At 41.8% G+C, this 70,031-nt stretch overlaps 2 protein-coding genes and 1 long non-coding RNA gene across 6 annotated transcripts; 1 reads left to right on the forward strand and 2 right to left on the reverse strand.

Annotated features, from left to right (window-relative positions):
* Positions 1-8,682: 8,682 nt before the first annotated feature.
* Positions 8,683-19,521, reverse strand: ap3m2 (adaptor related protein complex 3 subunit mu 2). Its single transcript, XM_067602911.1, has 9 exons — positions 19,395-19,521; positions 17,209-17,486; positions 16,828-16,999; positions 15,412-15,549; positions 15,173-15,258; positions 14,856-14,989; positions 14,399-14,606; positions 13,990-14,134; positions 8,683-10,542 (listed from the first exon to the last, which is right to left on the reverse strand). The coding sequence occupies exons 2-9, from the start codon at positions 17,479-17,481 to the stop codon at positions 10,442-10,444; spliced, it is 1,257 nt and encodes a 418-aa protein (XP_067459012.1). The 5' UTR covers positions 17,482-17,486; positions 19,395-19,521; the 3' UTR covers positions 8,683-10,441.
* Positions 19,522-22,619: 3,098 nt separating this feature from the next.
* Positions 22,620-57,880, reverse strand: kat6a (K(lysine) acetyltransferase 6A). Of its 4 annotated transcripts, none has more exons than XM_067602945.1 (17): positions 57,722-57,880; positions 54,822-56,291; positions 42,467-42,575; positions 39,029-39,144; positions 38,334-38,415; positions 37,884-37,998; positions 37,266-37,582; positions 36,112-36,224; positions 34,986-35,101; positions 34,017-34,158; positions 32,984-33,145; positions 32,401-32,494; positions 31,965-32,196; positions 29,699-29,897; positions 28,884-29,588; positions 28,466-28,724; positions 22,620-28,345 (listed from the first exon to the last, which is right to left on the reverse strand). In XM_067602945.1, exons 2-17 carry the CDS (start codon positions 55,500-55,502, stop codon positions 24,972-24,974), a joined length of 6,816 nt encoding a protein of 2,271 aa, XP_067459046.1. In that variant the 5' UTR covers positions 55,503-56,291; positions 57,722-57,880; the 3' UTR covers positions 22,620-24,971. The 4 variants fall into 4 exon arrangements, with proteins under 4 accessions (XP_067459046.1, XP_067459024.1, XP_067459037.1 ...); XM_067602923.1 differs by having other exon boundaries at positions 28,466-28,727; XM_067602936.1 differs by lacking the exon at positions 57,722-57,880 and adding an exon at positions 57,429-57,448 and having other exon boundaries at positions 28,466-28,727.
* A 5,174-nt stretch (positions 57,881-63,054) lies between these two features.
* Positions 63,055-65,679, forward strand: LOC137172036 (uncharacterized). The gene is made up of 3 exons (XR_010924867.1): positions 63,055-63,360; positions 64,268-64,357; positions 64,917-65,679. It is a non-coding gene; the product is annotated as an uncharacterized lncRNA (long non-coding RNA).
* Positions 65,680-70,031: the final 4,352 nt, after the last annotated feature.

The following is a 70,031-nucleotide window of genomic DNA, read 5'->3' on the forward strand; positions in this document are numbered from 1 at the left end:
AATACCAGTATAACCATATAAATATATAACATATTGAATTGTGCTGTTGTAAACTATGCATGTGGGGAGATAACAGTAATGACAATGAAACCTAAAAGTAGTCACATGAAACAACAAGTGAACTATTCCTCACTCTGCAGGAGACCCCCATGTGTTGTTGCTCCATCTTGTAAACTTCTAAGCAGACAGGACACAACAGGCCTGGACAGTGCTGGTGGAAATCCTGGTTTCCTGTTTGTGGCTAAACAACCCTTGTGCCTGTTCCTCTAGACTTCAGCTTTGTGTTCTTCAACACTAACATGTCCTTATCTGTCTGGATATTTTGGTGCATTAGGCTAGGCCTCTGCTGGTGCCCCAGAGGGGCTTGATCTTTTTAAATAAAGTATTTTATGAAAATGCTAAATGCTTAATTAATTTCACTCAAATTCTGATCTGTGTCATGCCATGAATATAATCTGTCAGTTAGTAACTTTTGATGTACACTAGTCCCTGTTATGTTTGGGATATGATATGGAAAATAACCTGGTTATTAATATCTCCAGGCTCTGTCTATTACACTCACAGCTGTCCAGACTGTGTTTTAGGATCAAATATTTATTTAAATTCTATTATTTCTTTTTTGACATTTCTCCTTTAGAACTTACAGTGCACACTGTAGGCCTGCATTAAAATTAGTGAGACAATTTAGATGTGTTTTACAGCTGAATGGCTTTACATTAAGAAAGTATAACCAGCTATTTTGTATAGTGTTCTATAGTATTTTTGGTAATATCCATACAGAGAGGATGCTAGTGTTGATCTGTTGCAGGATTTAGCTAGAAAATCTTCAATTATTATCTTCACCTAATTTTTATATGCAGTGGGGTTTTTGACAGCTGCCATTCTGGGAACAAACATCTGGATTTATAGCAGCTACCTAATACTTTTTTAAAAAAATGCCTGAATTTGTTGGTCCCAATCTTGATCCTGTAGAATGGCTCAGGAAATTCTTACTAACATTCAGAATGTAATCATTTATCATAAAAATGGCCCAGCTTGTCTGCAAATTCATCTAAACCTCTGGACATTCTTAGTGGTGGGGAGGTGTTTACAGGTGTAAACATTTATTAGTTTAATGATGTTGGATGCAAATAGTATCTTCATACATAGTAGGTCTATTATTTAACAAAACATTAAAAATAATTCCACAGCAAATTATGCTTTTTCAAATTGAACATGACGGCTAGTCAGGCAGTTACTGGACTTTTATTAGAAACTTGGATATATGTTATACTCCAAACACTAATGGACAGGATGCAGTTTAATGGCTATATTCTGATCATTTTCTCAATCAATACTACATTGAGATAAGAAGCCCTTAATCTGAATTCATTGTAAAAAAAAAAACTGAATGGATTCCACAAAAGTATGCCGTATGTTTGATTATCAGCATTTTTATTGTTATCTTTGTACTAGTATAGCATTTTTGTGTCTCTTTTAGTGTATTTAGTGAATATTTTAGCATGAAAATAAATAGGATTTGGAAATTGTTTCAAATGATATGTATGTTTCATTGCCATCACTTTTCTTACCTTTGTACCAACATAACATTTTAAGTGTCTCATAGTGGTTCATAAACTGTTTCCGAGGCTTTAAATCTGTCCGAACAAATTCTTTGAAAGACACTATATAATTATAAAATCTTCACGCTTAACCTAAACATTAAACCCTAGTGTGAGAAAGTTGGTTAGTGTGGAAACAAAAACAGTGGCGACGTGCTTGTTTTGCTATCTATTAGCCTTTGGAGGGGCAGTAGGATCCATTCTTCTTAGTCATGCTTTACTAGCTTAGTCTGGTTTTTCCTGCTTCTCCTCCTCCAATACTGCTGACCATTTACTGCATCTTCCCGTCCTCCTCCTTGACTTTACAACCCATCCCCCCTACTGAAGACCCTGATGCACGTACAAACACACACACACACACACACACATACACTTCCATTAACACACACAAGTGCACACTTTAAAAACATGCAGTGACTCTTTCTCTTTCTTCGCACACCCACACACACGCACACAAACACAAAATGGCCTAAGGTTAACCCCCACCCTCACTCAAAGCCTCAAAGGTCAAAGGACAAAGCACAGGCAACTGCAGGAATTCTCCACTGCTGCTGTTTGGTAGCCCTGAGAGTCCCTCAACCATGCAAACACACACACTATCCACTTACAGTCTGTTGAAACAGGCAGACCACAGTTTTTTTCCTATTATCACAGGATATATCAGTAGATTTCAGCACTTGTGTGAAACATTTTCTGAACCACATCCATAACCATGATGACTACATCTGTATCTGTAGCTTATTAATGGTAGTTATAATTGGGTGTGCTCCTCTGTTTCTGACTGTAAAGACACTCAACTTTAAATAGATCAGTGTGTGCGGGAGGGGGGCAGCCACACTAGCTGCTTCCTGATACAGCTGCCACTCAGTTGGAGACATCATAGGCTGGAGCATGTGCACTCACAGAAGGCTAAGATAAGTCTAGATATAGTTCAAGGAGTTATTAGTGATGCATCTTATGAAAGCAATACCACATAGTTTACTGTAATAGTTCACAAGTGATTCCATTTGGAATCAGGCAATCCTATAAAAACATATCAACATATTCACAAAGCTTCAAATCGTATTCACCACAAAACACTAGAAGCATGTTGCCTTGTCAAAACTCAACCTGTGATCGTCGTGTAGCTTTCTCCAGTAGTACTACATTACTCTGTAAACTGTACATGTATACATTTGAGTTTTTTTTCAATTCCCAGTAGAAGTGTCACATCTGTTCGCATTATAGTGTGTGTCACTTGCTACTTAGAGTAAGATCTTTAACATATACACACATATATAGCACATGCAACAGAGTATCCCTCTAAATCCTGCCTAAGGAGAAGCAGGTCCAGACTTGACAGTTGAAGAATGCCAGCAGTGGGACCAGTGGCTGCAAAGCTCAATACAACATGTCTGGATGGACCTCTCCACCAAGATGTTGGTGAGGTCTGTAATGTAAGTACTTTAATAAGTGGATGGATAAATGGATACACTCCTGGCTCTATTACAGTCTTCTGCTCAAGTACCTTGAGTGAGACTCTACAACACGACCAGAACTTACTGTGGCTGAAAGCAGGGTGACATAATAATGTGTTTTAGGTAGGATAAAAACAAAGCTGAAGCTATATCTCACTGTGACAGAAAACCACTAAAGATGTTCAGAGAATCTCAGTAACTTCAGTAAACCTCCAAATATTAGCTGTCAACTCCAGCATTTGGGATCTCTCTCTATATTTAACAGTTACTGATAATTAGAGATACAACAACAAACTTTGTTGCTTTGCATAAGTAAGTCACTTGTCCAGGGTGTTTCTCTGAATTATGGCCACTGAATGCTCCCAATGTCACAGTGATATTGTACAAAGGCACAGAGAGTGGATGAACAGATGGAAGAATGAATAAACAAAAAGAGTAAGCTGACCAAGTCTCGACTGATATGTGCGACAGCTCAAATATTAATGAAGTCTTCCAATAGAGAATGAATGGAATATTGATTATCATATCTGTACCTCGCTCACCTCCCAGTTGCTCTGTCTTCTCTTCAGCTCGTCACATTTGCGCAGCTTGCAGATCTGTTTGCCCGTCTTGCGGTTCAGACAGTTTGCACAGGTACCACAGTTCTCCTTGCGGAGGCAGGGGGTGCAGGCACCACATTTCTTCCTCCTTTTCTTCTGGAGGTCAACACTGGTGTCCATGGAGGCATCACAGGGAGACAGAGAGAAGAGTCCTGCTTGATGGTGTTCAGTCTCAATATACTTGCTCAGAGGAGACGTCTTCTCTAAAGATTTCCTATGCATGGGAAGAGACTGAGCCTCCACTGCATCCATAGAGAAATCATAAATGTCCTGTGGAGGTGGACTACGCCCTGCCCTCGGCCTGGGCATTGTGACTTATGCCTTTTCTGTCTATGAATTGGGGAGATTTAAAAACAATGATAAACGCAGTATTGTTGAGAGATTAAAATCAACACCAGCCAAACGTTGGTAAATATTTGGCTGCACTTGCAAATTCTGCCAGATCTTCATACAGACAGATATCTTGAATCAGTTTGTGGGTGATTTTGTAGATATTACACCGGCTGGAGAAACCCCCAATCCACTAAAGTCTGTGGGCTGTTGCCAAAAGAGTTAGCTTAATGTGCATCATTTTGTAGTCCGAGCCCCCCAGGAACGACAAAGGGTTTTAAGATATAAGAGGGTCTTCTGAGATTGACAACTTAATTATTATATTGTCTTTTTGGTCACCCAGGTGGCCCTGGAAAATCCGTGTAGTAACTTCCAGTATGGAGTCCATCTTTCCCAGCTACCCTGAGGGATGGTTGGCGGTCCACCACAGTTTTGGCAGGGAAGGTGGAGCCTGGGGAGTCATAGCAAAGTCTGCCCAGCCTGGTCACAGTCTGGAAGTGTGCAGAGACAGCAAACAGGGTGAGACAAAACACTTTCAATTAACACTCGAATGCTAAAAAAACAAACATTTTTACACTTTTGTAGGTCTACAGTGAGGGATTTGAACGTTTAGGTATGATTGCCAATGTCTTTATGTCTACACTTTCTTGAGCAAATACACACTTACATACCATTATTCTACAATTTTACAGTACAAGCTGGAAGTAGCTGGACTGTTGGTATTCCCAGTTCTCTAAATATGTCACCTACACATGCACACCCTTCATGAGGCTACCCATCTCCTTAGCTACACTGCCAGTTGAGTTCAACCAAGAACAGGCCAAAAGACATTGTGCTTAAATGATATTGTAGGAGGTGCTAGTTAAACATAGTGAGCCCAATGAGGTATATATATTATGAAGCCAAGATGTTTAAAGTTTCACACCATATCATTAAGGCAACAGTTTTATGAACTAACAATTAATAGTTTATCAGATTGCGGCTTGCTGCACAATTTTGAAAACAACAGTTTAATGACTGTCTAATGTGAATAATACTAGATGCTTCACCCTACATTAGAGTTTATTCAGACTGCTGTCTGGTAACTGTCTGGTTTCCCAAACACAGCTGTCAGTGCTGTGCATCTAGTTGGCTCATATCCCTACAGGCCTACGTGAGCAGTTTGAGAAGATACTGTGTTTTAATAGCAGACCCCACATGGACGGGGGCTTAAGTCTTCCTGAATGAAAGGAGGGGGGTGATAAGTTGATGCCAGGGACAGTCCTCTTTGTCTTGTGGTCACACGCTCCAGTCAACCGTCAATAAGAAGTGAATTGTTCTGAGAAAACTCAGTGTTTCTTTGCTGCTGCCTGGTTTCACAGCCTGCACTGACCGAACATATTTTTTTGAGATATTATGAGCAATACAAATGGAAGGTAAAAGTCAAATAAATTCAATTTGCAATCAAATATGTGTTTTCATTTATTTTAGTATAGTTTTAACTAAACTTACATAACCCAGTGAGATTGTCTTTAAAATGGATATGGATACAAAGAGAAACATGGCTGCGCCTTCTGAGGCGGGAAAATCACAAATTGTGTTCTATTGCAATAGAATAATTTGTTGCTAATGTTTGTTACATTCAGTTTAACACTCAACTGCAACTTTGTAAAGTAATTAAAAGACACTAGTTTAAAAGGAAAAAAACACTGGGATGTAACAAAGTAGTTACGCCAACTAAATTTTTTACCCAAACTTCTGAAATTTATCGGAGCCTTCAATTAAACGTAATAGTTTAGCTTGTTTGCAGCTCGGCTAGCTAGCGAACACATAGCCTGTGTTTTACCGTTTATCCAGCCTTAGCTGAACAGCACTGTTGTCTCACCTCTAGGGTTAACTACATTTGGACAGGTTAAGTATAATTTAGGGTACCAAACATGCCAAACGGGGGTCCATGGTGGTTGGTAGCCTATGATTTGGACTATTTTGTGAAAAGACTGAACCTGTCTACTTGACCACCGCGGACCCTCGCGGCCACGCGGACAAAAAGCATGAATTAATGGCCTTTACAGTGTAACTTCACGCTAGATTTAAAGCAAGGTGCAGGTGACATTAATGACAAATTACCCTGAATGGAAATATTAGGATTAGTATAATTAGGTAACACCTTAAAATGACAGAAAAGAGCAGTATGATGCTCAGTGGGTTTTACTGGAGTCCTCCGCTTAGCTAAATGAAATACTATGATGGCAGTTATTTGACAACAGATAATGATAATAGTGCAGGGAAATTTAGTTTAAGTTGCACCAGCCTGTGGGAAGATAAATGCTTGTTGATAAACCCAGACTCAGCAGCCGAGGTGCTTAGGCAATGCTATCTGCAACAGCATTACTGTCTCGGGGTAATTTCATTGTTTGTATGCGCCCAGTCAGGAAGGTCAGTCCTGTCAAAAGCTACTGTTGTGTTACTGTACGTCCACGTGCTCACTGACAGGGAACTCCGCGACTGTCCTCTATCCCTGCGGGGAGCCCGACAAGCCCACACACATCAAAGGGATCAGATAAAAACTAACAGGCATCCTTAGATTTACATTGAGATAAATCCTGTTATCTCCCTACACTGTACTCAATACACATCCATTAGGGCTATGAGTGAGCTAATTGCTTTGGGTGACAAATACATCACTTTCACAGGGTGTGAATACACACACTGATTTAAAATGCTACTACATCCACGTGTCAGTCTCGAACAGTGTGGCGGAGATAAATACCTTATGATGGCATCCTTAAACACCATATCTCCACGCAACATTCAGCTGTCTGATAACTTTCTTATAACTATGTACTGTTCAGAAAGTTTTATATCAGTACATTAATGCAAACATACATAAAAGCCATTAAAGGCAACTATGCACAACATCCATGTCTGCACACAGTAGAAACAACAGTAACATTCACAATGAAGAAACAACCTACCACCTGCGATGAATCGATCTTTCAATGCGTCGATATTCTTCTTCACTCTGGGCGTTAAATTTGTCTTTTAAAAAGTTTAAAAACTAAAAAAAACTCTAGCAAAAGTCGTCAACAGCATAGAAAAGTTGTAATATACAAAAAACCAAGAAAACCTTTGCATACCTAGAAAATACTCTTGCACAAAAGTGGAGAGGGAGGGAAAACTTATAATGACATAACTTTGACTTAAAGCTGGTTGATGTCTGGTCGATGGTGAGAGAGGAGGGTGGGGGTGGGGGAGGGCGGGGTTGTGTCTTTTGGAGGGGTTAAAGTTATCAGTAAATTATGGAGTGGACTCCCGCCAGTTGGAGCAAGGGGGGAGGGGAGGGTGAAAAATCACACAACTGGGATGTGAGGGTTAAAAGTGGTGCTGCTGGGTTTTAAGTAATGCCTCTGAAGTCATAAGATGATTTAATATGACCCTAATAATGCTGTAGTCATATCTTAATTGATACCAAAGAGTGGGTTTTCAACAGACTCCTGTGATGTTAAACCAGATGTTGTGACATCAGCAGGGGAATGAGTATAAGGACCTAAAGGTCTGATGCCCTGTCACCCGGCTGGACAGCGGCCCCAGCTGACAGAGTTCAGGTATCTCAGCTGCCTTTTATCACAAGAAAGGGTTAAAAGGCAGTATTGTGATCCACACTGGTAGACACAAGTGTCTGTGGACATTAGAACAGCCCATAGTGTCCATGTGATGTCCACACTCACACATAAACCTCCTTATGATTTACACATTATAAGGTCCAAAATAATCCTTGTGACTTCTGTTTTGGAGATCAAAACCTGACGGCAAAATAGCAAATGTTTTAGTAATTTACCAACTTCAAGTCTAAGTCTAAGTCTAATCATAATCTAATCTAATCTAAAAGGCAATCTCACCATCACTAACAATAATAAATGTTTTTGGGGTAATTTCTGGCCATATCCAACAGTGAGTTGAGTACTGCCTAAATGTTTTTCTTTTTAAATTAGGTTATATTGGAGGGCAAGGATCTAGGAGAAATAATACCCAAGATTGTATCAGAGTATTTACGAGTTGTCCACTTCCCTCTAAGATAGTTTTATGTCATGTGCATTAAATTTGAATTACATTTACCTGACAATATCTTGTCATTCATCAGCCATTGGTGTGTATTAGCATGTTTTCCAGGATTTCCAGGAATCCCTGCATGTCATAATAATTTGCTGGTTTAGAATACAAAAATTGATAATTCTGTATAAAATCTAAATTCTCAGATCTTGGATTTATAGCCCACAATGCTTGTATTTGTGGTTCTTTGTCATGAAACAGTTGGTGTACTTCATCCATTGTAAAGCATCTCACCATCATTACATTCAGTTCCACATACATTTACATTAATTCTTGATAACATATTAGACATTATTAGGCTCACAATATGAATACACTGGACTATAGATGATGTCTGAAACATTTCATAAATACACACTGACTGCAAAATAAGAATTTCATCATGTAGTGTAGCCTGTTGCTCCGTGTGTATGATGATAAAGTCTTTGCATCTTGAATTTTATGAATATTCATCGCCAGTGTAGCTTCAAAATCAGTTTAAATAGTCTTTGGCCTCGACTCAGACTTTGAAACTGACAGATATAATCATTTCCAAAGAGCCTTATGATTGGTAACATAATATTTCAATTCACAGTGGAATACCTGTTCAGTAATTAGTGTTATCACTCGGTTATAACACATCAAATCTTTATTTTTTACACCATTAGAACACTCCATTGGAGGCTGTTTAACAAACACAAACAAAATGCTGTAAACACAAAATGCAAACCTTCTGTTTTGTCCTCTGAGGTACCTTCTTCTGGCCATTACACCACATTACAGTTTCACATCTTTCTTTTCTTCCCCACATTCTATTCATAACAACCACGAGCCTCTATGGCAACTGTAGGCCTCAGTATGATGGTGGGCTGATTTCAGCAGAGACCCAGAGACATGTATGTATCACATTGGCTTTCCAGCTCAGTTGCCATGGTGACATTCATAATGTTATGTTTACATGATGTATGCAAATAGATATTAAGATGTATGTTACGCAGTTTCTCTGCCTGTTGTGAAGTGTTGTGATGAACCGAGCAAATCATTTGGATCAGTGTTAAGTAACACACTGACGCAGGAGCAAAATATATTTATGGCCACATGTTTCTGTATGATGAAAACAAAACCTGCTAAGGATTGCCCATATAATATGGTTAAATGACAACCTTACGTAGAGTTAAAGCTTTCAAAAATGTAATGAGAGTACACAGGAATGGGAAACAGTGTAGATAAGACATTACACTTCAGCAATATCAAATAATCTATTTTGTTTAATAAATAATAATTTAAGTTGACTAAAAAGGCAAATGTGTACTTGAAACTCTTCCCAGAAACCTTCATGGTAATAAATAGCCTGCACAGCTTCTGTAACTCTACACCTGTCTCACTTGCATGTAGATGTTAGTACCAGCAGATGTGAAAGTGCATGATTGAGGACGGCTTCAGTGTCACATTCTCAAATGTCAGTGTGCTGACTCCAGTGCTGCAGACAAAAACTGATTGCAATGAGAAAAGAGGAGCACAAGAATAGAACGGACTGGAATGCAAACAGAAAACACATAAATGCTGGAGAAGAGAATCTAAACAGGAGAGGAAAAAGGAGGATAAAAAAAAAATGCAGTGAGTTATTCTATGTTCCTTTTCTGGACTTTAGTTTCAGTTTGGTGCATCAATTACATCTTGCAGAGCTCCTTTGATGTGTGAAAACACTGAATTTCTTTCATACTATACAGCTCATGCTATCACAATTTATTATAGGGGGAACTCTACTTTGATAGAATATTGGTCCGATATCTCTTGTTTGGAGTGTAAATAACAGTCACCAGCACATATCTATCAAGACAAACATACCACAGATGATAAAATACTGCTTGGAAAGGTGGTGGACAAATCAGTTTCAAAGCTTACACCTAAAGATGAAACAGTACAGCATCAGACTGTGGCCTGTTGGTTTGTATGCCTGAACGTGATGGAGCCTCAAAGATTTCAAATTGGCATGAATTTCTCTGGTAGCTTCTGGGCTTAAATTATCAGTAAAGATGCTGTTAATGCTGTATATCATTGGAAATACTGCATGTACATATATGAGCAATATTGGGCTCGGGTGGGTTTGTTCCAGGTTTAGCTTGGACAGATATGGACATGTTCTTGGTTCAAACTCTGCACTTAGTCAAAGCTGTAACCTGTTTACTGGATATTTGATGCTGTTACTTCAACTGAGGTTTCTATGTGCAATGGTCCGTTCTTAACTGCTACAAGGAGCCTTGCAATTTGTGTAGGTCAATCCTTAAATGCATATACACAGGGAATGTACCAACTCCCCTTCACCCCGTCTCATCACCCCTCAGTCTCATGGTGGCTTGGTCCGGTTGTCACAGAGCAGTAGTCTTTATGTCCGGACCTGGAACTTGCCAGCCTTGGTCATGTACTTGATGCCTTTGAAAGGTTTATACTTCTCACCGTACATGTCCAGCCGGTTCACCTTCAGCCCTGTTGAAGGACACAATTACCGATAATTTATCAATACACACAATCTGATTTGAACAAGCACGAGAATCAAAAATCTGACTTGAATGTTTGAGGATTGTTGGTGAATCACAGTGGGGGTTGTTGATGGGTTTAAGGACCTTCCAGAAATATTTGGTTAGTTACGTAAGGTTTCTACACCACCTCACTCAATATCACCTGTCAGTGCTAATCACAGCCCAGTCTGTGCCTCTCATGTACGACTATTTCATTCAAGCCACAGTGTTAAGCATCTGATTTTCCTAAAAGTGTTGACCTGTCGACCTTTCAAAGGTATTTCCAGAATCCTCAAAGATTCTAATAATCCGGATGCATGATCTTTTTGTGTGTGTGTGTTTCCTAAGTTGTGCCTCTACCAAACAAAGATGGTAGCCAGAAATGACACATAGTATCTCCTTAATAAATCTGTACAATGTGAACCAAAGAAATATAATAATATCAGTTATATTAGTATAACTATTGATATTTCTTTCCTTTATTTTATATTTTCATAGAAAACTTTTACAAAAACAGAACATTCAGGCTGCTTGGACAGGAAATACAGAGAAAGGGATTTAAGAGCTTTTTTTATCTTGCAGACAAAATTTTTGTGCTTTAACTAACTCAAATGTAATGAGACGCACAAACTGGGCCTGATCGATTCGTCGTCCAAAGTTGTGTTTTAAAAAAAACAACAAAAAACAAAAAACGGAAATCCACATGCTTCTCCTGTTTTCGTCTTTAAATCAGCAGTTGGAATAGAAATTAAACCAAAACTTTTATTGTTATATCTACATTATCTGCCTCTACTGCATCTCTACAAAAACATTGTCATTGGCTGTGCTTGCTATTGGATGGATGGATTTGTGAAAAAAATCAGAGGGGGGATGTTTTTGAAACTTTTTTATTCATGAAAATAAATCACAACCACAGTGGGCCCATATAGACTACGGAGCCTAGTGGGCTATTTCTTGCAGCTGTTACAGTAACATTTATAACATAATTACAAACTTTAATAAACGTGGGTCGCGCCACTTGGCCAGATGTATCAATACACTTAGGGCCCTAATTTAACTGCACAAGTGCAACAACAAGCACTTGTGGGTGTCTCCATGCGCACCTGCTATTTTAGTTCATGTATGTGCAACAACGCAAAGTGCAAAAAGGCTGGATGAAGGAGAATATAGATCGGGTGTGGTTATAAAATACTCTCTCAGCCATTCACATCTCTGCTCTCATAGCTCTGAAACAGCTGATCCAATCACAGTGAAACGTGATAACGACATCTCAACAAACAGAAAGCTTTTCTTCAGGAAATGTGTGGATGGTTCAGAGCGTCAATGAACACGAACAAACACACATCACCACGAATCTGAAGCTAAAGATAGATGTATAGGTTTTTTCACAAGTTAATTAGCCTAATATATATATATATATATATATTTATATATTATGATAGAAATAAAAAAGAAAAAAAAAAGAAATTAATTTGGTGAAACCATTTATGTGATTACATCAGACAGACGCTATTTCAGCCATATTTCTGATGCGTCTTACTTCGTAAATGGTCTCATAGTTCAGTAATTAATGTTATACAACAGTGTTTACACTGCAATGTGTTTCAAGAATAAAATGAGACACTACTTTTGCTAAAAAGAAAGTTGGAAAAGAGGCTGCATATCAAGTTCTAACTGACCAGTCTGATGTGTGTAGAGGTGTGTGTGGTTATTCTGTAGCAGCCTGATACACTCTGGCGCAGCACTTCTCTAATCAGAGTCAACTATCAACATATCAGTCCTGCTGCCTTCAGATGCTGCAGGGATTTAATGAACTGATGGAGAAGCAGTATACAGTATAAACAGCTGTGGTCAGCAGATACAATAAGAATCACACACATTCATTTATAAATCAATGCAGACTGATTTACTGACTTTCCACATTTAACATTTTTTTTCTGTGCTGATTTTGGTTGGAAAGTGTTTCATTGAAATAAATTATTTATGATTTAGCATTACTCCATTATTGTAGCATGTTTGCGGCAAGTATTTAGTTTGATCCTGTTCATAAAATCACCGAAGCAGCAGCCAATTGACGTTGCGCCAGAAACAGATGTGAACCTCTGTTTTCAGGGCAACATCTAGGACCAAATTTCAACCAAAATACGACAACTGTCTTTGCACTGCTTCATTTGAATGAACCTCCCACCTGTACACCATGCTCTCTGCGCTGGTCACCAAAATACCACACAGATGCACACAGCAAGTTTCAATGTCAGGAAAATACCAAACAGTCAGAGGGCTGCTTGCACTGGTCGTTGCACCTCCACGAAAATATGACCCCTCTTTTACCCACATCTCTGCAAATCTCTGAGCAGGGCAGGAGGCAACCCCTGCTCCATTTACGGCATCATCACATAGCCTAGGCACCATGTCTTCTCTATTATCACACGAGCACTGACAGCGAATTTCTGATTTTATTGTTGTATGTGATATAGACTATTCTGACATTGCAGCAGTTTACTTAGATTTTTTTTAAATAGCCTATTTTAACTGAAGCAGCATAAATCACTGTGAGGAGGATAACAATAACTCAGCAGAAGCAGGGATATACAGAAAGGTGAGTCAGTCTGTCAGTGTCTCTAAGGGTCCTAGTTTCTATCTATCTATCTAGGCTATAGCACGCACAGCCAATGACAATGTGTTTGTAGAGATGTGGTAGGGGCAGATCATATAGATATAACAATAAAAGCCAAAAAACAAGTGGTTTTGTAAGTGTCTGATGGATTGTATATTTGTTTATCCTGTTATCAAACAAGTTGAACACAGCTTTGGACAGTGGGTACACAGACCCATTAGATCCAGAAGATCCTGTATAACTGCATGCTACACAATGTTACTGCTAACTAAGCCACATTTTTCTAAAGTTGAAGATCATCATCAACAGCAAATGGTATAATAATATATGTAAAATGCAATCTACAAGTCAACAATCTAAAAAGTACAATTATGTTTATCAAAATGTAGCAATTCTACCACAGAATATCCTGAAATTATCTCTCTGATGTCATGTGAGGATGTGAATTTATGGCATTTGGCGCCATCTAATGGCTGATGTGTTGCTGTGCTGACACAATGAGACTGTCAGGTGGTTATCAGCTGAGCAGGCTACGTGATGAAAGCTGCTGTTATGTGTGGAGGTTGAGGTCGAATTAAAAAGAGGAAATGGCATATATTAGTTAATGATAAAATATGACCCGAGGTCTAAGCAGGAACGCACACCAGCTGCAGTTTGACAGAATTTAAACAACTAAAACTGTTCTTTAAGAAAGAACCTTGTGAGGTTAAGTGGTGATGATGTGGTGTGTGTGTGTGTGTGTGTGTGTGTGTGTGTGTGTGTTTGTGTGTGTTTGTGTGTGTTTGTGTGTGTGTGTACCTGAGATGGCCATCTGTTGGATCTTGAACTGGATGTTGATGGTGGGGTTCTCGTCAGGTTTGGAGGCCCCGGCTTGCAGACTCATGGTGCCTTTCAGACTGGGAAGCTTCTGGGGGTTGATCTTCCCAACATCCCATGACAACAACTGGCCAAAACACACATCACATCAAAATTCAAATGTGAGATCATTACCAGTTGGGAAAAATGTCACACCTTATATTACACTATGGCATCCTGAATAAAAGCAAGCAGTGGCATATTTGATCCTACGGGAGATTGGTGTCAGTTTGGAGTCCTGCAGCTTCTGTGTAACAAAGCTTACCTCTAACCATCACTTTTTATTCTTATATTTATGTATTCCTCCCTTCTTTTGGGCGCACAGACACACACGGACACATTTTTTAAGTACCTTTGTGACTGGGTCAAAGGTGTATGTTCCCTGGGAGGGGTTGAGGTTGGCGTTGAGCACTCCCCGGGGCAGCTGGCTGCTGACCAGGACTGACTCCACAGCCTTGCCCATGGTCTGTTTAGGGCCCAGGGTCAAGTCAAAACGTCCCTGGGAGCTTCCCTCACGGAAGGTGATGTTGTGCTTGACGTACACTGGGATAGCTACCAGGCTAGAGAAGAAGCAGGACAATACACAACCTGAGTCAGAGTCATACAAGCCACTGGACTTAGCTGAGGATGTTTTTCATGATTCTGTTTTCTCCCACAGGAACATCACCACAGAACAAATCTTTCACACAGTACAGATATGTTGGCAACTACTGTACAGAGGACACAATTTAACATAATGAAGGCTGTTTCATCTTTATGTGGCTTTGTCACAGTGTGACATGAACAGAGCTAGAATGAAAAATACTTACTTCTGAGAGCTGACGTGATACGAGAGCAACCGGAAGTTTCCATCAGGGGGGATGAAAGAGAGGATCCGCTCAGCCTCCCAGCGCTTGAACCGAACACACGGGTGGAAGCTGACATCATCCAGCAGCCGTGGATTCTGGGAGAGGGAGGAAAATGGAAAATTTGGTTCGGGGGTGAGTAAAACAAAATGGGTTAGGCTGACTTGTAATCATGTATATACAATTTGCTAATGTTCTGTACTAGATTGATAATGTAGTTCCATTGAGAGCTTAAATCCACAAGATGCTTTAAAGTGTTGAAAAACAGTCTGTAACCTTACCATAAATGACAGAGTGAGGTCGGGCATGCCGGTCAGTTTTACACAGGCATCAATAACTCCTTGGATTTCTGCTGTAATAGTGGAGCCTGAAGAAGAACCAACAAGGGTTTCACCAAAATTAATTTTTGAGGTAGATGCTGTTATTTTTGGAGTAAAATTGATATTTTATGCTGACTTTCAATTTCTAACAAAGTCAGACTGCCTATGTCTAAATAATGAGTGCAGACTAAGAGCAGTACCTGATTTATCAATGATAGCATCGATCTCCTCCACCACATCAAAATAGGCTTCATTGTTGGTGTATTTGACTCCAGTGCGTCGCCATGGCACCACTGACAGCTGGCCTGTAGGCAGCTGTTCGCCCACGTTGGTGCTGCCTGGTACAGACATGAGCCAAATGGAATGAGATTTGTCTCTAAAGTATATACACAGTGCATCATATTGACAACAGGCAATGTAAAATTGATAAATCAAGAATACTCTTTCCCAACAAGTGACATTATAATAAACTCATTTTGCATATAAAAGGCTGATGCAAACCTAAAAGCTTGAAACCTCAACACCATAACCACAGCATGGCATGAATAAAAGCATAACTGAAAGCTGGAGTGCGGGACTTTTGTCTCCCCCTTCTGGCAGTGAGAGTAAAGGGGAGCGCTCGGCTATGATTGCCTGAGTACAAAGACGTTACTAGGACGAGGGGAGGACATTTCTCTTTGTTTGATAATGTTGAAAGTAAAGTTAGACTTTTATGTTGGCTTCCCAACTCATTTTAAAAAAGATGAGAGAAAAAGAGAGGGGGAGAGAGAGAGAGCTAAGAGCACCAGCTTGTGAGCTAGAGAGTGAATGAAGAGAGGGAATAGTGGTAACGAGAAAGTCGGTGAATCAGATCAATTAAATGTTATTTTGTGATTGTTTCACAGCGGTTACATTCAAGAGCACAAACACAACCGCACGCTCTACACACCTCCGCTCAACCCTGCAGTGGTGCACCACAACGCCTGATTTGGTCTGAATACTGCCAGACACAGGCATGCAGCATGTTCTCAAGCACACCCCAAATGACAGGCACACAGAGAGAGCCGGTTAAAACAGATATGTTTTGACGGTCCACCGGCCCAAAAATTTATTTTTTGACAGTCCACTGATACACTTTTTGACGGTCCCAGTATGCCGGATGTGAGCGTCATACAACCCCCATAAAATGACTCGTTTGATTATCAGAATTTGATCCATTTAGTCTCATAACATTTGGAAAGTCTAGAAGAGCCACACAATTAACGGCCAGAGCAGGAACGTCACCCCCAACATGAGATTTAAAAACTGTGCATACTGTGATTTATCTGGCGCTGATAGGTTTAATCAGCATTGTGTGAACTCGTTTGGCAAGGGCTTGAATGTAACAGACATTCATTTATATGTTAAAGTTCCACACTGCAGGTTTAATTTGGTAACTGTTCAATCTTTAGTGACTGAAGTGTTAATGGCTCCCCTCATGTTTTACGCACAAATAACCTTGACTGATGTGTCCAACACATTGTGATGGATTGTATCTAATATCATTATCATGGCCTGACAACATTTTCTAAAAATCTAGTTGCCTAATAAATAGCCAAAGTGTCTGATGTATTTTGAAACATGTCAGTGTATTGTACCTGTGATGGTGTTGACCATTGTGCGAAGGATGGTGGGGGGCTTGATGAGCTCTTTGAGGATGTTGGACTCTGTGGCCAGGGGAAAGCCGTTGTCCAGCATTTCCTCCAATAGTTCATAGACCACTACAACATTGTCCTTGATAGCAGCCTCTGTACACACCCCAAAATAGTCCTGATAACAAAGAACACAAGCAGTATAAGCACGTTGTAAATCAGACACAAGTCTCAAAAAGAGGGACTGAGAAGGGAACAAGGAAGAAAACCAAGATGAGAACAGAGGATGTACACTCAAACCAGAGACCACAGCATTAACATTTCATCAATCTGACAGTGGGCTGTGAAAATGCAAGGAAGCAAGTATATGAGAAGACATAGGAGGACCTGGAATGTGTCGACGACTCTGTGCAGAAACTCGATGACAAAGAGCGGCGGCACCTCGCTCTGGATGACAGCCACAAAGTAGATGCGGTGCCTGAGCACACTGATAAGGTAGTGGTGTGGCGTGGGGATCACTGGTGGGACGTTCTCCGGCTCGGTGGCACGCTCCTGGGCCTCGAAGAAGTAGTCACACACAGAGCGGCTGACCACACTCTTCCAGTGCTTCTCCAGGAAAATGTCCCCTGAGGCGTTAACTAGGAACAAGCTGTGGATCATTTTGGCTAAAGGCAAAAGATAAAAAGAGAAAACCAATGCATTTAAATTTAGAGGTTTTGGATTTTTAATCAACTATAAGAAAGGTTGCTTCAATTCAAATTGTACCTGCACATATGACATAATAATATGTAATTACTTGATGTTTCAAGCAAAAAAACTTGATGCAATCACTTTTTTTCTGTGTTCACTGCTATTATGAGACGTAAACAACAATTCATTGAATATAACTGAATATATACTAAATGTTTAGCTTCTAATTACGAATCAAGAATAAAGTAATTACTGACTTGTTGCCTGAATTGTACACAATGTGTGGAAAGTAATAATTCAATGAATGAATGAATGAACTCCAACTCAACTTGGCCTCACCTTTATGAAGTGTTAGAACAAAAAGCCTCCAATAACTCCATACCATGCTACTCTATCTATGTCTACTAGTGGGCTGTTGAACAGACCGCCCCCTCTCCCCTCACATGACACATTTCTTGGTGGATAAAAGACAGTTTCACGCTCTGGATAATTCACAAAGACTGGTCATACAATGTGCATACCTCTGTATTAGAGAATGCGGTTGAACATCTTAACTATGTGTATCTTAATCATATAGATACAATGTAAATGCGCAGTTTTTTTAATAATGTGCCAAAGAGCAAAGCAATAATTGCTGCAGCCTTGTATTTCTTTTCCTCCACAAGTCTATATGTGAAGCTAATGTTCCACATGCTTTCTCAGTCTGAATCCTCCTTGCCCATTAAACACAGACGCCATTCACAATCAAAAATCTAGTTTACAATATGAAATAAAACAACAATATGTACAAACATGTGAAGAAATGGCTCAGATGAAACACTCATTATTGTGTGTCTACGTAAATGTGTCAACATAAAACTCATATTTATCTAAGTGGTGTTTGGCCTACACATCATTATTAAAGTCCTCCACTTTAAGATGTTTTCTTCCTACCGTTGAATGTTTGAGCTTCTCTGTGCAGAATGATGTATGTGCAGAGTTTGTTTTCACATTCATCTGCTGAAAGTGGAAAGTTTCTCTGTGCTCATTGAAAATCCAATTTATAAGTGCTGGACCTACAAGCATGATTTGTGACATCACATATAGTTTGGAAGCCAATCCAAACTAAAAGTCTAATATTCAACTTAGTGTGATGTGGAAACTTGAAGCCTCCAGTGCACAAACACTGAGAATGAACTTTACAGTGAAGTAGGAGACATCTTGTGTCCTGCTGTTAAACTTTTGAAATTAAATATATTTACATATTTATAGATACTGGATTTTTTAATGAGGAAGAAGGAAGATATGTAATTTCAAGGGAGATAGTTTAACTTTTGTTTTTGCGGAAAAACCATATCAGACACAAATTATTATTCAAAGGAGAGTATTTTATATACAAAATTTCTGGAGGGAATCTTTAAATGGTGACGAGGAATAGTTTTGGTGGTGGACATTTGTGCTACTCTGAGCAACAACTCAACAGGCAATATTACTTCAGTCCTCTTTAGCTAACTTGCGGTGGCTGAGAAAGATGACACCGGAATATTCATTAAATATGCGGCAAAGCTATCGAGTTCGGCCTGGATATAACGACTACAACTCAAAGCTACGGGACCCTGCGGGAACTGCAGCTACACATAATTATTACCGTGTTAACACGTTTTATGTTAACCAACTTGCTAGTAGCTAGCTATATCGCATAGCAGTTGAAGGCCTCCATCTCCATAAAGTGCAATAAAAAGATGCTACATCAGTCCATCCTGCTGCCTCTCAGTCTCATGACAGAGGAAAAGCCGTGTCACCCGGTGCAGGAATGAAAATACATACAAAATAACGATGTTTTTTTCTTATTAAAACCTACTTTTTGTCATATATGAGACAGTTATAAGTTAAAACGGACTCACCGAAGACAAATGTTGCGTTTTCGTCTCGCCTTTTCACCCTTTTTTCCCCAATGAAAGATTAAGCAGCCGTCGCTCCTTCCCGTTAGGTGGATCAGATCCTGATGTGAGAAGGCACAGATGAGTAGAGCCGACCAATCAGAAGCCGAGAAAACAGACAAACCCCGCCTACTCAGTAGAGTCATAGGTTAACAATAGGGAAGCTGGTGCTCGTGACTTCGCTGTGATTGGAGCAGGGAGGCAGAGCTTCGGTAAACACCAGTAAAAACTGTCCGATGATTGGCCTAAGGGGCTAGCTGGTCTGACATTTTGTTTCTAGTATCAGATTTCATCTTGTGGGCTTCCTCTTCATTCACAGCAAACACACACAGGAGAGGTGATTTATATATGAGAGCAGTCTAATAGCAGTCTAAGCATTCAAAATCAGTTTGCAGCATACAATTCATTAGACTCCTCATTTTGTAATATAACACCAACTCTACTTTTTTTTTTAAAAAATCTTTCCAAAAAAAGAAATTGTAATTAAATACCACAGGCAAACATGAAGATTGTACAAATATTCAGAGAGAGGCAACCGATACTGTTGATGAATCTGAAGATGTTGGCATCATACTTAAATATGATTAATACAATTACATATGTGTAGCATTTTTCTTGTTAGCCACTTTAGTAACTGTTGTGTAAAAATGACAAAAGCACAGCACATAGATGCAAAATGCATGTAGGCTAATACCAAGAGAGAGAGGCTGCTGATGCTGTGGATCAATCTGAAGATGTTGGCATCAGAATCAGAATCTGTTTATTAGCCAAGTATCCAAGAATACCAGAATGTGTCTTGGCGTTTGCTCCCACAAACGCAACACACAAGAGTAAAAATATAACAAGAGTGAGGTAATAATGAAATAAACTATATATAATACTATATATAAAAAATCTATTCACGGAATGGAATAGTAATTGTTTTGAAATGGGATATAAAACTTGAAATGAAACTGACTGTACAAAGGAAATATGGACTCACTACAGACCAAGAAATGAAGTGTATGAAATATATGAAGTTGACAAATGCAAAACTTAAATGTGACATGTGCAATAGATAATAAAATTATGTAATGGTGGTGGTTGAATGCAATGTACAATGTTAAGTCCAGTTTGATGAAATACATGAAAGTGCAAGTGCAGGGATTAAACGAGGGATGTGAAATGTAAAGTCCAGTTTGATAACAGTAAGTACATCATACCTAAATATGAATGATAAAATTACATATGTGTAGCATTTTTCTTGCTAACCACTTTAGTAACTGTTGTGTAAAAATGACCAAATGTTATTTGGACCAAAAACAAAAGCACAATACAAAGATGCAAAATACATGTAGGCCTTCTATTCTTAAAAAAAAAAAAAGTGATTAAAAAACTGCAAAACCATTAACCAGTAGAGGCCTATTTCACTCACAAGCAGGTTATGTAAACTAGGTGCACAATGAATAACTTGTCTCAGAGTCTCTAAGGTCTGGGAGTAACCTTTTCAAGTGCAGTCCACACCCTTAAGACAAAGTTTCAACACATATGTAAACAATGAAGTCAGGAGAAATCTTACCCTCAGTGTCATCCGGTTAAACCCTTACAGTGAATGTTAGTGGAACAGAAAAAGGCAAGAGACATCAGACAGTTAATAGACGTATCCGTCTGGTATGATCATAGAGTTTCACGGTGCACTCTGGTGACTGGTTGTAAGTCTGAAAATGCTATGCACAATACAGTGTAGTGAAGCTGATTGTAGTGCTACTTATCAGCACAGGTTGTTAATATGCATATTGCTGATGTGACACAAAGAGGTCACTTTTAAATGCACTCACCCAGTCAGCATTTTTCCCTTTTACAGCAAGTTAAATTATACAAGATGGAAACATGAGACTGGGAGTCAGGGTCAGTGACTGAGCGATCATATGATGTTCTTTTTTTGTTTTCACAATGTATTTTAGGTGAAATGTTTAGAGGATTCAGTATAGTGGTTCAATTAAGAGGTGTTCACCAACTGTACTGACATCAGTGAATGGATGACTGGGTTTCACATTGCGTAGGTTAGATAAATGTGACTCTTGTGGGAGTTTGAGATATTACACTGAAACAAGTCCCTTTCATTCACAATCCAGCAAAACGGAAGGTGGTAAAGTCTGCAGATTTGGATTTTGTTGAAGATGATTTTGACAGATTTTGACATGACTTGCTCATGTACTGCAGTGACATGTAGTGACTGCATGTGATGCCTGAAAGTTCAATATCAATGTGTGGTGAATATGGAGTAAAACTCAATCAATTCATTCATAGTGGTATTAAGCCTTGTGGAAAAGACTTCCTCAAAATAAAACGGTTGGTTATCCCCTGATCTACTTACTACACATCGGAATGAGTGTCACCCAGAGAAAGCTTTTCATCAATACAGCAGCTCAGGTATGAGACATCCTCACTGTTAGTGAAGGAGCCTGAATTGTCCAGTGTAGTTTAATGCTTTTGAAGTGTGTATGGTGATTTGGACTATGCATTCGCACCCACTGGCATTATTTATCTTCTCTTTTAGGCTATGTTGTTGCAATTAGTCCTGAACTTAGGTTGGAACATTGGCATTTTGTACTGACCATTATGTGAAATATTTGGAGTATAATAAGACTAGTTGACAATTAAAATATCAAAGAGGTTTTACAGTGATTTAGAATTGCACTTTCATAAAGTTTAGGGACTCACAAGAGACAGATTCTAAGAAACGGGATTCAACATCAAAATGGCAGAAGCCAAGATATGATTTTGAGTGCCTAGCATGGATGAAGCTCCAAAAAATACAGATCCTACATTTCCCATAATGTAACCAGTAGCATATTTTCTTGAGTCCTTCCTTAACTGTCTTTTGAATTCCCGATTTCCAGGTTGCAGACAGGCTTTCTGTAATAAATCTGTATTCTCCAAGCCCAAGGAGAGATAACCCTGATGACATCATCATGACATAATTTCTTAGACTCCCCGTGACTAGTAAACTGATTTATGTGTGTAAAAATGAGTTTTCCAATAAGATAATGGAAGAAGGCTCTTTCAGGTGGGTAAATGTGCACAGTCTTGAACAATAAATGTCCCTTTACAGTAAATCTTGAGGGAGTGGACTGAGTTGATAACTACAACAATTTAAATGTAGAACTGAATCAGATGCAACTTTAAAAAGCTCAAGTGAAACATGAATGGCTCAACATAATTTATTTTCATTTTATGTTAAAATGTACAGAGTTCTTTGAAAGTACTTGCTAAGAAAAAAAAAACAAAAACAAACGAATAAATGGAAATACATACAGGGACAGAGTAGAGAGTTGAGGCCGCTGAGCGCAAATCAACCTTCACTGTGTGCCCAGCTGTCACTCCTCTCTTTATTTTGCGCTCTCTCTTAGCATACAACGCAACATGTACAATTACAAAGGATACAAAAAGGGAAGCGATATAAACAGACAGAAATATACTGAGCTCATTTTTACATGCCTCTTAAATGTAAGGAAGTCATCCTATACACACACAAGTAAAAAAAAAAGAAAAGAATGCCAAGTGACCTTTAGATATTTGTAGTCCTTTTGTTTAAAATAGCATTAATATACTACACAAAGATAGAAAAACTCTAGAGATGAGATGGAATGGAGAGGTTAAAGGCATCTTAAAGTCACTAAAAGTGAGTGGTAATTTTTTTAAATTTTGAATTTCTTAGTAATTATTACCCAAGAGGCGAGCTAAAAAATATGTATTGTTTTTTTTCCTGAAACAGAAGTGAAAAAAATGACAGTACCAATATCAATGTCAGAATTTCCTTTTATATTATAGAAAAAACATTTTCTCTACAATAGGTTTTCTAAAGTCCAAAAAGAGTCAGCTTGTGTCATAAAAGAAAGCTGCCCAGTCTGATAAAATTCAGAAAGAAACAAACAAAAAAATAAGTACAGAACAGAACAACACACACAAATAAAGTATGCAATGTCAGGTCTGTAAGAAAATGAAAACTCCTCTTTTGACTTTGAATACTGGTACATGGAGCAACCGGGTCAACTGTTTCACCTCTGCCATTTGAACGCCATGACCAACAGGACCTCAAACACTTCCTCACCTCCAACCCTGCTTCTATACGAGTGTGCCTCTATGTGAGGGCCAAACCATGCACTAGATCAGGCATTTAGGCACACCTTTTATAAAGGCTAACTGTCTACTGCCGTATTTCTAGCCAGTGTGAGTGCAGAATTTTGCAGAAAAGAAAAAATATACAGTTTTAACAAAATACACCATTCAAAAGCAGACTCCTCGACCTCTTTGGGTCATTAACACTTAAGGAGGAGTCAGCTAATAGTTATCCGACTTTCCTTAAAGCAGTTAAATGGCAATCCCACCATTTGTATCCTAAACTGCTAAAAAAGGCTGACATTGTACACTGTCAGTGGAGTGTGGACAAGAACAGCTGAATGTTGTACTTTCCTGAGCTAGCCACCAGTTGGCGACAGCTAGCCAGTGTGTGTGTGTGTGTGTGTGTGTGTGTGTGTGTGTGTGTGTGTGTGTGTGTGTGTGTGTGTGTGTGTGTGTGTGTGTGTGTGTGTGTGTGTGCTGCTGGATATTGGGAAGTACCAGAATATTTACATCCAAACGTTTCAGAGTGGTGGCAAACTGGAAAATAATGCTACTCATTTTATTCATGGACATATAAGACAGTAACACGCTCGTCTCCACTGTGTCTTTGCTGTGTTTTTGGTTTGACACCGTCCATCTGGGAAGACAGAGATTCTGGAAACGGCTCAACACCTTGAATACTGGAGGCCCCGCTCCTATGCTTTTCTGGAATTAGGTGAAAAGCTGTCTGATGTTGGGGTATTTCTGAGAGAGCAAGAGGGTGTTATCACCATTTCAGAATGCCACACATATAAAGACCAAAGCATATAAGAGGTCGGACTGCACACGAGTATTTCAAAACAATCAACAAAAACAGCAACAACAAAAATAAGGTTCAACATTAAGTTTAACAAAACAAAATGAGAGTCCGCCTACAATGTTTCATTGTCTCTTTTTTTCAAGGTAAGGCTTCCTATATCAATTAAAAGATTGTGTGCATGGTTGAATATAATCAGTTAACCACTGTTTTTTCATTCACAGTCTGACAAAGCAAGGTACTCCTGTATTGTCTTTCTCTGTGTATCTTCCTCGTTATCCTTGTCCTCCCCCACTCTCCTCCTGCACATCAAGAGGAAGAGGAGACTTTTGGGCTTGTCTACAGAGGACTGTGTAGGCCTGGCCTGAAGCTGCACGGGATGGCCGAGGTCCGTGTACACACCCCAACCCCGAATCTTTCCCGACTTGCTCCCAGCGGGGAAGGGACATGAGCCCAAAAACAAAAAGGGACAAAATGACAACATAGAAAAACAGGAAACCCAAAGACCCGCTCTGCCTCCAATCACCACCTCTCCCTGGTGCCTGCTGCGGCACTGGAGAGTGTGAATAGGAGTAATGGACATTTAGAGTACAGCGAGTATCATCTCTGGCACCATGTCTCCTTTTTTAGTTCCCTGCTGCTCATCTGCTCATGTAAGGTGACTGTTTTGGTACACCAGCATAGCTGTGATGGGAGGGACCAGTGTACATCATGTTGCCATGGTGATTGGGCTGCATAGGCTGCTGCGGGTAACCCTGCCCTCCCATCATGCCCATCTGCATCTGCATGGGGTACTGAGCTGGCTGATTCATGTAAGGGGGATTGCCGTGGTAACCACTGTTCATCATGGGTTGGGGCATTCGGTAGCCAGCTGACATGGCATTGAGCGGTGTCATGTTCATGGAATTGTATGGTGCCGGCGTTGGCATGAGGTTTGGCATCATACCACGCTGCACAGCCAAGGTGCGAGGTGTGCCCTGCATGGCCACGGCCCCTGAGCTGCGGCCATAGAGCTGCTGCTGGTGTGGGGCTGGAGCCAACTGCTGAGTGGCTTTGGACCGGATGGAAATATGGCCTTTGACTGTAGCCATCTGGCCCTGCAGTCGCTGCGTGTGCGGTGGGGGACCCAGACCAATGTTAGTGGTGGGCATGTTGCATTGCAGCTGCAGGGAGCCTAGGTTCATGGAGCCAGAGCTAAGGTTGGGAGGAGGGGTCATAGTGGGCTGGCCCTGAGGGAGGGGAGTGTGGGGTGAAGGGGCCAGCCCAGGGTTGGAGAGGGAAACACTGGTGGCATAGGAGGTGACGGAGGCTGAGTGAGAGTAGGGCATGGCATGGGGGTCCATGATGGTGTTGGTGAGCTGCTGGAGTTTGGCCAGGCTGAAGGTTGCGGAGGGCTGGGGGTAGCCCCCTGTGCCAAAGTCCTGACCCATGCGCTCATACAGGGTGCGGCCCCCTCCGCCGCCTCCACTCTCGGGGATCTCCATGATCATGGGTGTGGAGGCGAAGCCATTGCCCATGCTACACTGAGAAAGGGGCTGCTGCTGTTGCTGCGGTGGAGGTGGTGGAGCTGAGGGTGGAGGCTGGGAGTTGGGGGCCTGCTGCTGTTGAGGAGGCTGCTGTGGAACCTTTTTTTGGGACTGCTGCTGCTGCTGATTGGTGCTAGGAGGCCTCTCAATCACACCACAGCTCTGGGGAGACTTGATACCACAGCTGGGAGTGTTGGACGGTGGTGGGGGTGGTGGGGGTTGTGGCACAGCACTGCCTACATTACTGGCACCTGGTCCACTGTTGGGCCCCGGTCCTGTTTGCTGGATGAGGCTACAGCTGCCCATCCCTAGCTGGGATCCTCCGGTTCCTGTGGAAGATGTGAGGCTGGGGGCTGGCACGAAGGAGCAGCTGTTGGACTGGGAGGAGGAGGATGGGGTGGCCGAGCTGGAGGAAGAGGAGGCTGATGATGAGGAAGCTGTGGACGCTCCTGCCACTACAGCAGCTGACATTCCCCCTCCATTCCCCCCATTCCCTGTTCCATTGCCCCCTCCACCCATGGTGGAATCATAGCTGCTGGGGTTGTCGTAGTTCTCTGTAGTGCTCTCTATGCTGCCCAGGTCACTGAAGCCACTGTCCACCACCTGCTGCGAGTGGTCTGACACAGACGGCACGTCCATCATCGGAGATGTCTCCATGTTCTGCTGGGAGGGTGCTGACAGAGAACTGGGATGCTCTGGGGTGATCTGGGTGTACCCACCTCCAGCACCTCCACCACTTCCCCCTGCTCCAGTGGGGCCAGGTGTCCCTCCCCTCTGCCCTGCCGGTGTTGTGTCCATGATGCCCGAGGGCAAACCTGGGCTGTTCACTGATCGTACAGACTGACTGGGCAGGGGGGGCATTGGGGGATTAGGGAGGGGGCTGCTGTGTTGGGAGGCCCCACACTCCTCCACTAAGGCCAGGGCCTCCTCTTCTGTCTCCCCCGTGTGGCTGTAACTCTGCAGGGTCCGACAGGCAGCTAGGGTCTCCTCACAGTCCTGGTAAGCCCCATGGTGTGGGTGAGGTTCAGTCTCTTCGTCCTGGGCCTCTCCCTGTGTCAGGGACTGGACAGCCTGCACAGTCTCCAGGTCCAGCTCATTGGAGTGGTGATGGGGATGGTGTGGGTGATGGTGGCCCAGCTCCTCTTTGAAGTCAGAGTGCTGGTGAGGGTGGGAGTGTGAGTGTGTGTGCTGGGGTTCCATTAACAGCGTGACATCCTTGTCCTCCGGGTGCAGAGGCTGAAGCTCCATAGGTTCAGAGGGAACAGACATGGCCGTTACTGTTTCCACTGCCGCAGCTGCTGCAGCAGACTCCTCCTGCTCCCTGCGCCGCCTCTCTTCCTGCTGTGAGTCAGCTGAGGAGGGTCGACACTTTGCCTCCTGCACCTCCTCCTCAGCCTCCTCCTCCTCCTCTTCTTCCTCCTCCTGCTTGCTGACATAGTCCCGGGCCACGCTGTTCTCCATGTCTAAAAAAGCTTCTCCGCCTTGGGGTTCTTCTTTGACTGGAGGAGAGCTTGCACGGGAGGCAGGCTCCTCCTCCTCATCTTCATCATCATCCTCATCTTCAGACTCCTGACTTTTTCTTTTCTTACTGTTGTTGCTCTTTTCCTCTAAGTGTCCGTCACCTTCATCATCTGCATCGTGGTCCTCACTGCGCCTGCTTCCTGAACCTGGTGTTGCTGCTGCTCGTCTGCTGATACTACCACCACCGCTGCCCAAGCTACCGCATTCCTCTTCCTCCCTCTCCTCATCGTCATCGTCTTCTTCCCTGTCACCCATATCTGTGTCCTGAGGCCGGGACTGTGGGGCCCGGGGCCCTGAGGTGGAAGAGGAGGAAGAAGGGGACAGCAGGGGACGGGACGGTGGACGGCTGGGTTTGTCCTCCTCCCAGGTTCTTTCAGTCTCCTCCTCCTCATCCTCTTCCTCTTCCTCCTCTGGCTCAGAGGTGGGAGGTGGTTTGGGTGCAGGCTGGGGTGGCTGGCGGAGGGCAGGGTTCTTGGGCGGTCTCCCTCGCCTCTTGGGGACCTTCTGCTCTACAGGCTTAGGGAGATAGTCGTCTTCTTCATCAGAGTCTTTTTGTTTGTTGTCAGTGTTGGTTTTGCAGACTCGTTTGCTGTTACGGTCATCTGCTGAGAGCAGCTGAGGATCTTTGTCCAAATGTTGCTCCAACAGCCTTTGTCTTTCCTGCTCCTGCCTATCTGCCTCCTCTTGGGCCCGCTGCAGGTACCAGCTTCGAGGCTTGCGCCCAGGCTTCATCTTAATTTTGGGGGGCGGAGGATCCCCACTCTGGGCCTGGCTATCTGCGGCTGCTCGCTGGTTGGGCCCACTGCCAGGTGGTCTTCCAGGTCCTCGTTTCTTCCAGTGCAGTGGTTTACGACTCTTTCCCTTGGGCCAGCCTTTCTTCTTCTTGACTGGGACCTCAGGGTCGACGGCTAGGGTCTCTGAGGGAGCTGCTGGCAGTGCAGCCACAGGCTTCAGCACAGGAGTTAGCTCTGAGAAGAGGCACAAGGATAAGAAAGTGTTACATAAAGCTACTTACATACCTGGGTATATACAAGTAGTACTCACTAAATTGTGTGTTTCATCATCAGTTTGTCATCCTGTTTACTCACCGTCTTCCTCTGAATCTGTGATGTTGGAGTGCCGGCCCCTCTTCGGTGCTGGGTCTGACAACCTCAGAGCTGAGCGGGCAGGAGGGTAGCGGCGCAGAGGGTGGCCTAGTGGCGTCTCCTCCTCCAGCCTGGGCATGGGCCTCTCAGAGTCCGAGTCTACAAAGGGTTCGTCCAAAACCTCTGTGGTCTCAGAAATGGTCTCTGTCACCACGCTGCTGTGAGGGTGGCTGCGCTGGCGAAAGCGACGTTTCCTCAAGGGCTTCTAGGTAAAACAGGATGGGAAATTAGGTGTGCTGCCATGTAAAGTAAATGCTCATTTATATTTTGCTCCAGTAATTTTTATCTTAAGGATAAGGACAACAATCTAAATTTAACATTATGTCAGTTTTAGTAAATTTGAACACTTTTAGTTTCTTACCTTGCATTTGAGCCCCATGGCAGGCTTGGTGAGGATGGGGGGAGAGCATGCTCTCCTCTCTTCGTCATCTTCTTCATCTTCATCATCCTCTTCTTCACTGCTTTCACTGAAGCAGCTCTTCCTGAGAGGAGGAGAATCATTCAGCCTGGAAACCATAGGAAACTGTGCCAGCCCCTCTCCAGGACCTTCCGTTCGTCTTGGCTTGGGGCCTCTCTTTTTCCTGGGGGGGCGCCCTCTTCGAGTGGGGGTTATGGAGGGGTGCCTGGCCATGTCCAGTGTATGAAAGGCTGTGGACTCTGCTTGTCTATCCAGGGAGAAAAGGGAGGGTGGGCTGCTGGCAGAGCCTGTTGTTTTCCCTCCCTCTGCCCTCTCTTCATCTTCATCGTCCTCGTCCTCTGCTGGGCGGATCTTAGGTGGCCGTCCCACCCGCTGGCTGTCCTTCACCTTACCCCAAGGCCAGTTTTTGGGTGGGCGCCCCCGTGGTCTGCGTTCTCCATTTGTTGGGGGAGGTGGTCGTGGTGGTTCTGGGACAGGTGGTGGACAGCGGACAGGAGGGGATGTTGGAGAGCTTTGGTTCATGGGAAACCCCAGGAAGCACTTTCTCTCATCTTCCTCTTCTTCATCATCGTCATCTTCCTCCTCCTCCCTCTTCTTTCCTTGGCGCATGTGCCAGGACATTGGTGGGACCTTGTGACTTGGCTTGATCTATTTACAAAGTATAATCAATAATTATTCAATAAGAATGAATGGCAACTTTGAGACCAATCCAGTCCATCACCTCCACTATATCGTAAATACAATTTCAACATATTTACCTCCTTGCGGTTGTCTTCCCCTGGTTCGTCCTCATCCTCATCCTCGTCATCATCTCCATCAGCATCAGAGACCACAGTGTTTGTTACAATTACAGGAGTCCAGCGGAGACACTCTGGGTCGACTTCCAGCTGCCGTGGCCGGGCCTTGAGACGAGCCATGTGGCTAGACACCAGTTTCTCCCTTCGCACCAGGACCAGCCTGACAAAAGGAAACAACAGCATTATGATGGTGTATTTATGTCTTTTTGTCTATTTTATTATTTATGTATGCATTTGAGTGTTTTGGAGATTCCTAAGGCCACCAGTTAGTGACATCTTGCAACTGTTATCTTTTCTATATTGCGAGCCAAAAACCTTAGGTCAATACAGTCAGACAGTGCATTACTCACTGGTGTAAACTGAAACAGAGCTTATTTACAATTAGACAATTGCCCATTATGCTTCCCTTTCAATACTTTGCAGAAATTTGGCTTAATATTAGGCAGACATGGTAGCATGTCAGTGTTATGTGAACACCAGGCCACCTCATCTCGAGATGTTATGACTGCTTTAGATGAAAAATTCCAGCAAAAACCAAAAACCAGTATTTCACTGTAACAAAGAATTTCATTCAGAAAAAGTGTTTCAAATAGAATAAATAATATAAATAAATAATCTCTGCTTCAAAAAGCTTAACAAGAACATGTGCATTAATTAAAGATCTTTCATTAGTTAAAAGGCTGACTTCTTAAAAAATTGAGAAGTCAGCAGTAGGACACTAAACCAAGACTGATGGTCAGGCTTTATGTGACATTATAGGGACTATTATAATCCAACACAAGTCTACTTTAGAAGCTTTTCACTGGCTATGTTTACATACAGGGTTTGCATGGCTACTGGTCATAGTAGCTTAGTAGTTTCATGTGCTATGCTATATGGTGTATTAATGCAGGGAAAATAATGATGAAAATATTTTTATTAGAAAATCAGAAAAGGAGGAAAAGAGCTAGCCACTGATGCACCATTATGGGCCCTGTCAGGCTTATGGTAGAATCATTGTCACTAGCCTGCCAAACTGGAATATTTGTTTTAATGATAAGATTAAACATGTTTAGATGTGTAAGCTTAGTTTAAAAGTATGTTTAGGTTAAAGGGGACCTATCATGCTTTTCCTCATTTTCAGTCATATATATAACGTTACAATGTCAAATGTTCATGTTAAAAGTGGGCAACGTGTCAAAAAAATAAACGTATGTAGAAATAATTCCTGCATGCAAAAAATCACCGGCTTCAGACTGCTTTGAACACTCAGTTTCCAACGTTTTCTCTACTTTCAGCCCAAGCTGATGTCGGCTTCTGACAGATTTCTTTATGTGGTCTTCTTCTCCACGCACAGTGCGCAAATTCACTGCTCTGCTCTGCTAACATTATGGCATTTCTCCATTGTTTTGGGGGTAGTCACACCGAGCCATGACTCCATTACACAGCACTACAAAGTAAAATAAGTGGTTTACCTGTTGGAGGTGTGCTAGTCGTCTGCATCTCTTCATCAAACTTCTCACTATGGCTGTTTTTACTTGTACTATTTCCTCCCTGCATTATTTCTAACTGATCCGCTGAACAAATAACTCCAAATATCTGCATATGTTGTTGTGTTGACCAGTTTTTAGCGCTGCTAACCAAGCTCTGCTAACTTCATGAGGAACACATTTCACTACCTGTAAATCCTTCACAATGAAAGTATCCCTATATTTAGTCATTTAAAAGCTTTTAATTTTAATTTTAATTAAATTGAAGCAATAAAGCAGGAAATGTTGGGTTTGCATCAGTGGTAACTTAACACGACTGATACGGCTGCCCCTTGGCAGGCTTCCAGAAAGCTGGCCAATCAGAACAGAGTGGGCTCATCGGGAGGGGGGGCCTTAAAAAGACAGGAGCTGTAAGGAGACAGGCTATACCTAAGGTGCATAAAGGGCAAGTATAACAAGGAATAAGGAATTTTTTGAACACTGAATCATGCAAAACTACTCTAGTTGAGTCCAAAAATAAAAATATAGAGCTGGAAATGAGCATAAAGGTCCCCTTTAAAGTTGCAAATGGTTGCAGTTAGGTAACAGTTTGGTGTGGCTACAGTTGGGTTAGATGAGTTGGGTTAGGTGAGAATCTATGAGGAACTTCCAACTATGTGGAACAAACAGTGGGATCCATTTGAGTGCATATTTGACCCATTTGATATGAGACTAGATAATTAAGCGTGTCTGTGTGTATGCAGGTCCTGTCCTCTGACCTGTCTCCTCGCTGCTCCAGCATGTTGAGGCTGTGCAGGGTTGTGGTGATGTCCTGCGGGCAGATCCCAGTCAGTTTGCTGAGTTGTCGTATGGTGATCTGCTGATCGCGGACCTCATGGAGACACTCCAGCACCTCGCTGCGCCAGTAGGCCATGTAGGACAGTCGGCCTAGGTCTGACAGAGGCTTCTCTGGTGATCCGGGTTGGCCCTCACGCTTGGACAACAGATAGCCTGCAGTGAGGGAAAAATACACCAATTACAGACACCTTCAGCAAAAAACTACAAATTCACACCACAGTAATTTTTAAATTTATAAATGTATTAATTTAGTTACAGTTTCTAGCCAAAGGAGGAAGCATCAACAGACACATAGTAGTTCTCAGTTTTTGCTGCTGTCACTGCGTGTATGTGTTTGTTTAAAGCTGAGGTTCTTACTGAAGTCGATGAGAAAGCGTCCGTAGCCCTTGCGCTGATACTGTGGAAGAATCATGATGCATGATACGTTGTATTTCTGTTGACAGTGCTTCTCCTGAAGAAGGGGGAAAAGACACAGACACACATTCCACCATTAGAAAAAAACGGAGAAATAACGGAGCTGCATAATGGAGCAGGCCTGTGTGGGCGTACAGCCGGGTGTTGATAGTGCTGCATCCGCTTACTAACTGCTGTGTTTTGGCAGCAAGGTGGCATGTTAATGGGAGCACCTGCAAATGCAAACACCAGAAGGGCAACAGTGCTTGCAGCACCCGGTGTTCATCTGGGACACAAAATCAAGCATTTGTATGTTTGTAGGAATTCACCATGTGGGCTACTGCCAATGCATTTTAATTTAATAATTTGAATACATTTTTCTCTACATTTCAGGTAGTTGTTTCAGCAAGATCTGATAATACACTGAGCAAATGCAGGGAACTTAAAATTTATCGAACTACAACAATCACTGGTATGCATTCCTTAAAAATGAAGTCACAGTGGTGGTGTGGACTTGAGACATCTTCAGAATTCAGACTGAATGTACCTTGGAGAAGTAGCCGACGAGGTGGCAACCTTTGCTGTCATTCTGGGTCAGGACGTAGAAAAGGAAGGGCTCCACATCATAGTAGAGGGTCTTGTGGTCCAAGAACAGCTTGGCCAGCAGACACAGGTTCTGACAGTAGATTGTGCTCACATTTCCATCAACCTTTTGGAAGGAGTAGAGGGAAAGCATACATCAGTGCAACAAAATGATAGCAAATTTCCGAAATGATGACTGTTCAGTTCCAGGAACACTATTGTGTGGAAGTATGTATTTCAGCTGCTGTTAGAGAGCTGTGGAACAGAACAAAGGTGAATGGAGTAGAAGTTAGTGTCAAGCAATGATCTCAGCCAAGTCTCTGGAGACCCTAGCAGATAAAGAGGGGTGGAGGAGAGAAACAAAGAGCTGTAAAGAGAAAGAAAAAGGAGGGAGGCTCAGGTTGGCAGCTCGCCAGTTATCTCTGCTCTCCTCTGAGTGAGGATGGACTGCAGAGCTGGGAAACAGGAGCTGCAGTGGCCATGGCCTGCAGACAACAATCTACTCAAAACACTGCAGTACTAGACCCAGAAGAGCAGCTTAACTGTAGATTGGTAATTATGTATTTTTCTAATAACACCATTGCCATTCCCTGGTGCAAAAACCTAAAAGGAGATTCCACTATAGCGGGGATGTTAGTGATTAATCAATTAACAATTAATCACCATTAGGAAATTGATCAGGGACAGTAACAAAGTATTAAATGGTTTGTACTGTGTCAATACTGGGAGTAGTCTGTGTAGCTTGAGGTGATTACCAGGATAATAACTTGAACACTTGGTGCAATTTTCAGGCCAGAAAAAAGAGGAGAGGAAGAAAATGCCTTTGGTAATATATTGCGCTGTGATTTGCGGGTTAAGCACAAGCCTGTCTCTCTCCATCACAGCATCATCCCTCATCACTCACTCACACCATTTTATCATCCCTCTGGTCTTTCAGTTCATTCATTCTTTCAACTCCATCACCATCGTTCTGGCCATCTTTCTGGGTAGTTCCTTACCTCAAATACAGAGACCTCATCCTTCCTGTAGATCTCATTGGCAGGTGGGTGGAACCAGTTGCACTTCTTCATGTGCTGGTAGAGGATGCTGCGACTCTTCATGTAGCGCAGGCAAAACTCACACAGGTAGAGCTTGGGTAGTCTGAAAAGGAAATAAAAGGTGGAGTATGATCAAAGACGGAAGAGTGAGGAAGAGCTGTAAACACTCATAATGCCTGTCTAGAAAGATTTAAACGATTAGTGATGACTATTAAGGTCTGCTCAAACAGAATACAAGGTGAATTCTAGAGGCGGTACAACTGCATCCAAAGTTGATAGACACACGCGAATGAGCACGATTAAATGTGAATTTGCCTGGAGCAGCTTGAACTGACACATAGATTAGTCTGCATGAGTTGAAAAATTCCTGCTTGCCCCTTTATAAATCTACTTCATAAACATACAGAGACAAGAAGAAAATGACTGTATGGAAAATAACAAAAACAGGAGTTACTGGTGAGTTCTGAGATCTGCCAGAGGCTGATCTTCCAAGTCTGTACAACTGGTACATCAACTGTTTAGGGCAAATAAATGCAGATTTTCACAAAGAGTCAAATTCAGGCAAATAATGCTATGTGGTTTCTCACTGAGCAACATTAAGTTTTAGGGTTGATAGATATTTTTTGTGAATGTGTCAAAAATCTTTTGTTTTTCTAATAATTGTTATCTTTTACAGTTCTGAAATATCTAAGGAAAGTAGATTTGGTTAGAATAGTAGTACAAAATGTTACATAATAGAATAAATGTAATAGACACCCTTAGAAAACCCGTATCTGGCTATGGCTGCTTACTTGCCAAAGTAGGTGCTACTGTAAACGACATTACAATTAAGCACCATTATGTTGGTGGTAATTTCCAAGTGTGCATGCAGAAATGTGAGCTAAGTACATTATACTGTGCTATATGTTTCATTATGGTGCATTTGCTTACCTGCTGTACTCCTGTGGGTAGGGAGAGGAGTACCATGTCTGGATTTCAAACTTGCCAAATTCGATGACTGATGGACAGCGCATCTGAGGGTCTGGTGGACCTGTCACCCCGACTTTCTGTTTGGGCGAGCAAGAGTGATGAAAGAAGATAAGGAGAGGAAAACACAGAAGGTCAAGTCCAGGTTTACTATTGGAGGGATTAGTAGATCAGAGGGCAGCAGACAGATTACACACCAGGGATTACTGGCCTAGAGCCTTACACTCCAGCGTGGCAGGTAACACTCAGTGTCCACACACACATACCCAAAAACATATCACTAGTATGGGAAAACTAATTGATAGAGTTAGTGACCAAAAGTTACACGTTCTAATAACTCTTGAATTGTCAGGGACCTGGCTACCTGCTAACATGACTAAAGAGCTTCAAGTGGAACTGTCAAAATGCATTCTTTCACTGGCCACACACACTGTTCACTTTCTCTTAACACCAACACTGACTTTATGTACTTAACTGAGACATGGCAGAGGCCCAAAACACTCAACTATATCGTTCCTCCTTGGTATAGTTAAACTGACCAGCCCTGCCCTTCTAAACATGGAGTAGAGTTTGCCATCTATCACAAGTATAATGTGACAGTCAAGCAATTTTAACACTACACATCAATTACATTTTAGTGAAGCTGCTGTTCTACAATCACCCCATGTTATTTGCATCTACTGGTCATTTAAAAACAAACCTTTCATCCTCATATTCATCACCCTGCATCGTTATTAATGGGTGATTTTAATATACATGCTGAATCTGGCAGTTCCATGGAAAATTAATTTCTTTCAGTGCTGAAACACAATGGTCTCTCACAGCTAATTGACTTCTACATCCACAAACATGCCTACATCCTACAACTTTGTCTTTTACAACGTGGCTGCTGATGACTGCTACATTTTTATCGCCATTGAAAATCAAGCCTCACTCTGCTCACTCAGAGTTTACATATCAGTGACTCCTGGCTGCTGCCTCAGTATATATTTTTTGGCCTATTTTCAGCTTTAGCATCTCCTTCTCATTGTTTCATCTCTGAAAAACCTATCCCACCTGCATTTTATATTTTGGCACTCCATCTGTGTACCTGTAGTGCCAGCTCCTGGATGTGTCTGAACAGTTCGATGTCTTTTTCCGTCAGGTTCTCGTGCCCCGGCAGTTTGTCGTCTTCATCACGCCAGTCGCTGCCTTCCTGATTGTCTGAGGATAGAAACACAGAGTCGAAATTTATACAAAACTAGTGAGAGGCTTGCTAGACAGGGTGCCAAGATTGATGCTGAGGTGACAGACTGACATGAAGCTAGGGGGATGTCCTCTGTGATATATGGATTCCCAATTGCAAACCAAGATTCCCGCTCTGCTCGGATTTTACCAGTCCAATTGGAACTAGCTCAGAGTTGGCCTTCAAACACAGACGTCACTATTAATGTTAATCAGTGAGGGTGAACGTACCACCTACTACTGTGCCTGACGTATTTTCAGAATACACCAGGAAAACATGATATATGGATATTTTTTAGCTATAGCACCACAGATGCACATTTATAACCCTGCTAGTATAGCTACTGTTGCTTATTTCTACATGATCGTAACGGTAACCTGATTCTGAAATATCACTTATCCATTGTAGAACAAAATTTTCAAAGTGGGTCAAAACACACATCGGTGCAAATGAAACTTGAAGGGGAGTGCTTTGTCTGCTCTGTTTTCTCCTCTGCTGTGCAGTACTTCACACTCTGCGTGTGTGTTTTTGGCCTCAGACAGTTCAGTGGAAATAGAACTGCAGGTGGCCACTTCGAATTACAAAGCTATTTCTTCTGATGCATAAGCAACTATTTTCTCAGGCTGAAAATGACAAATCAATTCCACACCATTTTTACACTTGGTCTGCAATTTCCAAATAAGGAATATCAGGGCTGGATCATTTTAAAAACGGGACAAAGAACACTGATATGCTGTCTATTCTTACAACAACAGCTGGCAGTATCTATGTTTGCCAAGTATGTAGTTGACAACCTTTCATCAAGTTTGGTTGTAAGAGCTGCATGAGGATACAGTAAAGTATGTTTATAATAATAGTAATGTTATATAAATCTTGTACCTTTTTGTCATAATACAATACGTATAATCTTGACATCGACTCCTGTTTGAAGCTGAGGTGTTTATGTACAGACTAAAATTCAATCTGCATTGACTACATGGTGCTGTGTGTGCAAGCAGAAAAACACTGCTACTCCTTACCCCCCCTGTCATCTCCATCTCCTTTGCGACTGGCTTTCTTTCTGATGCGGCACTGCTGTGAGTAGTCCACCACTTCCTGCCGTGCCTTGCGGCCCTCAGGCGACGGTGTGAAGAACTTTGTGAGGGCGTCGATTAACCCCTTGGTCTTGTTGTTGAAGCGCAGGCTTCCCTGTGACATGTCGTCGTCATCTCGCATTGAGAAAAGCAGCCTGTCGTCGCCGGGGTAACCTTCACAGGAGGAGCTGGAGGATGAGTTGGCTGAGGCCGAGCGCTTCCGCCGACCGCGCCCACCAAGCTTCTTGAAGGGCCGCCCTGGCCTGCAGAGGAAGTCAGGGGTCTGGTTAAAACTTTGTCAGGGGGCAAGAGAGCATTATGTCTGGGAACGCATATGCCCAGTAGGTACATATACACATATACATCCGTAAATACATACATTATATCTATATAATAACTACACACACACAGAGAAATGGCAGTGTAAAAATCTGTAAACTTATTCTGGGGTTATGAGGCGTTGTAACTATTAGCTTGTCTGCACTCTGATACATGACACTGTACTGCGACTCTCTACTGGGCTGACAGTGAAGAAGGCGTCCTTGGCTGAAAGCATTTCTTTACCTATTCTTCGGCCGTCCCAGCGGTGCGTTGTAGCGCCGTTTGATTTGTGCTGCCTTTTCGTGTAAAAGCTTCTTTCCCTTTTTCCTGGGTTGGCAGATTTGACAAATCCACATGCCTGGGAGAAAATGAGAAAGCACACAGCTTCACATACACTGAAGTTAGACAAGACAGGCTTCAGTGCAGATACTGAAATGCTCTGGGACTTATCTAATTTATTAGCACTTATTGTTGAAGCATTAAGTGCTTTGTTAGAGTTGGAGGCAACAACTCAAGAGATGGTTTAATCATTTGTCCAACTATCAGTGTGGCTGTAATGGTTAAACAGAGCAGAAACGTGAGCCTAGCAAAGTCTTACAGAGGTAGAACAGACACAAGTTGAATTTATGAGGGGCTGTAAATAGGTAATAAAGAGGCAGGTTATGAGTTAAAGGAGCAGTTCTGTTTATTTACCTTTTGGCATTCGCATGAGGGGAGGATCACAGCACTCCATGTGGAAGCCCCGGTCACACGAGTCACAGAACAACATGTTGTCCTGTAAAGCACAGACACACACACACGTATTGATGATTACCAAAGGCTTTACATGGGTTTCAGACAAGACATATTCTCAGTAACATGATTAAACAATGATACACTGTAAATCATGAACATAAGTTTATACATATAATGCACTTTGAGACATTTATTGGAGAACTGATAAAAACTCTGAGTCTAATTCACACATTTTACTGATATTTCCCCCTCCTAACTAAATAAAAATGTATTTAAATATTTGGCTGTTCTAATTTATTCACTATGAATTTGTTACTTAAAGCATACTTTGAAAAAATCCACTACAATTGGATTGAACAACTTATTTGTTCCTTATTTTATTCTCAATCCTCATGAATGTATTTTTATCAGTGTGCATCTTAGCAGTATTTTCTGCATTTTCTATCAACCTCACTACAAACATTTGAATAACAATGATTCCTCGCTTGACAAGTAAAAGAAAACAGGGAAAACATGCCGAGGCTGACTAAAATAGCTCGATCCCAGGACCACAGATATGTCTATCAGCATCTCTATCTGGCACTTAAGCAGAGAAGAGCGCGTTCACAGGCACTGTTCAGCTGCCAGTCCGCCATATTCGCTCATCCACTCACCGCATTCTTTCCTTGATCCTGACAGCTGCTGCAAGTCTTGCAATCGATGCACTGCCACCACAGCGCCTTGACTCGCGCTGTGAGCTCTGGGGAGAACTTGAGACAGGACGGGTGGCCTGCAGGTAGGTAGACACGCATACACAAACAAGTGCGTCATCATCACACTCTTTATTTTTGTGGCTGGTGACTGACAGCCGTGACCCACTTGCATCATTAAAGAAGGATTAAAAAAAAAAAAAAAAAAGCTCCTTTTGGAATTGAAAACCCTCACTGAATCAAACCTGGTTGCAAAGAGAGTGTTCAAAGATAATTGATAATCTCAGAGAGCTCTGTTTTGGCTATGTCTGAAGAGCAGCAAGCAAGACAGCCTTGTCTGGGACAGAAACCCACTGAGGGAAGAAAAGGAACACAATCTCTCCTCTGCATTCACTAAACAGTGTCTGGTCTTATGGCAAAATTCTCATAGAAAATGTTTTAGAAGCATTTTTGATGTTCGTCACGCACCTCCTAAAACAGATACGCATCCATTTTACTAAATGTATCAATCCACACTGACTCCAAGACATGCACGAGTGAGCGCACATCTCCTAGAGACCCCCACATATTTTTTTACACTTCGAGTCTGTTTCTATGTCACGTTTAGTGAAGTGTAATCTGCACAGACAGCTGTTTAAATCACACAAATATCCCGCTGTATATGTGTTTTGAACTTATTAACCGTATCTACGTTGCTTGATCAGGACTCCCGGACTGTCTGTGAGCTTGCCTGTTTCACTACAGGCACATTCCCCTCACTCGCTACAGTGGGTGGGGAAATAAAATCAATGGATCAATAAATACAAACACTGTCAATTTCTTCCCGTGGAGCCAACATGAACGCTATTTTGGTTCAGTAAATTTCTGCTGTCAGTCAGCCTGGTGAAGGCAGTTTGGATGGCCGCTGTCCTCTCAGCTCCCCAGGAGCTGCAGCTGACAGACGGCTGCTTCTGTGGACAGAGACGCTGAACACAGGTCTGAGTCGATGTGGATTGAAAGCACTTATGCACCGCTCACATCTCATTTCCTATGTGGATTCCCAGTTAGCCAGACTCTTGGTAGAGAAAACAAGATTTTATAGGGAAATAATCATTATATTCTGATTTTTCTGAATACATAGACCAGTACCAGTATCTGTGTGTTCAATAATTGTGTTTATCTTACTTAACTATCTGTTTAAAGCTGGAGAGCAGGACTTTTACATATAAATGAACATTTGTTACATTCAAGCCCCTGCCGAATGAGTTCCCACAATGCTGATTAAGCCTGATTACCCCAGGTAAATCTCTCAGTATTTCACAGTATACCAGAGTTTTTAAATCTGGTGTCTGTGGCAACTTTCCCGCGCTGGCGCATCGGTAGTGATGCGTTTTATGTCAGCTAGCAATGACTGGTTTGCCAGAGCTTTCGGGGGGAGCAACAGTGGCAACGGAGTAGGCTACAGCAGCAGAGCACTCCTGGGCACAGGGGAGATGAGGGATGGGTATACGTCATAAGCACATGCTGACAGTGTTTGAGTCATTACTCTCACTGCCAGAGGGGGGAGACAAAAGTTCCACACTGCAGGTTTAAGCATGGTATCCTGGACCAAAAGCAGAAAGAAAAATAACCAAAATAATGAACTAAAACTCATACAAAGAACAATTTGAGAAGAAATAGAAAAGGCCACATTTTCTGACTATTTCAACCACTTGAAATTATTTAAATACTGAGAGAAGTTGAAGTGGAAATGTAATTAGTGAAAAAATGAAATGGCAGCTAAAATGGAAGTGCTGAAAGAAGTTTCAGTTTCAAGTGTAATCACTGATTGAAGTGTGAGGTTAATGTAAGTGTGAGTATCAGTTGAAATGAAACTGCTGAAAGGAGTTGAAGAGTCAGTTGAAGTGCCAGCACCGAGAGGAATTAAAAACTGAATGAAAATGAGCTGAAGTGTCAGCTGTAATCAACAGAGGTGGGGGACTTGAATCACATGACTAGACTCGAGTCGTAAATTTGAGGACTTGAGACTTGCTTGACTAACATTGATAAAAGACAAAGAGCTGACTTTGTATTCATGATTTGAGACTCGATTCAGGCCTTGTTCAGACTGCCAGCCCAAATCAGTTTTTTTTGGCATATCTAGATTGTGTCCAGATTGATTTTAGAAAGTCTGTACAGCAAAATGATTTCGTAAATCAGATCCAAACCACATTTGGAGATGGTTTGAAATGTGACTCCGATAGGATTTCTACAGATGTGTCTCAGTCCAGATGTGCTGGCCTCTCAAATTGGATTTCAAAGTGTCTTCTGCATCTCTTGCAGCGCAACACACAACGATGACATCAAATGCAGAGTGACGAAGTGCATCTGAGTGGCTGAGCAGAATCCATGCTGCTACTAGCAGAGCGGTATGGAGGCCAACACAGAACAACAGTCCATGGACAGACGCTGAAATAAATTGTCTGTTGGCACATTGGGGGGATGATGGATCTCCATTTCTCATGCTTCTGTGTTGGAAAGCTGTGTCACCTGCGTACATAGTTACTGATGCCTACGTTGTTACTAAGGCTATATTACAATATATAATTTCAGAGCCCAACTCTCTGTAGTTGTTCATTTAGGAAGCTTGTTATTGATTGTCACAAAATGTCAAATATCAATAAGATTTATAAGGTGTTAGCAGGCTGCAACAGTTTGTCATTGATATTGAAAAGAAAACTCAACTTTTAATTGATTCAAATGTGGAAACTGGGGTAGATCATCACAATTTTTATATGACTTGACTTGTGACTCGACTTGCTTGATTCTCACCGTAGTAACTTGGGACTTGCTTGAGACTTGAAAGTTAAGCCTTGAGACTTACTCAGTTAAACAATAAGATAAGCAACTGAACTGTCAGTTGACTTGTAAGTGCTAAAAGCAGTTGAAGAATAAGAGTTGAAAGCAATTGAAATGTCAGCTGAAGATGCAGCACCAAAGAAAGTCGAAGTGTGCAGCTTACTCAAATTACTTTCATAGCAGTCTTTGTATAGCTCCAGTTATATATATATGTGCATATGTGTTTTTTACACTGCAAATGCCTTTTCACTAAAAACAATTATGCTAAGATGACAGACTTCAGACTACATTTAAACCAGTCAAATCTATGTTTTGCAAGCAGTTGATTGGCTTCTCTTCCTCTGTGACTGTTTCTGCCACAAAACTGTGCTAAGATACACAGTGCTAAGATAGTTTAAAGAAGCTCAGTTCACTTCAACTTCAATCAGTGCTTACACTTAAACAAAACTTCTTTAAGTACTGCCTTTTTAACTGCAACTTTATATTGGCTTCCACTTCAACTTCTTTCAGTATTTAAACTGTTTCAAATGGCTGAAATAGTCCAAAAATTTGTCCTTTTCCAGCTCTCCTCAAATCGACACTTACCGCTATTGCCACAGTCGGCGCAGGAGATGAGCTCCTCCGGCTTCTTATCGCGATTCTGCTCCTTGGTCCCCAAACAGAAGCTGCAGATGGGGATGGGCTCTGCCACCGGCTGGCAGAGGGACAGAGGAGGAGGGAAAGGGGACACAGGAGAGAAAGTGGAGACTGTCAGTCAACTTAACAGCTTCATTGTACAAATGAAAACAACAAAGTGGCCTTGTGTGTCCTGCCATAGTGGATGACTGTTGCTGTGTGTATTAACAAGCTAACAGCAGACTGAAAACTACAATGACACCACAGAGCATGTGGATCTGTGAATGAGTGTTTAGGATAATGAAGAGCATGAGAGCTGCAGTGATGAGTGAGCTTGTATAATTTATGCGACATGTCATGTTAGAGGCTGCCATCATGCCTCAATGTCTCTGTTGACTCCTGCATTGTTTGATCAAACGCTGTAACTCAGTTTCTTTTGGTTGTACTGGCAGAGGACTTCCCAGTTTAATTCCACTGCAATGTGTCCCATTGTGACACTCATTCTGAAACATGCCATCAGACATTGAGCTCTGGGGCTGCATAAATCTTTTATTGTGTCCCCGAACACACAAACCTTGTCAGAAGGTGTGTATTCAAACACAAAACAAACACATTATCTGATATGCGCTCAAGCACAAGCCTGCGTCAGGTTTGTATCCAGGAAACAAAAGACCTAACATGTTGTTAGACATCAAATAGGACTTGTGTGTCCAATAAAGCTGAAAGATCACATCCCTGAAGCACTGCAGGTGCACTTCTCTTCACACAGGCAAAAACATAAGAGGGAGGGGGCTGTTGCTGATTCTCATTGAAAGTTTCTGGAGGCTGGATGCCCTGAGGGGAAGTGGTGGCTTACTGCTGCCTCAGAGTATACCACAAGTCATTTTCAACAAACATATAGTTTACAACTGAGCGGTATCAAACAGAATTACACTTTAATTGTGGCAGCAGTTGACCAGTGAGGTGGGAGGTTAAAAAAAAGTAATTAATAAATAATACCACATATAAGGTGCTCCACTGCAAATATTTTAATTGCCAAATATTTTCTGACAAATAAATAACTGAATGACTGAACTATGTTGCAATTGTATTGTCATTTTATGTAAAGCACTTTGTGTTGCCTTGTGTATGAAGAAATAAAATTTGACTTCACTTTATTGATTTGCAGCCTGACAGTACATATTTCCTCACCTAATGACTGGATATAACATGAGCTGTTGGCCGGATTAGCTTTTACTGTTAGCTATGCTACAGTTAACTAGTTAAGTCTGCATCCTTCCACATGTCGAGCTGCTGCTGCTGCTAACTAACTGTCAACACACACACACACACACACACACACACACACACACACACACACACACACACACAGCGGACAGCACAGCAGAGAGGCCGTGGTGGACACAGTGAATCAGGTGAAGGTAACATTTTACTTGAGTTGATGACGACTCAATGCTCCTTAGTAATTTATCAAAACACATGTTGAACAAGCAGAAACATGTAGAAAAGCGATATTTTCATCTGCTTGCTCACAGTCTCCAATCCACTGCCGATATGTTTTACACGACCACAGCTCACTGATTAAGCTAATAGCCAATTGTTACGAACAAGCTACAACAAAAGCTGTCTGCATGTAGCCTAACTGTTTAGCTTAGTTCCTGACGTATGTTAAAACTACTCACATTCTTGTAAATTTAGCTACTGGCTGAATTTTTGGCATGTACAGCCAGTAATGATTCAGCTACCAGGGTGCTCTGTGAAATATTATTTTATTGACGTTTTAGATTTGTTTCCAATGAGTTATTGAGTTTATAGTATATAGTGATTTTGCTGTTGCAAACATTACTCTTGCTGCTCTAGAAACAATAGTTAGTTATATCTAAAATATAAACCAATTCTAATCCTGTTCTGAATTTTTTTTTTTTTAAATAATCATAAAAAAACCTATTCTTTAGTAATGAAAAAGAACAAGTAAGAGAACTGATAAAGAACCGGACTGATAAGAGTATGGACCCTGGCTATGGGAGGATGAGCAAATCACAGTTCAAATTCCTTCACTAGAAGCCTTGTTTTACCAAAATTATTTTGCAATTATTATTTTTATGGCACACTAACAAAAATGTGAGGGATCACTTCAGGCCACAGCACTTACTTTATCAGTGAGCATATTTGTTTCAATTTTCTTTTTGCTAATGTCTGAGTGCACTGTGAAAAGCTGTGTTGTTTTTATAAATACTGTAATGATAAGAGTCCAAAATTATGTGAAAATGCATAGTTTTTAGTCAAATAACATGAAATTACTGCAACCACAGCACCTAAACCCTCCAGGGTTCAGGGTTTTCCCACCTAGGGAAAACCCAGACTCCGAAGGAGCGACAACGTTCTGTGGCTGAGATGGGAGACGCTGTGAACACAACATCTGCTGCCTGAGTGCTTCAACATTTACAGTATTATGGCAGAGCAGCAGAGAGAAAGCCACTGTTGAAAACAACTCACATGACATCTGGGCTGGTGTTTGCCAGCAGGCATGTGGGAGACTCTGAAACAAAGTGAGGAACCTTCACATGCTGGAGCTTTTTGGCCATCATACTGTACTCTTATGTTTGGTGTGATTCACAAATGCTGCATGGTAGCAACGCTGTGGGCATAAATCGCTGTTCAGTCCTCCTGCAACTTTACAGAGCTTGAACTTGAGCTTGTGCTTTTATTCGTTGATTTGACTTTGAGTCTTTTTGTGTTGATCACTGACAAAAAGGCCTAATGAATCCACAGTAATTCAATAGCAAATAAAAGGACTGTGAATGCCTTTTAAGAGAAGTGTAGAAAGCCTTTCATTTCATAATAAAGCAGCTTTTGTATAAGTTGCTCTTTTTATAAAGGGAAACCCCTTAACAGCAAGTTCAAATATACTTTTGACGGAGTGATTTTTACTCACAACATTGTTGTTAATACACAACAGTCCTGCAACAAACGCTGTGAACATATGCTTAGTTATTGTTGAGACTGTCAGTCAGGTGTTGATTAATGACTCAATTTTGAGGCTTTACTCTGTGGTGGTGATGAGCTTATAACATTATCTAACCACTGGTCATTAACACAAATGTGAGTGCATGTGTGCGCATAACTTCCATCAGCACTTATTATGAATTTACAAGGCAGCAGCTGAAAATTATTTAACTGTGCATGAAAAATTAAAAAGGAAGACTTCATTCTCAAGCTCATCCCTGGTGATCATGACAAATAGACTACAACAAAGTACTAATCTGTACATATTTTAGATCAATCCTGATCCCATTGAAATCATAAAATGAAAAAAAAAAAACTTTGTAGGATGCTTTCACACACCCAAGGTCATAACATTATAACTATTCTAATCCTTTATATTTATGTGATAACACAACAACATGGCATTCACTGAGCGCTTTCTGCTGGTTAGCGAGTGTAAATGTACATAGCTGCAGAGAGCTGGCTGGCAGCAGGTCCTGGCAGGGAGGAGACAGGGACAGGAGCTTGATTTATTGGGTTCATTTCCTTCTGACTCAGGCTGCTTCCAACACCCTCCACTAACCCCCCACTACCCACCCACCCAACATAGCACAGGGACAGGGAGAGAAAGAGAAACAAAGGTATGGAGTGAGGGAGTAAGGGAAGAAGGAGGTAAACAGAGAGAAGAAGGTTGTTAAGAATGAGTGGGGAAGAGAGAGAGAGAGAGGTAAGCATAGACATGCAGGGTCGACAGAGGAAGATAGAGCCGTACTTGTGGATAAATGTCATGTGTTCTCATTTTACGTGTTCTCAGGGTGAAAATAACAAAATGGTGATCACGTACTGCCTTTACTAGAAGATTTCAAACTGATCATCAATAATCTCTACATGATCTGAACAGCAATTTTGGTCTGACAAAAAAAAAAAAAAAAACTGAGTAGGATTCAAAGTCAGCAACAAGCAGAGTGAAACGAGAAGGAGAGAATTGTGAAAAAAAGACAGAACGAGGACAAAAATAAAGAATCCAGAGGGCAAGAGAGTGAGGGAAATGGAAAGCGTAAAGAAAGAAAATCTGCAGCAGCAGTCCTCCGAGCTGCCTGCGTGCGACCAACACCTCAATCATTCCTGACGCTTAACTCCTTCCCCGCTGGAGGAGGTCAACTGCTCCCGCTCACCCTGCCAGCGCTCGAGTAAACACAAGCCGAGAACGAGCGTCGCCTTTCACACACACAGACACCTTGTATAGAGACATGCATTACAGTGTGGCTTCAGTTACTGGCTGCCACTGTAAATGAATCCCCAACAGATACTAAAAAACGAAAAGCTAATCCTCCCTCCATGACAGGGATATTGGAACAGCAAAACACAACCCTCAAATTCCTCCTGAGAGGTTTTTCCTCCCTGTTTCAGCCTTTTCTGACTCAGCCAGCACTGGCTGCCAGGACTGCTCTTACAGCACAGCGTCGCTCTAGAAATTTCTCACATCGACTGGCTGTTTGAGTGAAGTATCATGGCCGACATTTGACTTGGGATGTGTGCGTGTGTGTGCACTGTCTATTTTAAGCCCTGCGTGTTCACGTTTTGGCATGTGCTCTTCTTTTTCCAACGCAAGGAGGATTCAGGAACAAAACGATGTTCCGAGCCAAATAGACACGCCTTGTGGCAAGCTGCATCGACTGGGTGGACTTGAAATGCCACCTTTGAGTCCATGCTAACATGTCAAGTATAACTTACAGGCTCTTCTACACACACACACACACACACACACACACACACAGGCAAAGATACTCTGATAGGTCTGACCCAGCTGACACACCCACCCACGCTTTAAGGATCACTTAAGCACAACATTGTTAAACACACTCCATATCCTGTAGCACTGTGCTCCGGTGTTAGCCTAGTTCTTCGGTTTGTTTTTCAAATGGTCGAAATTAACACTTGAGGCAACACGTTGCATTGTCTGAGACCTTCTATGGGGAGATAATAGTTTAAAGAGGTGGCCCGGTTTTCCCTTTATGCAACTGGCCCCTGTTATCCAAAGACAGAGGACAGGAGAGTGAGACAGGAAGGAGACAACAATGGAGGAAGGACGAAAGGAGAGGGAGAGATGGAGGGAGGAGGAGGAGGAGGGGAGAAAGGATGTAAGGCAATGAGAGAACAGAGAAAGAGGGAAAAGCATTGCTGTTGTCCTTGTCTCGTCTCAAGTCAAGGATCTCATTAACATGGGAGCCCAATCTCAGCAACCCCCCCCCACCACCACCACCACCACCAACACCGCACTTCCTTTATGGACGCCCCCACCCCAAACGCAAACTCATTGATCACTGTTACAGGACATGCCATGCAAGCAGAGACAACACACTAACACACACAATCACATACTAGGACTGCACGATATGAGGAAAATCTGCAATGTGGAATAACATTGTTCAATACTGCGATGATGATTATTAACGACATGCGATAAATAGACAAATATTGAAGTGTGCGTATTAGCTGTACAGTTCCTATGTCTTTCTGTTTTAATAGGTACACTGTTAACATAGACCCCAAACACTGAATAGTCCATGCCCACTGAATAACGAAATGAAATTAATTATTTTGAACATGCTTTTGTTGAACGAACTGCACATGAATAACAAACAAATTTAACATTAATTTGATTCAAGCATTATAACTATAAGAAATTGAAGTTTAATTTCCCCTGCTCCCTTTAAATTAATTTCTTCTACACTCAACAAAAACATCTCTATAGCAATATTGTGACAATATTGTAGGGATGACTATTGGTGCGTTCACAAAATATTTACACAATGATATTTTTGATAAATCATCATTAGTAATATGGATATAATAAGTGGGTAAAAACAAACAATAGAACAACTAGAAAAGTCGGGTAAGTTCAGAAAATGACATCATTTTACTGTAACGCAGCCTTTAAAACCAGGAAAAGACGATAAACGGGGATTTAGGTTTATCCAAAATCTTAGACAATATGTAGTGTCCTATCACAATATCGATATGATATCAATGTTTTGCCCAGCCCTACCATACATTGTTGAAATAAATTAAACATGGCAATTTATAATAACTGTAACGTCTCCCATTACAATCATCAAGGCCGTCGACTCCACCCAACAAGGTGCAGAGATCTATAGTATGAGGGGGGAAACTGAAATAGAATAGGGCCACTAAATCAAGAGAAAATTAGAAAAAAAATTTCGAAAAAAAATATCGACCAGGTTTTGGTTCGCAATTGTCAAAAATCAATTTTCTAAATGTTAGTTAATTACGTGATGTTGACGGAACAAAAAAGGCAGAAGTCGACTGCAAAGGCAGCTGCACCTAGACAGTCTACAGCGAGCATACGCTAGAGTTCATCTTGCAAATGCAGTGGTTGCAAGCATTTTTTGATTTAATGACTCAATAATTACATTTGCAAGACAAACGTGAGGTGTATTGTGAACTTTCTATGCCGTCACTCAAAGACTAACTTTAGTGGAACAGCAAACTCCAGCAGTAACAAATGAGACCAGCTGACCGACACACTGCAGCATTAAACAACTTAAACCAACTCTGAGGTGAAGAAAAGAAAGTGCTCAGTTTGTTTCACCTCAAAAACCCTGCACCCGCTCAGCGTCTTGGACAGCAATGTCTTTCCCCAGAGCTAACAGTGCAGCAGAGAGACTGCTCTCCACTGCTGGAGACATGATGTTCATAACACAATGGAGCACTCTGCCTGCACAGCACGTGTAAATAAAATGACTTTTCATCATGTTCCAGGCATTTTGCAATGTGTTTATTGCGAATGTTCGTATCATGATGAAGATGAAAATACAATTTATTGTTCAGCCCTATCACGCATACGTACTTCTTCCAAAAGTCACTAGATGCACTGAGCGCTAGGTAAAAGAATACATTTGAAACCGCTGTAGCCCCTGAGAATTAAACACTTTAAATGAACTGATGTGAATTTACTAAGACAGCCTGAGGAAGACCCTGTGTTGTGCCAACGTGCCCTCCCTTCAGCCAAGCATCATCCTCCATTAAAATCGAGGTTAGCCAGAGAGCACAGAACTAAATCACTGCATCAAGCGGAGCAGGCTGGCCGTGCTCCAGCCGTCACTTCCACAGCTGCTCAACACATTGGCTCTATTTGTGGGGTAGTGAGGTTAGCCATACGCAAGGCCTCACACAGCTACGCTCCCTGTGCCAAATGCCATTCACGTCACAGTCACTGGTGAGCTTGAGGTAACTGCTCCCTCTGGGCGCAGACACTACTGCTAATGCTGTTTCTATAGACTGTTGGCCGGCTGTTTCTGTCCCTGGTTGTTCTTCTGCAGCCAATAGGGTCAGTGGCACACCTTCACTGAAAGACAAATGATGGCCAATGCTGGAGCTACATAATGCTAAAACACTGGCATTGTATTCACACGCTGCACTGCACTTACTTAGTGTGTGACATTTATTGCTAGCAGACGCTAGTGATGCAAGGTAAGACACAGACATCACTGCAGACAGTTTATTGGCATTTCTTCACCTAAAGAAATAGTCCAATTGAAATGTTGACAGAGACGTCTGTGGATCATCTTAAGTAACTGGGACACTGTTTCTAGAAAGACACTTTGTTGTGTTTTTTAATGTCATCTTTCACTACTTTAAGCACTACAAACAATATTCCATTCTGATCACTTCTACTGGGCTGGCAACAGAAGTCTGCAAGGTGGACATCACAAAATGTTGCAACATGAAACAAAAAGTATCTGCGTGGCTAAAATACTACTACAGATACAGTATTATCATTAAGGGCTGTAATGAACAATTATTTTCATTACTAATAAATCTGTTGATTATTGTCTTGATTACTTGATTGTTTGGTCAATAAAATGTTGATCATTGTTTCCCAAAGCCCAAGATGACATCCTCAAATGTCTTGTTTTGTCCTTACCAACAGTCCACAACGCAGAGACGTTCACTTTACTATCATAGAGGACTAAATACACTAGAAAATATTCACATTTGAGAAGCTGGAATCAGAGAATTGAGATTTTTTTACTTTAAAAACTGACTCAAAACAATTCATTAATTATCACATACTTGATGAATATTCTGTCGATTGACTACTTGATTCACAGACTAATTGTTGCAGCTCCATTATCAATTAATCTGCAGTTTATGTTCTCAATTTATTTATAGTTTAGTCTATAAAATGTCAGAAAATTAAAAAAAAATGTTTGTCACAGCTTCCCAGAGCCAAATGTGATGTCCTCAAGTGACTTTGTTTGACAAACAGTCAAAACATAGCGAGAAGCAGCAACCAGAGAAAATAATTCTAACTAGAGCTACAAAGATTAATCGATTCAACGATTATTTGCAAACTATTAAATTAGTCGCCAACTATTTTGATAATCGATTAATTGTTTGGAGTCTTTTATGATTTGTGTGAACTGACTCTTTAAATAAATGAATGCTCAGACAGTTTATCCATTTCTCTGCTGGTGTGTAGCACTAAATGTCAAACAATAACAGGGACTGTGGTAGCTGCGCAGCATGAGGTTAAAGCCAGTGCCATCAGAGAGTGGAGCAAACCTTTCAACTTAAAGACACTAATGTTGGGTCAACTGAGGAGAAGACTCTGGCAAAACGCAAACAACAGATGCCTGCCAAGCAATTAGAGGCTGAAATGAAGAATTTATACAAGTTTCACCTCCTCCTTGAAAACATGGATCAGTCAAAAATGTGAAATTCAAGAAAAGTAAATACACTTGAAGGAGGCCATTTCATGGCACCCAATTAAGTCACTTTCCCAGCATTCCTGTGGTGAGAAGAGAATCTTTCCATCCACCCAGCGAACACACAAAATCCTCTCCTGTGACTACATAATATGATGTAGCAGTGACGGGGGATGGGAGGGGAAGAGAGAGAAAAAGACGAAGAGGAAGGCATGTCGGGGGGGCATTTTGTATTCACGGTCCTCACGCTACGTGATGTCTTCACCTTGAGCAAACACAGGAAGAGGTAATGTGTGTGATGTTAGAAAGACAGGTGGGGGTCGATCCAATATGGGCAGAGTGGAATGAATTATACTGGATAAATATATCCATTAGGGTACATAATAAGCGATGCTTAATGTAGCAGCTCTACTACCACTACCAGCAAAATAACCATTAGATGCAGCATACTAGCATTAGCCAAACCAGTTAAGGGGTCAGTGGGACATTTTGGAGGGAAATCACTGCAACCACAACACTGTGTACAAACAGAGAATGTGTGTGTGTGTACATTGTTCATGAGTCGCTTTTTCAAACATCTTCGCCATGACACTGCATGTCGGCATCGAGAACTCTGGTTCACTCCGCTCCAGCTGTTGAGGAGAGGGCAATCGCAGGGCAGGGAGATTGCTCTTGCCTATTATGACGGGATGAACATCACACTCACACACAACTATATACCCACACGGATATACACACAAAAGCTCAGCATCAAGCCCATCCCACCTAATGGCCATAGCCTCATAGTGCTAACGGGCGCTCAGGGAGGCAATGAGGTTTGCCATCTATATATCCATGACCCCTGGTTGACTTCGCTCCCCCATCACCTCCCCCTTCATGACCTGGCAATGGCACCCTATTAGGGTGAGAGGGGGGAGACAGAGAGACAGAAATAGGGTCTGGGATCCTGTTTGAATGGAGCGCTCTGACACAAATATCAGGGCGTTGAGTACACAAATCTCCCCACAAATGGGGTCAAAGCCGGTGCTTAGCCATTTGTTTTGATTTTCCTCCCCCTTCTGCCTTCACTCACACACTCTCTCTCTACCCCTCTCCTTGGGAAATCATAACTGTTAGCAATCATGCGGGGCAATATGGCAATGATGCACCAGTGGAGGCGAAGGAGAGTGGAGGAGAGTGATCATGCAACAGCCATCTACGTCTTTCATGCACGCAGTTTCTATCTCTTTGACGCATACGCCACTCAAGCAGGCACAGACTATCATACATCAAGAACACACCAACAGTCACACGCAAAACACACGTGAATGAGCAGCAATAAGGCTGTATGCAGGGTGGAGTTTTATCAAAGTGATATCACAAGAAGGAGCAGGAAAGAAGAGTAAACAGGTTTGTGTGACGACAGACATAAATGTCAACTTCTTCACTGCTGCAGTAGCAGTTCCATGAAGAGGGGATTCACAAAAAAACTCCCCACTCATGTCCACACTGTTAATTCACAATCTAACAATTAATAATATCCCTGCTGCAACCTGGTGGCATTTTCAGCGGAATTACTATTGCTTAAATTCACTTTTGCCAGAATTTAGTTTCAATTTACAGGATTTGATGCTCTCTGGAGCCAATATGAAATTACATAAAAAACAAACTAATTCACCTGTGAAGAAGCATTGCTTTGCTTTTTGAGGGACGCATTACTTGTGTTTTCATCTGGTTGTGTGGGGCAGTGTAGCAGAGCAGGATCAGTAGCTGAGTCAAGAGAGGAGGAGGTTGATCACTGGATGTCTTAAGAGGTGGACCATCTGCAGCCAAGCAGGTCACTGTGTTAGGCAGACCCCATGTGACTCCAGCCTGCTCTCTAGGCTAATCCTACTCTGTGTGTGTGTGTGTGTGTGTATATATATGTGTGTGTGTGTGTGTGTCCTTACCAGGAGCTTCTGTGCCTGCACAGACATGTACACACCCACACAGGGGCCAGATAAAGCCAGGAGCCAGTCGCCAGTCAAAACAGTATTTAGGACCAATCTATTGTTCTCCAGATCTACTGTCTGACCTGGCCGACAGATGACCGGATGATGGGCCACTAGGCTGGCAGATAGTAGTGTGCAGCTCTAACTTTACATGCTGGCTGTTTAAATGCACGTTTGCTTGTCTGTGGACATGTGAACTGACCTGTTTGTGTTTATGTCTGTGTTTCTATCTTAGCATGCAGTAGTGTGGCTTCATATCTGTGTGTGTACATGTCCCTGGCCCTTAGAAGCAGAGGTTAGCACCCGGCTGCTCTCTCTGATCAGGTTACAAAAGTGGGTGTGTTCCCTCTCTCCTCTGTCGCCGGCATGTCTGCCTCTCCCTCTCTCTAACTCATTCTGTCTCTCTCACTTTCTTCTCCCTCTATGTCTCTACCTCTCTCTTCCTTTCTGGTTACAGAGGCCTGTGGCTTGCGTCATCTAGGCCTCTTCCTCTGGCAACACTACAGACCACCTCTCTCTTGCGCGCGCTCTTGTCTGTTTTCCTCCCCTTCCCTCTCTCCCTCTCTTTCTTTCTTTCTTCCTTCCTCCCATCTCCTGACAGCTCCTGACAGGGAGCAGCCCTGCAGCTGGTCCACACTCACTGCAGGAGGCTGGGAGCCATGTGACTCTCTCCCCTGACCTCCTCCTCTGCTGAAAACTGGCCCGCCAACCGCTCACCCAGCAGCATCACACTTGTATCACCCGCCTGGACCACAGCTCATACACCTGAGATACATGCACCTACTAGAGCAAAGTAATGCTGACATGATACCCCTGGTTGCCCGAACATTCAAACATACATACCACAGTTTCTGAAAAGATGTTCACACGTACATCTGCTTGATTTCACAACTGTTGCCCTGCCCTTCTCAACCACTTCTAAAATAACTGTGCTATCTCTAAACCACTACACCATATGCTGGATGGAAACTCACATTCACACAGTCAAAGGTCTCACTACCATGTAGTAAATTACAGCTTTGTGGGCCACAAGCAATTTGAACAAGAAGCTACAGTGCCAATGTCTCAGGTATTGCCAGTAGATAGATCTGGACAATTCAGCATGTGCAGCAGCTTGTATGCAAGTAGAATGTGTGTTGTGTGGGTTGCAAAAAGACCAAGACAGGATGTATTCTAATCTGTTACTTTCATAGATCACACTTTCTTTCTGTTGCTGCAAATGTTTTAACCGAGGAAGGAGCACATCTGATTTCTTATGTCACCATTTCCTAAACTACAGTTGTTTCAGCAGGTGGCCTTGACCTCATCAGAGGCAGACGAAAGTGTTTCACGCCCATTTATCTGTTTACATACTGCACTAATTAACTTTTGTCAACAAAACTTTGATTATCTCCACCACAGCTCAGATGTTCATCAGCAACAGACTCAGTTGTGTTTTCTAACAAATCTCAAAAAGCATCTTGAAATATCCAAATGGTAAATGTCACATCCATGATACATGCCAACATACACCAATGCCCATCAAAAATTAGATCAAGTGTTTATTATTTACTGTATTTTGTATATGTGTGTGAGCCTGATGTGTATGCACACACTTTTATACTTGTCTGTGGTGTGCAATACATGCTTAGATCTTACCTTGTCTTTCTCATGGGGCAACAGGCGGACAGGTGGTAGTGATTCCAGGGACACTGTCCCGGTCCCGTCATCCTGGGAGCTGCTGCGGCTGACAATCTGGAATAGTGGACCCTGCTTTACCACGCGTCCATGGGCCACAGCCCTCTTCAGGGCCACCCTCAGCTGCTGGTGGAAGAGGCCAGGCCCCATGGAGCCGCTGCCCGACAAGTAGGCCGCAACATCAGCCTGGCACTTGAGAAAGCGCTCAATGTTTTTTAAGCTGGAGCCGCCAGGCTCATGGAGCCCCTCCAGTGCCCGTTTGATCAACTTGTTCCAGTCGAGTCCTGGTTTCTTCCCTGAATGGGAGTGAGAGCTGCTACCACCGCCACTGCTGCTGCTGCCACCTCCACCTCCACCTCCACCTCCTCCAGAGCTGCTGCCACCTTTGGGCTTTGGCAGAGCCAAGCGCCCGGGGTTGTCAGGGTCCTTGTAGGAATTTAGACCTTTGTTGGTGACCTTAAGAATAGTGCCATCTTTGACGCTAAGCTCTAACTGCTCCAGAACCGTTTTACGGTCAAGACCATGGGACATGGAGACTGCATTGCAAATGCGCTCCTCTGATGGTCGCTGCTTCTGCTTCTTCACCTTCTTGATGGCCTCTAGAATCCATTGGGTGTACATTGGGTTGGCCAGTTTCACCATGGCTGCGGTCTGGCAGACTGCGGGGGCCCTGGGGCCTTACTGCAATGACCGCACACAAAAAATAGGAACTGTTGGCCAAGGAAAACACCTGGCCTGCGCCGTAGCGCCGCCTCCTCTTTTTCTTAGCCCTCTTTCTGCTTACTATCCCTTGTCCTGTGGCCGCACAGAGAGTGCCTCAGAAGCTGAGTATGAGCAGCACGGTAGGGAGCAGCTGACCATAGCACAACCCCCCTGAGCCAACCCTCCACCCGGTAAAATCTGGTCCACCCACCACCCACTCCCAGCCAGGTGAAGGTTCCTGGCGGAAAGCAGGGGGTGTGGAGGAAGTAGCAGGTCTATTAAACACTGAAACTCCCACAGTACACAATGTAGAGTAGATCTTAAAGATAAAAGGGGCTTTCACAAAAATAAGGTGTTTCCCACTTTGTCTGTGACAAAATACCAATATGTGGAAAATAAAACCTGTTCAGTCAGTTTCCTGTCACTGGCAAACTAGCCAATTCTCAATTTGAGTTGTGAAAGATGAACATGGTCTCCAAAACATGAATTTAGTGTTTCAATGATAAAGGTCAGGGCAATACAGTAGATGTTTTCTGAGGATTATAACATTCCACAAGATGAGGATTTTTCTCTGCATCCACGTTCCCTTGTCTTCACTTGTTCTCTCTCGCTGTCTTATGCTCATCCAGCAGTCTGGGCTTCTCAGCTCTGGGACGGAACAGATATCTCACCCCAGGGAGCAGCCAGGACTGATCACCTTCATGCCTATTGCACTTTGGTAGACGCAACCTGCAGAAAAAAAAAGAAAATATCACAGAGAGCCAGAGGTTAGTGAAACCTTGCACAAATTAATAGCACACTTTTTAATTTGTATGAAAAAAAAAACAAAGCAATAAAGTTGATGGAGTAGTTTGAGTTAGACACAGACAACCTTAGAGCGGGTGCAGATTTTAAAACAACACTGGCACACCATACAGTGCCCTCACAAAGATATATACACAAAGCCACACTTACACCACTAACAACAATGAACATATGGAAGAGGAGCATTCCCTACTGACACCTGTTACATCTAAACAGCTTGCTTATCATTTGTTAACGTTCATGCAGTTTTCAGATTACATTTATATCACTACCAAAACCACAACCATTTATACACAAGTATTTTCAACTAACAAATTTAGCCATAACCTCTAATAACCATTAGAAATGGCACACATGACATATTACGATGTAAAGTATGAGGTATAAAAGGGCTAAATAACATCATCTTAAAAACTGCACTAGCAAGTTGACTATGGGGCTAGTTGGGTTGCTAACGTAAACATGATGCAGTCAAAACACAGACTGTTAGCAAACATTAGCTGAGAGGCTAGCTAAAAATCAAAGCCAAGACAATTGCTGCATTGGCAAACTGTTTCCTGTTGTTCTGTTTACTCTCACTGATGTGATATTAGGCAGCTAAGTATCTGACAACAAGCCTTCCCGCTAACTGCTGTTGTTTAGCAAGCTAACGTCCACAGCTAGCCAGCGAGCTAACGTTACGATAATGTTACTAACGTTACTCGCTAACCCGAAACGTAAACAGCATGAAACGAACAGTTAGCCGGCACTCCAGCACAAAAACGACAGCATTTCACTCTTCGTGCTAATATTTCAGACAATACGAACCATTACACCGCAGCAATCACAGCCAATAATCTCATTTCGAATGTCATTCACATATTAACGTGAGATCGCGGCCTTGTAAAAAAAGGCACAATGCAACTTGCAGACGGCCATCTCGGCTAGCGGGCAAGTGCAAAAAATGAAGATATCCGAGTCGCAGATTCTGCAGTATAACATGCTCTGCGGCCTCCTTCTCAGCCGTCGGTATGGGCGAGGATCCTCTGCCCGCTCAGACGCGTCCTTACAAGCGGTCCCCACCTTCGCTGACTTCCTCCCTCCACCAACCGCCCTCCCACGTAACGCTACAGCCTGCGGTGCGGTGAAGACAAGGCCGCTGGAGCGGAGTGGCTGGGCCTCGGCTCCCCCCCTCCCCACCCACCTCCGCGACCATCCTCCCTCCGTACCCCGCTCTCCCTCTACCTCTCGCGTTTACCCAGAAAGCCCGAGCTGGTCCGGTTCTGGTTTCCGAGGGAAGCTCGGGTAAAGCTGACCGTGTAAAAAAACAGAAATCTAATGTCCCCTGCTTGTCCAGCTTCCCCGCTGCTACTCACCGGAATTTCGTGTCGAGCCGCCGAGGAGAAGGTGCCAAAACCGTGCGAAACGGAGACAACAACAAGCCTAAAAATGCAGCCAGAGACCAGAGGCTCTAGAGCCGACGCCATCTTTGAGTGAAACAGGAGCTCGGCTGGTGGGGGAGGGGGGAACACTGAACCGTCAGGCAGGGCCAAGGGACCGTCTGCATTGTGCGAGACGAAGATCCAGGGGAAGAAAAAATTCACTGCAAGGCGGTGGTGGGGGCGGCGGCGGCGTGCTGTTGCTATGAGAGGGGTGTGGATATTGCCTGAGCACATGAAATGGAAGAAAGGGACAGATGGTGGTGGTGGTGGTGGTGTTTGAGGAGAAAAAAAAAAAAGAGCGGATAGGTGTTCTCGCATTCTCTGCTGTACTACAGCTACATAGGAGAGGATTCAAGGGAACGTCTGCATTTTGCTCAGCAGTTGTAGAAAAAAAATCAAAGCCAATGAGCGTGCCTTAACGTTAGAGGGTATTTAAAGATCAAAGTGAGACACCCCTCCACACTGCAGTCTATTGTAGCAGCTGTGTGTTTTTTTTAAGCTGAAGATGGGAAGCAAGCCACACAGATCCAGTCCCCAGAGATGATCAGATGTTGCAGTGTGTAGCTATCTGGAGCATTACAGTACACGATAAAGCATGTTATTATCTGTCTGTGCAGAGTAGTCTACTGATGCATAGTGAAACTGAAAATTATCTTTCCACCAAAGAAAAGTGATTATACACTGTCCTCAGTCGATCCACTTTGTTGATACATTTCATTAAATGACAGCTGATTCTGACACCTTTTCCTTATAATTTATGTTTGAAGAGAGGAGGGGTTTTTACAGCTCTCATTGCAACATAAATTACAGCATCTGGTGACAGATGGAAGCGACATAAAGCAAAGGTGTTCCTCTCATTTGAGCATTCAAATCTACAGTGCGCTCAATTTCAAAGTAATTTGTACTGAATATGCACAACTTATGGATATTTCAGGCTTAATATGTTGCAAAAAAAGTACAACATTAAAAGTAAGAGACTATTAATCATGGCTCAAAACACAGAGTTCTATACAGGGATTGATAGTATCACATATTGCTCTGTAATCTTTGAATCTCTAGGGAAGTTTGAATAACTTTAGTATAGTTTTCTTCCTATTAAGAAGAAGAACAATAAAGGAAAACTGATTTTGCTGTTTCACTTTCATGATCATAGTGATACAGAGGCACTTGTGTTGGAAATCTGGCAGCAATCTTGCTTTTCTATTACAGGCTAATGCTGAAAGCTCCCTGGGTGGAAATTAAATTATCTGCAGCTTTGTGTAAAATGATGTGTACAGCAGTCCTCGGAGACGGATTACAGAGTGTCTTATAGGGAGCAATTAGACCTGAGGTTTTCCCATGTTACAGGTGTCTTGTGAGAGGGTGAACTGCTGTCAGCACAGTGGTGATCAAATAAAACTGGTAAGGTCACACTTTACTCACTGTTTATCTTGCACTTCTTCAGGGGCAGATAAATCACTTTCCAATGACAAGGCACTAAGTATAATTAACGGTAGTGTTATTACACAGATAAATAGTGTGAAGTGTTAACACATGAGCGGCTATTATTGCGCCTCCCGAGGACTCACATATTACATTAGTGTGTACAGTAGGCCAGCTAACAGATGGACAATACTCAGGAGAAGCTTGCACCACATCTATCGTTCCCCGCCATGAATAAATAATGCACCATGATCCACACAGAGGCCATGTTCACCAATACACAACAGAAACAAATTAACCAAGGTGGGGGTGGAGGAGTAGAGACGTTTAACTGTAATTTTGATAAGATCATGTTGATTTTCAGTCAGATTAAAAGAGGCAGAGACACAACTTGAAGAGTTTCTCTTATTCCAAATGTGCTGTCAATTTCTTCATTCATTGGAAGATTGTGGGCAAGGATGTAGAGGAGGGTAATTTCACTCCACCCACATTTTATTAGTTAAGAGTTTATTGACCTTTATAAGATGTTGCAAATGGTTATGGTATGAATATTACAGCAAACATAATTGTGCACAATATAAAATGTATGTATGCTGCATAAACGATATCGTATGTTATCATAAATGTAAACTAATGCCCCATAATTTTGATAATGAAATAATAATTAAGGAATTTTTTAAAAACAAAAATGACAAATATTCACTTCTTTAATGTGGGCATTTGCTGCTTTTTTCTTAAATTTCTCATACTTTAATGTTTTAGTTTTTAATTTATTTCTTAATTTAAAGGCATTACTTTGGGCCCAGGGAAATTGTGACTTTTTCACTATTTTTCACATTTTACGAACTAAATGATTGATCAATTAGTGTAAATATAGATTGATAATAAATTTAATAGTTAGTTGCAGCCTGTAAACATGCATTTATGGTGAGTTTTTATATTTTGTTATGTTATGTTATGTTATGTTATGTTATGTTATGTTATGTTATGTTATGTTATGTTATGTTATGTTATGTTATGTTACGATGATTATCTATTTGAGGCCATTGATTACCAGCCTTTTCACCACAGCCACCATACATGACAGAAAATCTTACTACTTATCAATTCTTATTTTAGAACATTGGTTTCCCAAACATGAACAGTTTCTGATCATCTAAATGTTAAAAGTGAACAATGAACATTATTGGTAATCATTTTGCCACCACCCACAAATAGATGTTTTGGCATGAGACCCCTGGCTCTACCCTATCTTTGGCAGAGAAAAGGAGACAAGTTATCCTTGGCTTCTTTTCATCCCCTTAATCCCTCCTTTTTTTAATTTCTATTCTCTGTGCATCCACCTGCTAGGGGCCCTGAGCCCCCAGCAAGCCGCACCAGTGTCCACCTGCCCCCTGCAACCCTCCCTTCTTCAGCACACACACACACACACACACACACACACACACACACACACACACACACACACACGAACACACACGTATCCCGTCCACCTGATGCACAGCAGCACCTCCTGCTCTCCAGGCCTGCTGTTGGGCCTGCTGGCTCTTGCTCTGCTCCACTTCTTCCTGCCTCCGGTTTAAAGCTGGACTTTTGCCAACCCTTATAGACTTGCGGCATCTTTCAGTCTATAAAAACATTTCATGCTACAGTTAACATGCTTGTTTTGTTGTTCTTTTTTCCACTTGATTTTTAATTGTGAGTTGGCTGGTTTCCACACAGCCTATAAATAGCTTTTGGTGTTGTTTTCACTCTAAATCCATGTCAGATCCCCTATTGTGAAATGCCCTTAAAGTAGGATGTGATTGATTGCCTGTTTAGGTTCAGTAAATGAGGATGTTTACATATTGAGTCCGGCTGAAAGGTCCAAATGGGACATTTTTAATGTAAACAAGGTTACTTGACACATGACTAATTTAATATTAACTCATACTGAATCCTCAGGCTACTTCTGCATAGCGGAAAAGTCAGGTGCATATAGGGTGAATTGATGAGACCTGAAGAATCAGACATAATCAAATGGAAGTCTGGAAGTGACTCAGCTGAAAGGAAAAACGGGAAATGCATCCTCTCTGGCTGATGCCTTTTACTTTGTCAACATAAAATAAGGAAATAAAAATGTGGAGTGCAGCTGTGAGTAAGCGGCAGTCAATCTGTGCCACCACCCGTGCAGACCACATTTCTGAGTTCCTGTTTTTTTGGGTGATGACTTGAGTGCTACGCTCAGATAGCTAGGCAGTGTCCAGGACTGCTTTTTTTGTCCGTGTGAAACTAGCAAGCTTCCTGCTGTGGCTGGCTCTTTGCCAAGTCCCCAAACCCCAACCCAACCAACCACTCACCCCCCCCAACCCAAACTCCAACTCCAAACCCCTCCTATCCTGAAAAGAGCTGAAACACACAACGGAAATTTCCAAGGCCTGTCCGCCCAAGAGCATGCCCCCACCCGTCCAGTGCACCCCCCCCCCCCCAACACCACCACCCAAACCCCTCCTCCCTCCATCCCTCCCTGTGGCCCCTGCTCCCTCCCCTGCCTTGAATCCAAAGGGACATAGAGCAGCTGGAAGGTGAAGTGCAGCTTGTCGGTGCTGAGCTGAAAGTCAGACCAGACACCTCTTGCACTCCCTCCAACTCCATCTTCCTGAATTCTCCCTAAATACACCACCTCCTTCACTTGAACCCAGAAGTGCTTAAGAGTGCCGCAGAGTACACTTGTACAGCAGACATAGGAGACACAGAGGGAAATGTGGAGAACTACTCTGTTTGACAAATCAATTGTGCTGCTGTGGTTAACAGTCGCTTTAAGTGTACATACATTTCAAACAGAGTCCTCTGACAAGACTATTAACATGCACAAACAGCTCTGACTTTAACACTATTAAGTGCAGCAGAGGAGGAACCAGTCACGGTTATAGATAGTGCTGAAGCAGGAAAACCCCTGACACATCTTTTTTTTTTTTTTTTGAGTTTTCTTTGTTTAAGAGCAGGATTCATAAGGTAACTTTAATCATTCAAAGCCAGACAACCAACAACAAAGTGACAAAATTAACAAATAATCAAAAGAGTCAGAAAAAAATCTGATAGTAAAGCTTTACAATCTAAAAATCTATGCCACCATCCATGCCATTCAAAGGTACATTTGGAAAGTTTAAGTAGTTATGGATCATGTACAAGATTTAAAGGAGTGGAGAGATTTGAGGTAGTTTGGAACTTTAACAATAAAGCTTTTTAGATGAATATCATAAGATGGTTATTTCTCCTTGCCGGTAAGGAAGTCCATTGTGATACAGAGAGCAGTTATGAGTATGACATTTATCAAAGCGTAGTGCACTTTGATGATAGTTGCTGAAGTAATGATGGGACAGTGTGACAATACAGAATGTCTCTGTAATCAAATGCAGACATAAAAGTTGAATGAATAACAGTGTTACAGTTGAGAAAAGACAGACAACCTTAATACAGAAAGCCTATGATGATTTTCAAGCTCATGGCATGGATGGAAATGTCAGATGACCAGGCGTTTGGCTGGTCTACCACTTTGGTCCTCACCAGGTCACTCCTAACATCCAACACTCCCCACTTTAATCTCTCTGGTCTATCCAAATAGAAGTAATATCTGAATAATTTACCATCTTCATACAGACCCAGAACCAGTTTAACTGATCCATGACACACTGCAGCCACTCAATCTGAATAACGAATAAATGATGTAGATAAAAATCCATTTATAATCCAACCAGACATGGTCAGGTTTTAAATGTGCTGTTCAACATTAGCCTATTATGTTCTAATCAATCGGTGTGTTTACATTCACTGTAACCTCGGTTAGTGTAAATTCTTTAGTACATGCAGCAGGTCAGTAATCAGATTTTTCCACTAAACCCGACCTTATTCTGGAAGCATGGCTCACTGATTTGAACTGTATACATGAGAGCAGACATACGTCACTATGTAAAAGTGCCAAATTGGAATAATTAGTGGCAACATGCCTAAAAGCTGCTATGTTGCATTTTGCATATCAAACAACCAGTTTACGATTTCCTTTACTTCCTCAAAGAGCAAAGGACAGTAAAAGAAGAGATCTGGAGCTTCAGGCCAGAGAGGATGAAAATGGTGAACTGTGGGGTACGTCTGTGGCAAACACTTCATCACAGGTTAGGTAATGATGCTAAAGTCAACAGTTTTAGTGTTAAAAGTCAAAGTAGTGAATGTTGATGTTGCATTGAAAGGGCAGTACATAGAAAAGCCAAGGAAATCCCAATTTAATGTTAGCCTGTAATAGCTAGCTTGCTAGCACTGGCTGCAGCAAGCTAGCTTTTCCCTGTGTCTGAATTTAACAATTTAATGAATTTCACAAATATTTAAATGTTCAGTTCTGGAAACCAACTTATTTAGACTTCTACAGGCTGCTTTGTGTTAGTTTCAGTTTTAGTGGGACTTATTTTAAATACAAGGACGCAACGCTTCATGTAATGATCTATGCTTTCATCCAGGATGGAGAGCATATAGAATAAAAAAAGACAATTGTGTTTTTTATGACTGTATGACAACTGTTGTAGAGGTGTAATGCTAAATTGGGGAAACCAATTTCATTCTCCTCAGCTGTACCAGCTGTACTGTACTTTGTGTGTTCAGAGCTCAACATCAAATGTTAGCATGCTAGCACACTTAACTAAGATGGACATGGTAAACGTTATACCTGCAAAACATCAGCATGTTAGTCAAGGTGAGCATGTTAGCATTCTGACGTTAGTATTTAGTCTAAAGCCTCACAGAGCTGCTAGCATGGCTGTAGACTCTCAGTCTTGCAGGGTCAAATGTTGAAGATGATGACGGACTGCTGTCAAGCCAAATTCCTAATTACTGTATGTATGACTTGGCTATGATTATCTGATTATCTATAATTATGAAGGGATATCTTGACAGCATCAAAAGCAGACTTAAGATTTGTAAGACTCTGGGTTGGAGTGGAACCAGGAGCATATGAAAATTATCATCTGCATAAAAGTGAATATTGAAGTAATTATTAGGAGAAATAATGTTTTTATATAATGTTAATAGTAATGGACCAAGAACAGACCTCTGTGGCTCCCCATTACTGATGGTAAAAGGGCTTGACTCAACAGCAACAGTCTGAGTTCTTCTCAAAAGGTAAGTGCAGGACAAGTACAACATCACCCCAGACCTAAAGACTGTAGTTTGTTAAGTATGGTAGAGCGGAATATGTAATCTTTTTCATTTTAGATAGGCTTTCAGGTTCACTTCATTCACTCCATTTTTTTTAGTCTTGATCACATCTCTGTTAACATCTTTTCTTTCACTGATGCTCTGTATGGCAGCCTGGCAGCCTAATTCTTCAGGTACTACCAAGCAACGAAAAACACCAACAAACCAGACAAGTCTAGACAATGATGTAGAAAGCAGGGATTTCAAAACACTGTGCTTGATTCAATAAAACTGGAGACAATGAAGATGGGAAGGAGGATAATTAAAAGGCAATGATTGCCATGGTCTAGCCTTCTAGTTTCTATTTGTTCTGGGGGTTTGTTGTGTTCTCCCTGTTCAAATAAAATCAAAGCATTTTTTTTCTCTTAAGAGTGAAAAAGTTCATCTATGACTATCAACTGCACTACAGAAGTTATCTTCTCTTTCACACAACACACAGCAACACTATATCTCATGATGCCTTGTTTGGCTGTTTGTTATCCAGACCTCCCAAGTTACAGGCTCCTTCTCAAGTCCAAGCCTCAGAGTCGTGGAGGAGCAGCTCTGCAGTGTTTGCAGAGCAGGATGCACCACAGACAACAATGCAGCCTCCAGGACTCTCTCACACACACATTCCTGTGGGCCTGGTGGTGGTGGGACTTAACCTCTGGAGCTCAGCATGCTTTGTCTACTCCCCCTCACCACCACCACCTCTATGCCTCCCAACTACAGGCTACCCCCACCTTTTTTTTTTTACCAAGCGCTCACTTACACAACAAGCTTTTCTCACACCAGAACATGAAGACTTCTTTAATCAAGTCCATTAAGAGTCAGGAGCAAGATTTATGTCACAAAGGATATGTTGTTTAATGGGTGAGTGAATGCAAATGATATGTGATTCCTTGATTTCATCAATATGAGCCATGCAATATATATTAAAAGCCAATCCATTTGCAGTCATTTATATTAATGATACCACTTTCAGATTACCACAGGGTAATGGGGGCAAAAAAAGTGTACATTCCCATGAATGATGAGCCCACCACTGTCGACCTAAATTGCATTACAGAGCCAGTAATGATCTGTGTTGTTATTATGTAAACTGTGGTGAATCAGTTATTCATTCAATACGGTCCCTAATTGAATAATTAGATTCTTGTCTGTGTAAAGATATGCATGTTTGTCTCCCTCCTGTGCTAGGAAGAGGCAACAGATGGAGCATGTTATGTAATCATATTGAAATAAATTAAAATCACAGATTATCCTGAGAGACGTGTAACAACGTGACACGCTTATACTTATCAAACTGAAGGTGATAAATACTTTCAGTCCTTTTGGATAACAGTATCTACCACAGATGACAATGACAGAGGGCTTGCTGTGTTTTTCATATGGAGAAAGACAACAGAGACTGCTGCAGAGAGTAATGACAGTATCACATCTCATCCATCCAGGTTTTCCACATACGCATTTCCTGTATGGAAACAGGCTATCTACAGGGATGGAATTGTGGGTACACTCATGTAAAATCGGTTTTCAGACGTTTTATTTGTGGAATACATTTTACCAATTTTTTTGGTGGACATAAATCTGAAAGGATCCATCACTTTGGTCCAGACTGAAATATCTCAGCAACTATTGGATGGAGTACCATGGAAATTTGTACAGATATTCACAGTCTCCAGAGGATGAAGCCCACTGACTTTGGTGACCCCCAACTTCTAATCTAGCGCCACCGCAGGTCAATGTTATAACTTATCCAATGAACTATCTCAAAATCTATTTGATGGATTGGGACAAACTTTGCACAGACTTTCATGGTACCCCGACAATGTATCCTAATGACTCTGGTGATCCCCTGACTTTTCCTCTAACACCACTGTGAAATGCATTGACATTGATTAAATGTCATGGAATTTGGTACAGACATTCGTGTTCACCTCAGAATGAATGATAACCTTGGTGATTTCTTGACTGTTCATTGTCATCATCAGATCCACAAGAGTAAGAATTTACAGCTATGGGTTCCAAACTTCAACCTGATGATGGTGCTAGATGGTTCAAAAGTGATTACAATTCATCCTGAATGGCTGTGCCACAAATGTTGACCTCTTGGTGGCGCTAAATGAAAACTCCAGGGATCATAAAAGTCATTAAGATACATCCTCTGGGGACCATGAATGTCTTGTATCAAATGTGCTAATACATCAAGTAAATGTTGAGATATTTCACTGGATAAGTTAAAACATTGACCTGATGATGGTGTTAGATGAAAAATGAGGAGATCACCAAAGTCTTTAGGATTCATAGAAATATATCTATCTGTACTTGGTGTTTGGTGCTAATTAGCAAATATTAGCATACTAACATGCTTAACTAAGATGATGAATATGATAAGCGTGCTGACATTAGTATGTTGGCAAATACAATCAATCAGTCAATCAAACTTTATTCATATAGTAACTTTCAAACAAATAAAATGCAATTCAAAGTACTTTACAAGCAATTGATACAATGTAGGATGTTAAAAATTGATTTAGAGCCTAATGCACACCATAGCAATTAAAAAAGAAAAAAATGATTGAATAAGACAACAACAAAAGATGGATAGTTAAGATAATAAAATATAAATAATAAAGGATAATACAAGCAATAAAAATACAATAAAAAATAAAACTGTGAAATACTACACAAAATAAATAGATTATAGTAAAATTGTAAAATGTTAATAATAATAGATAGAATAAAATAATGATAGATAAATGAATAAATGAAAAATGAATATATGAAAATTAACAGGTAACCAGTGTAAAGACTTAAAAATAGGCGTAATGTGTGTTCTCCTTCTGGTCTTAGTCAGCACTTGTGCAGCAGAATTTTGAATTAATTGTAGCTACTTAATTGTAGTCTTTGGAAGACCAGAAAGTGGGAGTGTTACAGTTGTCTAGCATGTTAGTTATAAAAGCATGCATCAGTCTCTCTGTGTTACTCAGAGAGAGAATACAGTTGCTTTAGTGTGCACTCGTAATGAATATTAATGTTTTTTCATCACTACATTTCTGGTTATCTCTGTAAAATGTAAATGTAACTCTCAGCTCTAACCATCATGACAGTAGCAAGTCACAGCCAGGCACAAAGAGGCTGCCACACAGTGCCAGTGAACTTCCCTCCTTGAGGTCATTAGTCCAAGTAACTCAACTTAACCCTGCCATGGCAGACACTGCAGCCTGGCCCCGAGGCTGCAAGTCCTTCCCTGACCCAGAGAATCACAACATCCCCTTTTACTGCAGTGGGGGCCTGGAAGTCATCACTGATACTAGCAACACACAGGGAGCTCTGAGGTCATCAATAATGACTCCATTTACTTAACACCGACCCAAACACCTGCTCATTTATCATGGCTGACACATGTCAGCCTGGCCCATTTCTCACAGAGGAGCCAGCCAGCCACAGCAGATCTTGATCAGGTCACCTCCGGCTCTGAGAGGACTTTAGTGAGACGATTAATACACACAAAACACACAGAGTTGAGCACAAATAGTTACACAGTCATGCTTGTACCATGACTGGCTTTTTATTGCAAAATCCTGGGAGCTGCCAATTACTGTCTGCATGGATGTTAGAAATTCAAAAACCTTGATTGTGCTTGGCAAATGAAATGTTTCTGTTTGTGGCTGCATTTGGCATGCAGTTGGTGCATTGATTATTTTATTTCTAGGATTCTGTCCCATACAAATATTAGTATGTGCCAAAGTATGTGTAAAATCTGTCATGATTCTGCTTTTTACTACAACATCTATGGAAAAACCCACTAAACTCTACCACCTCCCTAGATACATTACATACTGTATACAGACAAATAAAAATAATCTGAATAAATATGTGGAGTGCATAGACTTGAAGAATCCAAGCCAAACAGCATTGAGGCTAGAGGTTTCTGCATCATAATTGGTGCGAGTTGACACAATGTCATGTATACTGTAGACAAGTTTGTGAGTCTCAGGGGGATACAATATATGTGCCATGGGGTCAGTAGGATATGTCCTTTTTAGAATTAGTGAGGAAGATATAAGGGTCACTTCACACAAATTATAACAAAAAACACTGTCTCATTACTTCTAGTTGTACATCCTGTACAGAGTTCCCCTGGAAGTGTTGGATAAATTAAAAAATTTGACCTGATTATGGTGCCAGATGAAACGTGAAATTAAGTTATTACAGTTCATCCTGAGAGGGACCTGAATGTCTGTACCAAAGTTTGTGGCAATCCATCCAATTGATACTTTACTACAAACCAAAAATGTTAATCTTATGGTGGAACTAGAGGAAAACTCTTGGGATCACCAAAGTCATTAGTCCTCTGAGGACCATGAATATAAATAAAAATATGAATACCTGCTAAACCAATAACATTCCCATCAGTCTCAGCTATACTTGGTGTTTGAAGCTAATTAGCAAATGTTAGCATGCCAACATGCTAAACTAAGCTGGTGCAATCAGGTGATCACTAAAGTCATTGGGATTCATCCTCTGGGGACCATTGAAGTCTGTACAGTCTGTTTTGTAGATGTTGAAATATTTCATCCTGGACAAAAGTGGTGGACTGACTGACATTGCAATCCCTAGAGCCACACCACTAATATTTATTATTGTTATACTGCCCTTTCCCTTTAAATTACAAAAGAACTGTATCCCGAAGATTACCACTTCACAAATGTAACCTTTTTTTTTTTTTTTTTTACCAGGGCTAAGTACTTCTTAAGATGAATCTCTGAGGCCCCTTTGCAGAAAAAGTAGTAGCTGTCTTCCACACGATGCTCACAGAGTTGAAGATAGAACTCCTCTTCAGGGATTTCTTTGAGAAACAGTAATAGTTCTTGTCTTCCAGTTGCCAGAGCAGGCTGCCTGCTTTCTCAGGAGACATGATGTAGATGATGTCGGCTGAGTTGGCTCCGCCGCCCAGGACTAGTATGTCTCAGATGGACAAGATTTTGATATCATTGTGCATTTATGATCTTGACCTGAAGAGTAGCATTTTGTCCTGAGTTTTCACCCATTCATATATTATCAATACCAGCCTCTACACAGGGTCACATGGAACTTTTCCCAGCATGTTACACACAGAAGGGAGGGAAACTCCCTGGACAGGTCACCACTTCATCTACCAGAGTTACACAAAACACAGGGTACAGCTCACATCCATGCTTCTTGGAATGTGGAAGAAGCTCATGTAAACATGGGGAAAAGATGAGTTCATGCAGTCAGGACCGTGCAGCCTTGATGAAGCAGCAGTGCTAAAGGCTGAGCCAACACACTGGTTTCCTGTGATGTTTTGAACCATATATATGCATCTCTGTGGATATAAAATTCGAAACAATTGATAATATAAAATACAACATCTGGAAAAATGTAAGAGTTAGTTATATAGAAAACTGGTATATACTCAAAATAATTTTATTGTTTCTTGATACTTCTAGAAATAGAGATATATTAGAGATTATTTCATTAAACATCCATTTTTATATCCACTAAAGTTGATTTCTTAAGTAAAACATCTGCTGTCCTCTTCTTTCAATTTAAGTGCAAACATTTTTAAGTTAAGTGCAAAGTTTTCTACAGC

Source organism: Thunnus thynnus, chromosome 2, assembly GCF_963924715.1.
Source record: "Thunnus thynnus chromosome 2, fThuThy2.1, whole genome shotgun sequence".
Taxonomy (NCBI): domain Eukaryota; kingdom Metazoa; phylum Chordata; class Actinopteri; order Scombriformes; family Scombridae; genus Thunnus; species Thunnus thynnus.

Excerpts from the sequence above, each read along its gene's own strand:
- ap3m2 (XM_067602911.1), bottom strand. The coding sequence starts at position 17,481 with ATGATCCACAGCTTGTTCCTAGTTAACGCCTCAGGGGACATTTTCCTG. Across the intron at positions 14,990-15,172 it reads ACCTCACTCTGTCATTTATG|AATCCACGGCTGCTGGATGA; the intron begins GTAAGGTTACAG and ends TCCCTCTCCCAG. Across the intron at positions 14,607-14,855 it reads TATCACGTCAGCTCTCAGAA|CCTGGTAGCTATCCCAGTGT; the intron begins GTAAGTATTTTT and ends CTTCTTCTCTAG.
- kat6a (XM_067602923.1), bottom strand. The coding sequence starts at position 55,502 with ATGGTGAAACTGGCCAACCCAATGTACACCCAATGGATTCTAGAGGCC. Across the intron at positions 39,145-42,466 it reads CGCCGACTGTGGCAATAGCG|GCCACCCGTCCTGTCTCAAG; the intron begins GTAAGTGTCGAT and ends ACCTACCTGCAG. Across the intron at positions 36,225-37,265 it reads AGATGGAGATGACAGGGGGG|ACAATCAGGAAGGCAGCGAC; the intron begins GTAAGGAGTAGC and ends TTCTATCCTCAG.